Source organism: Capra hircus, chromosome 6, assembly GCF_001704415.2.
Source record: "Capra hircus breed San Clemente chromosome 6, ASM170441v1, whole genome shotgun sequence".
NCBI classification, from domain to species: Eukaryota; Metazoa; Chordata; class Mammalia; order Artiodactyla; family Bovidae; genus Capra; species Capra hircus.
Genome location: NC_030813.1, coordinates 48,387,753 through 48,459,841, shown reverse-complemented (window position 1 = coordinate 48,459,841; position 72,089 = coordinate 48,387,753).

The following is a 72,089-nucleotide window of genomic DNA, read 5'->3' as shown; positions in this document are numbered from 1 at the left end:
CTCCATGAATAGCAGCACGCCAGGCCTCCCTGTCCATCACCAACTCCCGGAGTTCACTCAGACTCATGTCCATAGAGTCAGTGATGCCATCCAGCCATCTCATCCTCTGTCATCCCCTTCTCCTCCTGCCCCCAATCCCTACCAGCATCAGAGTCTTTTCCAATGAGTCAACTCTTCGAATGAGGTGGCCAGAGTACTCGACCAAAATAATCATGATGGTATGATCACTCACCTAGAGCCAGACATCCTGAAATGTGAAGTCAAGTGGGCCTTAGAAACCATCACTACAAACAAAGCTAGTGGAGGTGATGGAATTCCAGTTGAGCTATTTCAAATCTTAAAAGATGATGCTGTGAAAGTGCTGCACTCCATATGCCAACAAATTTGGAAAACTCAGCAGTGGCCACAGGACAGGAAAAGGTCAGTTTTAGTTCCAATCCCAAAGAATGGTACAAAGTCACATCTAAATCATTTCCAATCCAAATGGTTGTTTTCTATCTTCAGTGTGTGTAACAATCTTGTAAAAACTTGTTAAAACAAAAATTGCTAAGCCTAGCCCTGGAGTTTCTGATTCTGTAAGTCTTGGGTACTCATATTCCTGTTTCTTTCCCAAGGGATGCTGAGGCTACTAGTCTAAGGATCAAACTTTGAGAACCAGTAACTTAAACATTTCCCTGTTCTAGCCACTAATTGCTGTGTGTGCTGTGCTAAGTTATTTCAGTCATGTTCAAGTCATTGCAACCCAATGGACCATAGGCCATTAGGTTCCTCTGTGCATGAGATTTTCCAGGCAAGAATATTGGAGTGGGTTACTGTGCCCTCCTCCAGAGGATCTTTTTGATCCAGGAAACAAACCTGGGTCTTTATGTCTTCTGCATTGGCAGGCAGGTTCTATACCACTAGCACCACCTGGAAAGCCCCAGCCATTAGTACCTTTGCCTAAATCCTATCTGTCTCCCCTTATCCTCTTAATTAGCATCCTGTTGTTTAGTTGCTAAGTTGTATCCTACTCTTTGCTACCCCATGGAGTGTAGCTCACCAGTTTCCTTTGTCCATGGAATTTTCCTATATTCTACTGAAGTTGTTTGCCATGCCCTCTTCCAGGGGATCTTCCTGACCCAGAGATCAAATGCAGGTAAAGAATCCTGCAATGGCAAGTGGATTCTTTACCACTGAGCCAAACAGGGAAGCCCTAGCTATTAATAGTGTCTACCGTTATCAAAATTCAACTGAGACGACACACCTCATATGGGAAAACTTTTCAAACACCTTCAGCTTAGATTTGGTGCCTGTATCTGCCTGGTCTACTCAGGAGACAGAAAAATGGTAATTTGAAAATAGAACAAAAAGAACACTAATTATGCCAGGGGATTTGAGAAATGAGGAATTGATGGTTAAGTGTTAAGGGGAACTCTAAGAAGTGGAGGAATAGCAAAGATAAGGAAAAACCACTGTTCCAAAGGCTGTGATCCAGACCTCACTGGAGAGGAAATAAATATGACTCACTGAATGAGTGGGCTTCCCTTGAGTCTCAGCTGGTAAAGAATCCACCTGCAATGTGGGAGACTCCAGTTCGATCCCTGGCTTGGTAACATCCCCTGGAGAAGCGGATGGCTACTCACTCCAGTATTCTGGCCTGGAGAATTCCATGAAGTATATAGTCCATAGGGTCACAAAGAGTTGGACATGACTGAGCGACTTTCCCTTTCACTTCTCTGAATGGCATAGAAGTCCCTCTGGTGCTGCACGAATGGAACTTGCTAGAAATCTGCCTTCCGAGGTATCAGAGGAAGCTGTCCACAGGATGGGTGTAGCACACAGATTCTGGGAGCTACAGAAGGTACACATGCTATTATGTCTGGTGCTGGAGAATTCACCCCTGATGCAGCAGTTGGGCACTGGCCATGTAAGAGGAGCACACTAGAATAAGGAAGGAAAGCCCCATCATACTGCATTCCACCTCCAGCACACACAAATAACAAAGCTTCATTGTGTCGTCTGAGAAAGAACAACTGTTTAAAGGACCCATTAATTTGTGCAGAAAAGCCAATGTAGAATAAGTCCGAGGCTGAGAGCCAATATACTTGTAACTGTAGCAATACCCCTGGTATTTGATCTGGGGGATACACAACACACACACACACAAGTTTATATTGATCTGACCTCCCACTGTAGCTGTGTATCCTTATTGACATCCATATGGTCCCTTTGGACTTCCCCGGTAGCTCAGCAGTGAAGAATCCACCTGCAATGCCGCAGACACAGGAGACGCAGGTTGCATTACTGGATGGGGAAGATCCCTGGAGGAGGGCATGACAATCCACTCCAGTATTCTTGCTGGGAAAATCCCGTGGACAGAGGAGCCTGATTTTTACAGTCCATTGGGTCACAAAGAGTCCAACAGGACTGAAGCAACTGAGCACTTTTCCTTCAGTACATATTATTGAATATAAAATACAACTTAACATGTTACATTATTATTTTAACCCAGTACTCACTAAATGCCTGGAACATTTTTAGTAACTCAGCAAATATTTATAGAATACTTGATTATCATATAACAGAAGTAAAATGTCAAGTCAAATATTTTGAAATAACTTTGGATGTTTATATCCTAACTCTTTCAGTGAGAGGTAACAAAAGTGTAAATATGTAAAAACATCAGTAGTCATGTCTGTTAAGACTTCAGTGCTATAAAGTTTAGCTTTTAAGATTATTTTAAGAATAATACTATAGAAGTACTAAAAATCAATAAGTTAACATATAAACAATTCAATTTGAATATAAAAAGTTTTCATAAAAAAATCCCAATAACATGGAATGAACTGAAAATTGTACTATTTTGCCTATTATTAAGCATGACTGCTATGTCTGTATGTTTCAATATATGACATGATTATGATATTCAGAAGAATGAGAAAGATATTGTAATTCAATATTCAGAAAATAATAAAACATTGTCTTAAAAGAAAAGAATTGCTCTAATTATTTCTTTAAATTACAGTCAGAGAAAGAGTAAAATTTTAGAATGGATGCATTAAAAACATTTTTTTCAAATTTATTTTTATATTGACCTTAAAAGTAACTTATGTTACATTGCTGCAAGATTCAAAATTAGGGAAAGTATCAGAAAAAAGTATTTTATATTATCAACAAAATGAAGCAGTGACTATTTTCATTTTGTTATATCAACTTGGTATTTTCCTATTGATAATGTTGCACAATTATTCAAAAATGCTTTATTTCAAGTCATCTAATGAATATGTTATGCCCATATAATTGAGTCTAGATTTTATTTTTTAAAAACTAATAATAATGATAGTAAAATAATTTTTTTTTTGCTGAACATTCACTTTATATATGGAACTGTAGGGAAAATAATACATGAGTAATCTTATTTAATTCTCACTATAATCCTATGAAGCTGGTACCATTCTTTTACATCATTTTTGTAGAAGAAATTAGTCTCAGAGAGATTAAATAGCTCATGCAAGATTATAGACCAGAAAGTGGGGTGTCAGGACTGGAAAATCTTTTATTGCAGAGAAAATGTTTCTTATTAACATGAAGACCACAGAGGCTTTTACTTCTTTTTCTCCAATAGACTCTGCAAAATGCTGATTATGTATTTTACGCATTAGTCCTGGGAATATTTTTGGCTTGAGGGCTTAGCCCTGCAGCTTTTCCTGACCTGCATGCCCTGACCTTTCATTTTTCTCTCTTTTGTCTAGAATCTTCTCTCACACAGCAGTGAAGAAAAACACAATATATTTAACTTTCTCCAGGGAAGAGAAATACTTGTAGATTAGGTTTCAAAGGGAAAAATACAAATAATCAAATAAATAAAAATAAAATGAAAGTAATCGCACATTGTGAAGTCAAATGACACTTCATCATTCCTTGGCTTAAGAAATACGAGGGGGTTATTGCTTAATCATGTAACAGCCAATTGCATCTAAACTGCATATTATACTGTAGCTTTTCATTTTTCCCTGTCCTCCTAGATTTTTACTTTTTTGAGTCATTATTGTATTTTTAGGACTGAGAAAATATCAAGGCTATAGAACATTCAGGAAATGCTTATGTAAATCAACATAAATGAACAACAAATGGATGGGTCATCTTCTGTAAGAAAACACATGCCAGAGCTACTGGGAGCCGTTAATCATCCATGGTCAAAGAGAGGCAGTAAACAGAGGTGGCCCATGCTTTTCAATGTCCCCAAAATTCAAAACTCAGAATGAATATATCTTTTCTCAATCAATATTATAAAAAAGGAAGCATCTCTGTATGGAAAGACTCCAGTAACTAGTTCTCAAGCTGTCCAGTCTTGTCCTTCAAAGGCTTTTCTTTCTTTTAAATTCAAGAGTTAAAGTATCTTCATATTAAAAAGCTAGGGCTTCCCCAGTGGCCCAGTGGTTTAGAATCCCCCTGCCAATGCACAGGGCATGGTATGATCCCTGGTTGGAGAAGATCCCACGTGCCACAGGGTGCTAAGCTGGTGAGCCACAACTACTGAGCCTAAGTGCTACAATTACTGCAACTCACATGCCTAGAGCCCATGCTCCCCAATGACAGAAGCCATCGAAATGAAAGGCCTGCACACCACAACTACAGAGTAGTCCCAGGTTGCCACACCTAGGGAAAGCCTGTGCACAGCAATGAAGATGAAGCACAGCCAGAAATCAATTGATATTAAAAAAAGAAAAAGGAGAGAAGCTATACGACAACCTAACATTGTCATACTGACGTGAAAAATATTTAGTAATACAAAATAACAAGTAGGATGACATGAATAAATTGGAGCTCTTTACCAATTTTCAGTTCATTTCATTGTTGTATTTCTAAATACACTGTGAGCATCTGGTTCAGCTCAGATCAGTTCAGTTGCTCAGTCATGTCCAACTTTTTGTGACCCCATGAATCACAGAACGCCAGGCCCCCCTGTCCATCACCAACTCCCAGAGTTCACTCAAACTCATGTCCATTGAGTCAGTGATGCCATTCAACCATCTCATCCTCTGTCGTCCCATCTCATCCTGCCCCAATCCCTCCCAGCATCAGAGTCTTTTCCAATGAGTCAGCTCCACATGAGGTGGCCAAAGTACTAGAGTTTCAGCTTTAGCATCATTCCTTCCAATGAACAGCCATGACTAATCTCCTTTAGAATGGACTGGTTGGATCTCCTTGTAGTCCAAGGGACTCTCAAGAATCTTCTCCAACACCACTTTTCAAAAGCATCAATTCTTCAGCTCCCAGCTTTCTTCACAGTCCAACGCTCACATCCATAAATGATCACTGGAAAAACCATAGCCTTGACTAGACAGACCTTTGTTGGGAAAGTAATGTCTCTGCTTTTTAACATGCTATCTAGGTTGGTCATAATTTTCCTTCCAAGGAGTAAGCGTTTAAATTTCATGGCTGCAATCACCATCTGCAGTGATTTTGGAGCCCCAAAAAATAAAGCCTGACACTGTTTCCCCTGTTTCCCCATCTATTTCCCATGAAGTGATGGGACCGGATGACATGATCTTTGTTTTCTGAATGTTGAGCTTTAAGCCAACTTTTTCACTCTCCTCTTGCACTTTCATCAAGAGGCTTTTTAGTTCCTCCTCACTTCCTGCCATGAGGGTGGTATCATCTGCGTATCTGAGGTTATTGACATTTCTCTCAGCAATCTTGATTCCAGCATGTGCTTCTTCCAGTCCAGCGTTTCTCATGGTGTACCCTGCATAGAACTTAAATAAGCAGGGTGACAATATAGAGCCTTGACGTACTCCTTTTCCTCTTTGGAACCAGTCTGTTGTTACATATCCAGTTCTAACTGTTGCTTCCTAACCTGCATATAGGTTTCTCAAGAAGCAGGTTAGGTGGTCTGGTATTCCCATCTCTTTCAGAATTTTCCACAGTTTAATGTGATCCACAAAGTCAAAGGGTTTGGCATAGTCAATAAAGCAGAAGTAGATGCTTTTCTGGAACTCTCTTGCTTTTTCCATGATCCAGTGGATGTTGGCAATTTGATCTCTGGTTCTTCTGCCTTTTCTAAAACCAGCTTGAACATCTGAAAGTTCACGGTTCACGTATTGCTGGAGCCTGGCTTGGAGAATTTTGAGGGTTACTTTACTAGTGTGTGAGATGAGTGCATTTGTGCGGTAGTTTGAGCATTCTTTGGCATTGCCTTTCTTTGGGATTGGAATGAAAACTGACCTTTTCCAGTCCTGTAGCCACTGCTGAGTTTTCCAAATTTGCTGGCATATTGAGTGCAGCACTTTCACAGCATCATCTTTCAGGATTTGCAATAGCTCCACTGGAATTCCATCACCTCCACTAGCTTTGTTCATAGTGATTCTTTCTAAGCATCACCTGACTTCACATTCCAAGATGTCTGGCCCTAGGTGAGTGATCACTCCATCGTGAATATCTTGGTCATATGATCATTTTTGTACAGTTCTTCTGTGTATTCTTGCCGCCTCTTCTTTATATCTTCTGCTTCTGTTAGGTCCAAACAATTTCTGTCCTTTATCGAGCCCATCTTTGCATGAAATGTTCCCTTTGCATCTCTAATTTTCTTGAAGTGATCTCTAGTCCTTCCCATTCTGTTGTTTTCCTCTATTTCTTTGCACTGATCTCTGAAGAAGGCTTTCTTATCTCTTCTTGCTATTCTTTGGAACTCTGCTTTCAGATGCTTATATCTTTCCTTTTCTCCTTTACTTTTCACTTCTCTTCTTTTCATAGCTATTTGTAAGGCCTCCCCAGACAGCCATTTTGCTTTTTTGCATTTCTTTTCCATGGAGCACCTGGTGGGAATATACAATTATCTCTCCCTTGCTCATACTTTGTTGAATCAATGTGTTAAGTCACTTCACTCATGTCGGACTTCTCAAGAACTATGGCTGCAGCCCACCAGGCTCCTCTGTCCATGGGATTCTCCAGGCAACATATTGGAACGGGTTTCCATGCCCTCCTGCAGGGGATCTTCCCCACCCGGAGACTGAGACTGACTCTTTTATGTCTCCTGCATCGGCAGGCAGGTTCTTTTCCACAGCACCAGCTGGGAACTGCATGACTAACCCAAAAGTAGGAAATCAGTGATGGAAGATATGAATGTGCTTTTGATTAACTAAATTTAAAAATTTCTCTATTCTTTCTGGAACCACAGAAAGCATCTATATATATATTATCTGTTCCCTTCATTCATTACTAATAGATCCACAATGTTATAGCAAGTAAAGACAGTCTTCTCACACACTTTCTCCCTGTGTATATGTTAATAAAGCAACTGATAATTACATGTGCAAGGCTAGGCATAGTTAAAAAATCAAAAATCACAGATCAGTGTGATTGGAGCCCAGAGATCAAAGGATAGTGTGAGGTGTGTGATGTTTAAGAAGCTGAAGAAGGGCTGAGCTGAGCAAGACTATCTGCAGGGATGTTGATCTTTAAACCTAAGAGCTTGGGCAATATATAGAGATATTTTTTTCACAGCAAATGTCATGAGGAGATTTGAATTTTGAAGACATCTCTTATTACAGTGCAAGGAAGGAATTAAATGTGCTAGAATGACCGTGGGAGACCAGTTGGAGGTCTGTCTTTTTGGAGCTGAGTGGTGGCTATGGAGATGGGGGAAAATGACACCATTGGGGAATAAAACTAGTAACACAATCTGTGGGATACAATATGGGCACCAAGGAAGAAGGATGCAAATAATGACATTTTAGCCTTTCAGCACCTATATTTTCTAGCTTGTAACCATATTTCAGAGAGGATAAATAATTTGTGTGTTCAAGTAAATCTATGTTATAATTTTCTGGTAACTAAAATTAATAATATTTTTAATGACAAACATATAGGACGGAATCAGTTCTGTAGTAGAAGCTCCTGGGCTTAAAAAATGTCATGTTAAGTGATGTTACACCAAAGATAAATCTACAGAGTATATTCGAAAATTTTTTTAGTCTGTTTCTCTTACTCTGGCTCCTATTGGCAGATGTACTCTGCCCGATAGGTGGAAAGGTATTTCCTGGACAATGAAAGTGAGTTTATAATAACCCGAGTTAAACTAATGGAAGGTATTGAATTAATCAGCAGGAAACTTGAGAAAGGTTAAAATAGCCTCCATTTTTATGTTACTATACAGTAGTGAGTAATGTTAATTGAATTCCCCTTGTGAGATTCTAAGAGAGTTTTGCACAGGATCCTGTGCTGCATAAAAAGGAAACAAAGGCTTGTGGTAAAGTTAATTCAAGCTGAGACACATTAACTGCACCACATTATCAGTTGCTAAGAGTGCTATTAACACACATCACCCACTGTGTATATTTGTGAATTAGGAGGTTTCCTTATTAATGGAAATGAGACACTTTCCTTGAAAATAGTAGGCACTATGGATGTTGAGATCTCTTTTTTTTTTCACTTACTCCATTCCTCCCCACCCCCACACTTTTGAAAACTACTAATTTGATTTCTCTGTATCTATGATTTTTCCTTGTTTGTTTATTTTTTAGATTTCACTTATAAAAGGCATCATAAGGTATCTGTCTTTCTCTGTCTGACTTATCACTAGGGATTATTTTTAAGACATAGAAAAAGTGATGAATGCCTTTATTCCTTATATGGTACGGCTCTTCTCTCTTTTGACATCACAGTTTTTATACTGCTTCTTTTCTCTTGGACCTATTTGCTGCTGTTGTTTTGTCATTTGTCTTTATCTTTTTTATTTTTTTTCATAGTGGTGGTGGAGGAACCTTTTAAATAGAGTCATACAATGAAATCTTCCCAGGTGGCACAGTGACAAAGAATCCACCTGCCAACGCAGGAGGCCCAAGAGATGCAGGTTTGACCCCTAGGTCAGAGAGACTTCCTACAGTAGGAAATGGCAACCCACTCCAGTATTCTTCCCTGGGATATCCCATGGACAGAGGACCCTGGTGGGTTACAATCCATGGGGTCTCAAAGAGTCAAACACAACTAACATACATGCACCTACACCAGGAAAACACCTGCATTCGAGTTTACTAACCTATTTTGAATATTCTGATAACAGCTGCTAGTTACAGAAACATCCCAGCTATGGAATCAGAAAATTCAGGATCAGATTCTGGCTGTGGCTCTGCCTATAAATATGTGCCTGTGATAATGGAAAAAGGAGGAACAATAATTGTGAAAAGTTTCTATAATATACCAGGCAGTGGGCTTGGCTTCACTTGTGTTCTTTCTTTAAATTTATTATGACATATGTGTTAGTTTTCTCCTCTCTCTAGGATTGAGGAATCTGTGATTCTGAAAAATATAGTTCCCTGACTGATCTACAAAATAAGGGTGCTGTAGGCTAGGTGAATTATGTGGCCCCTTCATCACAGAACAGTCATGCAGATATACGCTCACACCTTTCCTCACCCCTCTCTACACACATCAGTAGAGACACTTGTACTTAAAAAGTTAAAATAGTAACTATCGGATAATTTCTTTTTAAAAAATAATTTCCCATTGCAGCAACCTTATATGAAAGCAGTATCTCAGTATTTTGATTGTTTAATTAATTTCCTACTTATAAACTCAGACTATGCATCATGTTCTTGTATCTGATATTTCTTACACTTGATCAAACACTGACAAATAAAACACTATAGCATTTAAAAGCAGTAATTTTAAACTATGCTGCTGACATTTTCACACTACATTTGCTTTAGTCCAAAAGTGGACCCAGGGTATGAATAGAAATGTAATTCCTCAACAATTACATGGAAACAAACAACGGTACAATTACATGATTAAAAATGAATTTTATTTATGCTTTTCCATGCATGAAATCTACATACTTCCTGCCTGGTTTGTAAATAGGCTCTGAAGTACTCTTCCAAATGTATAATAACTTTCACTAGTGAATTTCTCATAAAATTGTAATTATGTGTGGAAAAAATTAGCCTCCAGAAGTCTAAACTAGTTATGTAAGGGAAACAACATGAAAGAAATTCAGAAAAGTGTTTTCAACTGGCCATTCTTTGTAAATGGCAATGTCAACAACATAGATTTATGAAGCCACTGTTACAATAAGAATACCTATTTAGTTCATTCATTGATTAAAAAAATATATGATAAAGTGGATCCTGGTTCACAAATACACCACTGAAAATGCTTTGCATAATTATTAAGCAAACATTTAAGACATTTAAATATAAAATATTTCTTTTCTTTTATGTACATAAAATTTTTACTTAAAGGAAACATTTTTTGTAGGTTTAAGAGAAACAAACACAAATATCTCTAGGAGATTTTGCCTGGAGAAAATACGAATGCAAAGAGTTAATAAAACAAGAAATGATAGTTTATGAGACATAGGTAAAATAAACTAAATCAGAACTAAAAGCTGACTATAGAAAGCTCTCAGCGTTCTATAGCATTCTCCCCCATTTCTTGTGCATGTCACTTGTGCCAGAGATAAATAGCACCTCACTATCACCTATTTCTTTTCTTCCTGGGCACAGAAGTAGTTCTCATTTTTCAGTTTCTCTTGGTTTTAGGTTTGGCTACATTATAGTTGATAAAATGTTATCAGTGTAATATGTATACTTCCAGGGATGGTTCTTAACCACCCTGGTGCCACCTCACCCCATGCCACCTCCTGTTCCACCCCCCTCTTCTGTGAATGGCCCTGTAAGCACTTTTCCTCTTTTTTCCTTTTTATTGGCTGGTCATCACACTGTGGGTTGGATTAGAAAGTATGTGTTGAAGAAGGCAGACACACATGGATCTTTGAATAATATAGTGGTTGAGTACTACCCTAGAATTATTCAAGCTAGAATTATCTTGGATAGCTTATATGAGGAAAATCTTTCTGTTATACTTAATCCATGATAACTTTGGAATTCTAAGAAGTGAACCCATGATAACCAGTAATTAGTATATTTCATTGTTTCTTGACCAGAATCTGGAGGATACACATAGAAAACATAGCCTAATATTAGAACATCTTCAGGAAACAATGAGTAAACTATACACATGTATATTTACATATATACAACACACATAAGTGAAATTTCTGTCAATAGAATTAAAAATAAAGGCATTATCTGGAGATTACATATTCCCTTAAGTTTCTACCAGATGGTCAAACCCTAATGCACTATCATGGGGCTGTCAGACTGTCCAAAAAGTGTGACTGTTCACTTATTGCCTAGTCTGATTGAGAAAGCAATGCTCCTTTTATCCAGTTAGTCCTTGTTTATATAGATGGAAGATATCAAAGCAATCCAAACTGAAAGGACTTTGTCCAAAACTGAAGTGTTTAGCCTACTTTGTGTGACTCAAGAGAAAAATTATAGAGCAAGCAGTGTTTCTGCTTTTTTGCTTTCAACCATGCTCTGTCTCTTTCACTGCTTATTAGCACTTACCACCAAAATTGGTTAAATAGAGACATCTGAAAATCTACACTCACCAGTATTGATCTGCAGCTGCTACTAAACTGGTATTCGTCACATCACCTTTGCTACCTTGCCTCTATGGCCACTCCACGTCAATCATGTTTCGACTACACCACTCCAGGGCATGGATTCTAATTTGAAAAATGGAACAAGCATTGGTAACAATAGATACTACACTGCACTTACTGAGTGCTGGCAACAGAAAGATGCCTAAAGATGGCATTTTCAAGGCAACCTTCAGTGTATTTGTTGCTGTAAAGAAAACATTTCCAATATTAAGAATTCTGTATTTCAAGACACTGAAAAACACTCATTAACTAAAATCAATACTTTCTTTTCCTTCTGAACACTGTTTGCTTTTCAGTTCAGTTCAGTTCATTTCAGTTCAGTCGCTCAGTCATGTCTGACTCTTTGCGACCCCATGAATCGCAGCATGCCAGGCCTCCCTGTCCATCACCAACTCCCGGAGTTCACTCAAACACATCCATTGAGTCGGTGATGCCATCCAAGTGCTAAAACTTTCCACTCTTCACTAAAATGTATCTTTCCTTTGTCAAGTATAAACATTCTGTAAAAGGTCTTGCTTAATTGTCATTTTGATTGTTGTTTCTAAGAATCTCCCAGATTTCAGACAAATACTTTTTCTATATTTCATTACAACTAAACCCTTTTACAGACTAATGTTAGAGTATGCTGCTTTTATGAATTAAAATCTGATAGTGTTACTACATTGTCTTTTTTGCTGTAATTATATTACCAGCATGATTGTTCCTATATATCATTTGTTAGTTTAACATTTTTGTTGAACACCTATTCTGTGCAAGATATGATGTTAGATGCTAAGGATATAAAGATAATATGACAAAGACTGATTCCTTATTTCAAAGTGAGCAACACTAGCTTAAAAGGACTGAGATGTGACAATGTTGTACATGGGAGGGTCTTATACAAGAAAATCTATAGGTTCCTAACAAATTAAAATTAAATGAGGATTTAATTAAATGTCACTGATTTCTCCTATATCTGCTTACCTGTTTGTTTGTTTATTTGTGATTGGTAATCTAAGGTCAAGGCATTCTTTCAATGTGTTGAATAATCAAAAATAAATTTGTTTGAGACAGATTAAAGGTAAGTCTTAAAATTTGTTCTCAGGGTTTGGAAGCATTCTTCAAAAACATTTGTAATATAGTTTGTATGATAGACATTTGCATTTAGAAAGAATGATTCTTTATAAGTTAATACTTCTTTTATTATTTATATATAAAACAAAATAGTAAATGAAAACAATCAAATATCTTTTAAATGGAATATTACTAGATTGCTGAAGTAATATGCTTGTTTGAGGGATAAAAAAGGAAATCTACACCATTTAGAGCAGATATAGATTTCTTTACTGAATTCTGATCCCAGCTCTGTCACTGTCACTTTTAGTCATTTTAGGCAAATTTGTAAGGCATTTAAAATGTCCACATTGTAAATGAGGGCATTTGATTGCATTCTTTGTCTCGTTTCAATGATAAAACTCTGAGATTCAGAATACCTTACCTAGGGGCATCTTAGGTATTTAGTGCAGTATAAATTTGAGACTCCTTTCTCAAATCTGGGATGATCGATTTAGCATTTCTATTGCAAACACAACTCCAAGGCATGAAATTAAGGTATGAGCAGAATTCTCCACCTATAGAAACCAAGCTAAAGGTTCTAGTTCTCTTTGTATATTGAAGCCTGTTTACCTATAAAACTTTATTTTCAGGATTTGTCCTTTGACAGTTCCAGGGAGCAGGAAAGATTGTCCCTATTCTCTGGATCATAAGTTGTCAGTTAACTGTGGAATCTCATCCTTTCTTTGGACACCACATAAAGTTTTATGTTCACAGTTTACTGCAGACAGCCCCATGGTTATAGTTTGGGTTTGGAAATGAAGCTAGAGTTATTTGACTTTCTTACTAAAGAAACATGAGTACTGAAAAGAGCATAGCTTCTGAGTAATACAGATTTAAGTTCAAATACTATTTTTGCTGCTTATTAACTATCTATTTAAGTCATTTGAAGTATGATGATTGGAAATGAGTTTCATGTGGTGATATTAAGAATGAATAGTGTTTGATATGTAAACATAAATATTAGTGCCCTCATCTTGTTTGTTAATCTTTCCTTTCTCTAGATTTCTCACTCTACCTATTTTCAGAAAAAAAGTTGTGTTCTATTAAGTATAATCTCTAAATGTTACAAAGTGTTAGAGAGTTCAGTTATAATAATCCATTCTGTCATGACTACTGCCTTCTCAACTGTATGTCTAAGGAAACGTGCATCCTAGGAATCACCAAATGATGTGATGAATAAGGGATTAATCTCCAAAATTTACAAAGAGCTCATGATAATTAGCAGCATCAAAACAAAAAATACCTACTGAAAAAAATGGGCAGAATACCTAAATAGATATTTCTCCAATGTCTATTTGGAGACAATAGGCACATGAAACGATGTTCAACACCACTAATTTTTAGAGATGCAAATCAAAACTGCAATGAAGTATCACGTCACACCAGCCAGAATGGCTTTATCAAAAAATCCATGAACAATAAATGCTGGAAAGGTTGTGGAGAAAAGGGAACCCTCTGGCACTGTTGGTGGGAATGTAAACTTTTGCAGCCACTATGGAAAACTCTATGGAGATTCCTTTAAAAACTAGGAATAAAACTACCCTATGACCCAGCAATCCTACTCTATGACTTTGACATACTGAACATGTTTTTCAGTTCCTTTTTTTCTTTTTTGTAATGAAATAAGATTATTTAGTAATTTTATGAGTGAGGCTTAAAAACAGAATATCAGGGGTTCCCAAATTTTACCATATACTGTCTTTGTGACAATGGACTGATTACTTCAACTTTATTGATTCATATTTGTCACCTTAAGGTGTGATAAAAGTAGGATAAATGTGATAGTCATGTGAGGATTAAATGAATTAATGTACATAAAGCATTAGAACTATAGTGTACACTGTATATTATATTGATTTCATTATTAAACGAATTGCTTTGACATTTACTCTTAATGAATGGCATTGAATCATGTTTTGATTTGTTTTTTTTCCTAGTAGAAAATAAGTGTTAAAAAGGGTAGGGTTTGTCCATAGTCTTATATCACAGAATGTAGAAGTGCCTGATACATGTTTAAATATATACTAAATAAGGTAAACGAGTAAGGGAATTCAATTTATCAAAGTTACCTTAAAGCATGAGGGAGTTATTGCTTATATAATAATAATTTAGTGACTATAACACAATTGTTTATTAGTCAATTACTATATGCTATCGTTATCTTCATTGTTTAATAGAAACCCTAGAAGAACCTTAGAGAATTCCCATTTTAGATCTGAGGAATCTGGCATTCAAAAAGTTGAAGCATAAATTCTTCAAGATTGCTTACTAAATTTTGAAACCAGGATTTACGCCCAAGTCAATTACGATTTATAAACAAAATGTGATTTTACTCTCATTGACAGTGAATATGCTTATTTTTTAGATTTCTACAGAGACTTTTAAGCTATAACATATAATAATTGAATTGAAATTAAAACTGTCATTTCAAAATATAAAGCTTAATATGTTTTCAGATATGAACTTGTATGTCTATCTTAACACACAGCAAAGGGGACTAAAGATATCATCAAAGGGACAAACAACTCCTTAAACTTTAAGAAAAAGAGTTTCATTGATTTTCCTCCTGGCTGAAGGGTATTTTGAAATAAGTTGGTATGTAGCTCATAAAACATACAAGAAAAAAAAAACAAACAAAAAAACAATCAGAGGGCAAAGTTGAAATTATCCAAAAGTTAGAACTTTTCAGAAGGAAAAATACAGTGCACCATCAACTATCGGGTAGGGATGAATTATTTTCTGCCTGATAAGGAAACAAATCAAATATCCATCTATTTTCAGATATAATTCATGTTTATGTTTATGTATTAAAGAGATACATTCTTCTGATCTTTTTTCCAGAATGTAAATTTAAATCAAAATAAAATTGTGAAATTCTGATGCCAAATTTATAATAACATATTTTTCAAAAATTTGGTTTTACTTTATCTCATAGAAAAGGGATTTTAAAATGATTTAAAAAAAAAAACAAACAGGTAGCCACCTTGAAGAGTAAAAAAATGGAATGAAAAAAAGCCATAGTCAGATATGACAGTCTAATTGAATTATTGCCTAATGAGTTATATAAAACTTTAGTGAAAATTTAAAGTGAAACATTCTTTTTAAAAGATACTTTAGAGATTATGTAGTTAAAGCATGCTAAAACATTTTAAATCAATTACATTATGACATAAAATTAAAAGAAAATATTTTATAAATTCAAAGAGATTTATGAAAAGACAAGAAAATAGAGAGTAAAATGTATTCATTCAACATCCAGCAAATACTTAGTAACTATCACGTGGCAAACAACATGCCAGGAAAAGAATGATGATTTCTCTATTTTTAGAATGTATAGTCTACTCAAGATTAGGTGGTATGCCAATGATTCAAGATAAGGAAGAAAAGTTACAGACAATAATAAATAGTAGGACAGGTTTCATAGTAGAGCAGGAATTTAGGATAGATAGTTTTTGGTTATCTTTTATTTTCCTTGTATATTACCTTTTCCTTTTATTTATTTATTTATTTTTGCAGGATTATAGGTACCCTTTCACGATATAAGCCAAATCTTGGAAAAAAGAAGGTTCAGTTCAGTCAGTTCATTCGTTCAGTTGTGTCTGACTCTGCGACCCCATGAATCCCAGTACGCCAGGCCTCCCTGTCCATCACCAACTCCCAGAGTTCACTCAAACTCACATCCATCAAGTCAGTGATGACATCCAGCCATCTCATCCTCGGTTGTCCCCTTCTCCATCTGCCCTCAATCCCTCCCAGCATCAGAGTGTTTTCCAATGAGTCAACTCTTTGCATGAGGTGGCCAAAGTACTGGAGTTTCAGCTTTAGCATCATTTCTTCCAAAGAAATCCCAGGGTTGATCTCCTTCAGAATGGACTGGTTGGATCTCCTTGCAGTCCAAGGGACTCTCAAGAGTTTTCTCCAACACCACAGTTCAAAAGCATCAATTCTTTGGCAATCAAGCTTTCCTCACAGTCCAAATCTCACATCCATACATGACTACTGGAAAAACCATAGCCTTGACTAGAGAGACCTTTGTTGGCAAAGTAATGTCTCTGCTTTTGAATATGCTATCTAGGTTGGTCATAACTTTCCTTCCAAGGAGCATCTTTTAATTTCATGGCTGCAATCACCATCTGCAGTGATTTTGGAGCCCCCCAAAATAAAATCTGACACTGTTTCCACTGTTTCCCTATCTATTTCCCATAAAGTGATAGGACCAGATGCCATGATCTTTGTTTTCTGAATGTTGAGCTTTAAGCCAACTTTTTCACTCTCCTCTTTCAATTTCATCAAGAGGCTTTTTAGGTCCTCTTCACTTTCTGCCATAAGGGTGGTGTCATCTGCATATCTGAGGTTATTAATATTTCTCTCAGCAATCTTGATTCCAGCATGTGCTTCTTCCAGCCCAGCCTTTCGCATGATGTACTCTGCATAGAAGTTAAATAAGCAGGGTGACAATATACCGCCTTGACGTGCTCCTTTTTCTATTTGGAACCAGTCTGTTGTCCATGTCCATTTCTAACTGTTGTTTCCTGACCCGCTTATTGATAAATTGTGTACGACTTTTATATACAGAATTTAAATGCCAATAAGCCAAAATTTAATGAAAAGCATTATAAACAAAGCACCAATCATGAAAAAGCTTCAGTGAGTTATATCAAATCTGAGCAGCACAGTTTCAAAGATTATTTTATGTACAAAACACTCCAAAATATGCAGCCCTCACATGGTTGAACTTGAAATCTAGAAAATGGAAAAATGAATCTGTGACATATCAATGTTTATTGAGAATACACCTTTTTTCATCTCTATATCTATTATCTATCATTATCCATTTGTTCATATATTTATCTATTACTTACTTTAAATAAATTTAGGTGTGATTTTCAGCAGATGTAGGAACACAGTATGAGTGTCACTGTGTTACCCCAGTGAGGGTTGCCTGTGTTATTCACATGGTCTTTCCAGCCAAGACATATAGAACCTTGAGTAATCACACACTCAAAACCCAGAAACCACAGATCTTCACAAATCCATTAGGTCAGTTTTTCTCAAGTTGTTTACATTGTGTTGCACAATAGAAATGACACGATGGGATTCTAAATTTGGTATTTCCACTTTTACAAGGTTTGCAGAAAAGACTCTTTTTTTCTCTTAAACTAAATCCAGTTTTGAGGAATATATTAATATTTAATTTGCTATAAGTTTTAAAGTAAAATACTCTTAAAATTTTAATGAGAAAAATGTGCTTACATCAGTGAGTATGAATATTCTTAATTGTTGAAGTAGTTATTTGTAACATCTGATTAACATTTTTAATAATGATATCTTAAAAACTTTACAAGACACTGTTAACAACAACAAAACAGATAAATGTAGAAAACTAAAAAATGTGTTATGAAAGCAAATTTAATTTTTCAAACAGATATTTGCGATCATCAAAGTTTATAGTTTTTTTTAATTTTTGGTTAAATAATCTGATAATAATTCCTTTCCTTTCATTGATAGATGTAATGTTGAAATTTCTGGTGATTAGAAGGATAGATTGAAAGCAAGTCTGCATTTCAAAGGATCATTGACTCTCTAAGACCAGAGTAAGCAGACATTGTTACGCTGTCACTAGGCCTCTAGCTTTGCTGTCACGAGAAGGGTTTTAGAGACAGAAAGACAGAAGTATCTAATAAGTGTGAATTCAGCCATTAAATAAACTAGCTAGAGTTTTGTTTGTCTGCTCCCTCACTCCAACTGGTGTCTCTTCATCCTATAGCACATCCCTCAACACCTGTGCTTCAAGAAAGAGGAGCAGCTTCCAGGGCTGGAGAATAGGCTCTGTGTAACACTCAGAATAAGTTGTCCATGGTGACACACATACTGACAAAACAAAAGATTTTATTGGGAAGGCACATCCAGGTGGAGAGCAGCAAGGGAAGGGAACGCAGAACTGGTCTGCTATGTGGCTCACAGTCTCGGGTTTTATGATAATGGGGTTAGCTCCCGGGCTGTCTCTGGCCGTGCATCTTTCTTGGCCCAAGTTTGGTCTAATTCAGGATCCCCCCTGGTGGTGTGCTCATTTTCCAGCCAAGATGGATTCCAGGGTGAGGGTTTCTGGGAGCTTGGTAGGACATATTATCACTTCCCATCCTCTGTTTGGCCAGTCTTACCAGTCTTAATTTTTTCCGGTTAGTTTACAGTGGCAGCACCTCATTCTTTGTCGAGAGCTTCTGTTGTGAGACCACTCAGGCATGTGGTTATCACTAAACCTGGTCAAGGAGAGTGGTTTCAGTCAACAGCTCCCTAACACCTGGACCAAGGAACTGTCCAAAAGCTCCATGGGGACCTTGTGAACTGATGGACAGTGGGGCAAGATGAGGCTGTCTGCTGGAGCCCACAGATCACTGCTGCAGAATATGCAGAGTATTATATGCTATCCCAGTGTATTAGATGTTGCTCATCCTTCTTCTTGCCCACTGGGACAGCTGAAAGTGCCCTCAGACTAGGCCAACACTGAGCAGCATTCATGGAAGTCAATAGCCAGGGTTACACCTGTAACTCACTTCGGATACATTTGAGGGAAAGTTTTATTGAAGAGGAAGCTCTATGAGAAAACATACTCTGGTTGAAAATGAACCAGAGTATCAGTGGCATTATAAGCTATTATTTTTAAGTGCTACACATGAGAAATCTCTGAAAGAGCATTCAATCTAGGAGAAAGCAGGTGCAAATCTTTTAGTTGGTTTGGGAGCCAGGGAATTGTCAGCCATATTTCAGCTGACTTCAGAAACTAGTTAATCAAAGAGGGCTCCTGGAAAAAAGGAGAAATATTTGCTGTAAACTAGCAACCAGTGTCTTGGTAATTTGGCTTTTATTAAGTGCTTTGAGGGGGAAGATTTGGAAGTTAAAACATGTAAGAAGAGATGGAGAGAAACAAGTGTTGGAGAAAAGGGCATATAAGAGTCACAGCGGAAAATTCTTAGTCTTTCCAGATTTCTTACAATTTCACTGTAAACATCTGAAAAACTATTTCCCAACCTTTCCTGTTTTTAAGCTCTTTTAAATGTACAATTCCAGATATCAGTTTTGAGCTACTATAACTTGGTAAAAGAGGAAAAGTGAGGACTAAAGAAAGGAAAAAAATTGGCAGACCACAGTCAATGTTTCTGTTTCTGGAAGTAAGTTACACTATTTTATTTTTATTTTATCAGTTATTTCTATGATATAATTTTTAATTTTTCTATGTATTCCTTTATTCATTCTCCTTCCCAAGCACAGCCTAAATGTTATCTAGGAATTGCCCAAATATATTAATGATATGAGTTACATGACATAGTATCAGAGTTAGTAAAAATGATTCATCCCTTTCAGTCAGTATTAACACATGTTAATTCTATCTCTATCACTTTTTAAAATTTAATACTGGACAGTTTAGGAGTCAGAGTTCTCATTTTGAACATTGTTCTTATTCTTGTGGGCCACCACTCAGTTACAGCAAGGGGACCAATAAAAGTATGGTAGACCAGAGTTGTTTAGCAAAGTTTGTTATGCAGATTTAAGTCAGTGCTTTGTCATTATTAAGAGTTTTTGAGTCTTGGTATGGGAGAGGGAGAACCTTTACAAATACCAGTTTTCTTTATAAGTGCAAACTAGCCTTAAACTAAGAAAATGTGTGCCCTATATTTAGAGAATTTCTGGTCTGCCTTTAGCTCAAAATAACCCATATCGCCAAAAAGGTATATTTGAGATGTCATATTCTGATACCCTTCATCATAATATTAAATTGTAAAATATCCCATCCAAGGGTTGTTTTTACTTTGGTGGATATATACTACCTGGAGAATTCAGTGTCTTCCTGGTGGCTCAGTGGGTAAAGAATCCACCTGAAATGCAGGAGACTGCCTGCAATGTAGAGACCCAGGTTCAATCCTTGGGTTGGGAAGATCCCCTGGAGAAGGAAGAGGCAACTCCACTTCCTTGCCTGGGAAATCCCATGGAGAGAGGAGCCTGGCAGACTGCAGTTCATGGGGTTGCCAAGAGTAGGACATGACTTAGTGACTAAACCACCACCAAACTGATATTTAAACATAAAATTCCATTATTTTCCAATGGATTTCTCTGCAATTATAAACCAACCTTATGAATCTTACTTTATTAAGCTTATTAAATATAGAAGGGTTTTCAATAAGCAAATAAAAATCTGAAGTAATTGCTGAAATACCAGCAATCTTGAGGATGGCTGGGGGATGGAAAAAGGCAAGAGATTAGTCAAGAAAGTGAAAAAATGCCTAGTTTGAGATAATATGATATGTTTGAAGATGGAGTAACTGACTGTTTTTCTTATTTCTCACTTTATCTATCCCATCATCTAGTACTAAAGTGCCCTGAATTTGTGAAAGCATCAATTCCTCCCAGGTCTCTTTCCATTGTGTGGCTCAGCAGGTATCTTTTCAAAGGTAAAATGTTCATGGCTGTCATTAACAATAGTGGAGATCTGTGACCAAGGTGAGTGTTTCTTTTGTTCCCTCTGGAACTTTCTCTGACAGCTTTTCAATTCTCACTAGTAAAATTGAATCTATCTTTTCCAACTGTTCATCATTGGGTAATTGCATTCCTATTTGGGTAATTATCTCCTTAATGAGAAAATTACAATTCTCAATTTCTGTCATATTTCTGAGAACCAATTTATTTGGTTCAGTAATAGTAAAGGTCAGATACCTAGAAATATTTCCCCTTTTAAAATCTTAGATCAGTTTCAAATGAATTCACCTGATTTTGAGCTAACCTAAATCTCCTCTTTTTAGGAACACTTGATGCAGTCATTCCTCATCAAATGCTTATAGTCTTTATTTTCAATTTCTGGGGAAATGTTATTCTTTGGATAGTCATCAAATTTATTTCCTTTGGCTCTAGGTTTTAAAGAATAGTTTCTGTTCTGACACAGAAATCAAGCTTTCCTACTTAGTAATTTGGTAACTTTGGAGCTCAAAGTTAGACAGAAATCTAATGTGTTCTTGTGTTGTTTTCCTTGTGAAGGGGGTGGTTGAGGACCTAATTCTTTTCAAACAGAGGAGTTGTGAGGAACACAGAACAGAATTTTATATGCTCTCAGAATTTCAAAATCTTATATATATATATATATATATATATATATATATATATATATATATATAGTTCTTCACCACATGGAATGTATTTATGTTAATATTAAAAATATTATATAGCACAGTAATACATTTCTCATTATGAATGTGTGTGCATCTTCATCAGAGTAATTCATTAAAAACAGTCAATTCCTTTTCAGGTAAGATTTAATGTTTTTTAGATATAGATGACTACTAAAAAATGTTGCTCACCATCTGCTTCTATAACAATGAAGTTGCTAGTCCCCGCAGTCATTGACCTTCAACACCCCTTGAAAGGAGTTTAGAGTGACAATCAGGTGTGAGACACTGTATTCTGAGAAAGCTTGCAGAACAAGCCTTTGGGTAGTTACGAGTTTTCAGGAGAAAAATTTATAAACTTAATTTCTTTTATCTTCTTATGCCTAGAAAAGCACCAAATCGTCAATGGAAACATCCATTGCTGGTAAACAGAAACAACCTTCAACTGAGATATGTGCATGATTACATGTACACCTTCTCTAAAGTTCCATAAATACTGATCTCCCCTCTTAGGTTTCGGAACAGCTCTTCAGAGATCCATGAGAGGATCTTTTTCAGGCTGTAAGCCTCAATTTCCAAATAAAACTAAACTCACAGCTCTCATGTTGTGCATATTTTTCAGTTGACATACACAAAATATTTTTAAACATTTTTAAAGATGGAGCACTCTAAAATATAAGTTTCAAATTTTAAATATCAGTCAGAACAAATATTAACATCTAGATGTGAAGTATATGTGATCTCAATTTTTTGCATCAAAGAGTCATAAAAATCAACTTGCCATGCTATTTAAAAAATCATATATTAGAGTCCAAAAAGACATCAGTCTGAGTACAGTCCTACCCATTTGTAGCTTTGTGATCCTGGGAAAATTATTAACCACTTCTCTGAGGTTTGGTTTTGCATTTGTAAAATAGAGATTATAAATGCTTAATAGATTGCTGTTAGGATAAAATATGATGTGTGTAAGCTGAACACAAATACATTAAATTATATTTTGCTAACTCACTTATTCAACAGGTGTTTATTGAGTATCTGCACCTATTACTAGGTTTAGGGGAAAATAGTAAACATATGCATGGCCTAGACAAGTTCATGTAGGAAATGAGAAAGATAAGTACTAGTGTAGGAGTGGAAATTCCACTTCAAATATGGTGATCATAGGAGCCTCACTAATAAGACGAAATTTGAGCAAAGATCAAAGTAAGATGAATAGAAGTTATGAGATTATATGGGGGCAAAGGAAAACAAATATGAGAGTTTTGAGGTAACAATGCACTCCACATATTTAAGGAGCAATAAGAAGTTCACTGGGTAGAGGAGACTGAGAGAAGAAACCAGTAGAATCTTAGCCTGACTGCACAGTGATTATGTCAGGAATATTCCAGGTACTTTACATTTAATTAATTCGAGCCTAGAAAAAACCCAGTGACGTAGATATTCTTGTCTCCACTGTACAGAAGAGAACATTGAGGAGTACAAGGATTAAATGTCTAGAAAGTGAGAAGTCAGTCTCCTGAACCTAGGAAGTAAGTCTCCTGAACCCATGCACTGAACCACTGCATGGTATGAGATGGGAATAGAAAGATGAGGTAGAGTAGGTGATAATAAACATGTAAGAATTTAATTTGAGATAAGAAGCCACTTAAATATTTTGAGGAGTGTCATAATTAGCCTTGACAGGATCACTCTTTCTATCTTATTAAGAATGACTATGAGGAAAAGGGCAGAATCAGGGAGAAATTTAGGGAGCACTTGTAGTAATAAAAGTGAGCAGTTGTGGTAGCTTAGATAAGAGGAATGATCATGGTGGAAAAAATACTTTAGAATCTGTATATATTGTGAAATTAAAGCCAATTGTATTTGCTGAAAGAATGAATGTATGATATGATGTAGTGTTTTCAAAGATAACTCTGTTTTCTATCCCAACTAAGAGAATAGATATGCCATTGAGATGGAGGACAAGATCTAGAGATGAAAGTAAGTTTACTTTTAAACATGTTATATTTCAGATGCCTATTAAACTTCTAAGTGAGAACTTTAAGTTGATTGTAAGATACATAAGTCTGGATTCTTTAGCATATAGATAACACTTAAAGCCATGAAACTGGATGCAGTTCCTACAGGAAGCAGCATGAATCAAAAAAACTAGGAAGTCCTAGGGTGCATCCAATGTTTAGCAGCAGAGAGAGAAGGAGGAAATATGAATGAAAGTGAGAAAGTAAAGCTAGTGAAATAGAAGGTAAACGAGAATTGTGATACCATGCATATCTAATATAACGTTCTTAGGTAGAGTGATTGTGTTAAACGATGGCAAAATGACACATAAAATGAGCACTGAAAATAAAATTGGCCATTAGATTTAGCAAGATATCTTCCATTTATAATCCTAGAATAGTAACTTTGGTGGAATGTTGAAGGCAAGTAAAAATATTATGAATATCAAGAGAGGAAAGAAATAAAGACATTTATTGACCACTTTTTCAAGAATGCTTTACAGTAATTAGGAATATAAATAGCACAACTAGTGTATATGAAATCAAGAGGTATTCTTTTATTTTAAAGGTGATGTATATAAATATACCATATCATATACCATAAATATATAGCATATATATATATACAGCATAAATATATGCTTATGGTAACGTGGATGATCCAATAAAAAGAGGGAATTGATAATGTAAAAAAAAAAGAAAGGGAAAATTCCTAACAAGATGGTCTTAGACAAGTGAAATTAGAGAGTACAGATCTAATGTACTCATTCATGAGTTTGGAATACAATCACAGAGAATTCATACATATTTCCTACTGAATTTAATGCAATGATTGTCAATATGATTATATGCTTTCCTCCAGCTATGCTCAAATAAAAGGACTGTTAACTTTTCACCAAAATTCCTTTCATAATAATCAAATTACTTATGCAAATGTCTATCCTTCCTAGAGACTTTTTCACAGATTCCTTTTTACCTAAGTGTGAAAATGTGGCTAAATTTTACCTGGAGTTACAAGCAATTATATGGGAAACTCCTGCCTCACTTGTTTAGAAGATCATTGTTAAACTACACATTCTGTCTTTCCAGATAATATGAATTGAGCTGTGGTCGTACCTATTACCTAACTCTAATCAGGAATGTGACGATAATGCTGTAACAAAGGGGAAGGAGAAGGGAAGTCTAAGTCCCAGCATGGAGTCCAGGCTCCCTGCTAAACTGGGCTGCTTGTTTTGATATCTTTAGTTGAGAAAAAAATAAATTTTTATTTTATTTAGGTCTTTATATTTTGGAGGTTTCTTTGAGCAAACAATTTGTCCTTGACCCTAGCTAACAATTAAATAAACAATAAGAGTTTAGTTTTAGACAAAATTTGGAGGCTTGCTAAGACTGCAGGAAAGCAAGTGTGATAATATTGCTAAGAGTGCATGATGGGAATACATAATGATTAACTGAAATTCAAGCTATGAAAAGAGGGAAGTAAGGACATCAGTGAGGGAGAATGAATGGTAATAGAATCAAGTGAGATAGAGTCAAAGCATTGGGGGAGTTAGATTTCAGAGACAGAACATCTGGTGAGACAGGAGATGGTGGTGGTTAAAATTTAAATTATGGAGAGGTGCAATTATTTGTAATGATAAGGTTTAGATCACAACTGTAGTGTTACTTAAATTGAGGTAGAGTGGTTGATAAGAAAATCAGAGAGACAAGACTTTAAGAATGAGGATAAATCTAGGCATTGAAGGGCTTCCCTGGTAGCTCAGACAGTAAAGAATCTGCCTGCAATGCAGGAAACCTGGGTTCCATCCCTGGGTTGGGAAGATACTCTGGAGAAGGGAACAGCTACCCAATCCAGTATTCATGCCCAGAGAATTCTCCTCTGTCCATGGCATAGTACATGTGGTCACAGAGTCAGACAAATGAACGACTTTCAATGGGCATTGAAAAAAGCCAGAATTTTGACTGAAGCAGTGTCAGGGACAGTGACATTAAGCCAAGGTATACATTTTCAAAGAATAAGTGATCCAGGGGTTGCTAAATGATTTCAAAAATGAAGAGTAATTTTATTGTATTATGTGTTTCACCTTAACCTCAGTTAATGTAATCATTTCAAACTTTGTAAACATGATATTCTTTTTTGGTGCCTTGCAGCATGCAGGATCTTAGTTCCCCAACCAGGGATGGGAAACTCACGCCCTCTGCTTTGGGGACATGGAATCAAAACTGGACTACCATAGAAGTCTAAGTGCTTTTCCTAATGCATCTTTGACTTCATTCCAGAAGCTGAAAATTAAGGATATTCCATAAGTGAGAGTAAGGCTGTACTTTTCATATTATTAGAACTGAGGGATAATGACAAATGTTGAATTTTGGAGATGTTGCAATTTGTTGAGACAGCAAACATTCATTTTTCTAGCCAGTGCTCTGAGGAATACTTTTTTATTTTTGCCCAAAGCAAATGCTACTGTCAGCAAGCTAGAGGGAATCATTTATATCGCAGTAGGAAACAGAGGAGAAGATAACAAAAGACCAGAGAAAGCCAACTACAACCTCCTTTCCTCTGATCATTCTCCTTTCATAACTAGACTTCAGTAATTAAAGAGTCTGGCTTATTTATTGGACACTTTGATATAGCAATTTTTAAAAAAACTGTAGCTTAAGAAAAAAATGCATTTTATTTAAGCTAAAGTATTAGGTACTTGAAACAGCATTGTAACTAAATAAGTTTGCAGAAATATGGAGGATCCATTCTTATGACAATCTTCTGGTAAGTGTTTTCCAGAAAAATGCTAGCATCTTTTTGACTGAAGAAAAAAAAATGCTCGCATTATGCTTTACTTTTGTTTTGGAACATCTAAAGGAACAATGTGTCTGATTTGCCTCCTAACACTTGGGGACACTTTCTTATATAATATATTCAAAGAAGAAATATTTGAAATGTGAGTGTGGAATTGGTTTGAGGGAAAGTCTGGAAATTAATGTCATAGATAAATTTAAATACACACTTTCAAAGTGCAGATAGTGTAGATGGTTCTTCCAATCCTTGTTTCTTTAAGGAATTGTTGCATTAGACAATACACTCTCAAGTTACCTTACTGTGGAACTCTTGGTCTTCTAAGCATCTCCTTTTCTGCAGTCTAAAATAGGATTCCCAGTTTAGTGTTATTTCATATTTAAGAATAACACTAGAAAGTTTAGGTGTTATACAAAGCAAACAAATAATTTGAAGATGAAAATGGATAATTCATGTATTTCTTGAACACAAAAGTAGAAATATAGTCAGAGAGGAAGAGGCAGACAGTTAATATGCATCCTTAGCGAAAGTTGACCTACATGAAGCTACATGTCCAAAGGAGTCCACAATACTTAGTTTAAAATTATAAGAATAGAAAGAAATTATTGAGACTGCTCACAGCAAGGAGAGAAGAAGATATGGATATGGTTGCATATTGGAATGATAAATAAGAGATTTGTTTATTGGAAAATATTATCAATTATCAAATAATACATATATGAGCAAAAGTTAAGGTGATTAATAATATAGAGCATATGAAAGCCCTTTATAATGTAACAAGCCCCAGCTTTAGAATTAACTTAATGGACTAGTGTATATTAATCTAAAATTAAACCTAAAAACTATAATGTAACTTAAAGCTCCATGTGTTTACAAAAAAAAGAATAAATGGGCTCAAAATGGAGTCATTTATTCTAAGTGCAGATCATCAAACCAAGAATTAATACCTAAATTAATTACAATTTCAACCATTCCTAGGAGTAGAACCTTAAACTAGTCAATCCAGAATTACCTACTTAGTACTAGTTAGCTAATCTGCCTGATAGTCCTATGTGTGTGTTAGTCGCTCAGTCGTGCCCGACTCTTTGCGACCCCATGGACTGCAGTCCACCAGGTTCCTCTGTCCATGAGATTTTCCAGGCAAGGATACTGGAGTGGGTTGGCATTTCCTTCTCCAGGGATCTTCCCAACCCAGGGATCGAACCCAGGTATCCTGTACTGCTGGCAAATTCTTTACCGACTGAGCTACAAGGGATGCCTTCCCCTAAAATAATCTACTCTTTGCTAGTAACTTCCTTGTCCTGTCTCCTTTTACATAAAAAAATCTCCCACTTTCTAAGTTTCTTGGAGCTCATTTCTATTTGCTAAATGAAATGTTGCCTAATTTATGAATCTTGAACTGTAACTGTTCTCTAAAGACAACATTGAATACTTATTTATACTTAGTTTCTAAATCATTCTCCTGCTTTTTTTTACATTTTTTACGACTTTAAAATGCATATATATATATTCAATATGTTTATATTAAATATGTATGTATAATTTCTATTTGTTTTCTTGTGACTTTCTTTTTTAACTCATTCATCTTCTAATCGTCATCTGTATGTGTGTAGCTGCAATTCCTTCATTCTAAACACTTAATTTTCAATTTTTTGAATGTACTACAATGTATTTTTTCATTCTTTTGTTCTGTAAGCAGATAGGTAGAGGGCTCTTGGAGAAAGTGAACCAGGCATGGCTTTCTTGACCTGAGAGAAGCCATTTTTGACCTAAGGCATTTTGTGATCTAAGCCTGGCCATTGTACTTATCCTTGAACAGGTCTCAGTAACTGATGATCTTAAGGGTACAAAAAAATGCAGGAACAAATGAATGTTGTTAGGCAAGAGAAATAACAATAGTAAGATGATATATCAGTTGTGAAGATGCTTTGTTCTATTTCAGTGGTAAAGATTTGCCTGAAGCACTCAACCACCAGATCAATTAGAACCTAAAGAATGATGACATTGACCTTTCCCGAACCCGGTAACTACAGTCTACCAAAGCTTGGATTCTGTCAACCTTTGCCCAAATTCAATGACACCACTGATGCCTCTTCATGAATATGAATGCACCTTTAACTTAAAACTTCCCCAGTATTGCTATTGGGAAACATTGTTTTGAGAAAGATCCCTGGTGTTCTTCTTACTTTCTGCAAGTAATAAATCCTTCCTTTTCCTGTTCTTTGGCCTGGTGGAGTCTTTTGGATCAATAGTCATCAAAAGGCTAAAATTTAACAGGACCCTAAAAAGTTTTAATCTAAAAGTAACTGGAGAAGGAAATGGCAACCCACTCCAGTATTCTTGCCTGGGAAATCTCTTGGACAGAGGAGCCTGGCAAGCTGTAGTCCGTAAGGTTGCAAAAGAGTTGGGCGCAACTTAGAGACTAAAACAGCAAACAAACCAGAGTTTTAAAAGAAAGAAAATACCATGATGAGGAGATAATATTCGAAGGGACAGTGACTGAGTGTTTTCCAAAATTAAAAGGCAAATCCTTAAAAATCTGGAATCTGTTGTTAGAAATGCCTACGTTTTTGCTGCTGCTGCGGCTAAGTCACTTCAGTCGAGTCTGACTCTGTGTGACCCCATAGATGGCAGCCCACCAGGCTCCCCTGTCCCTGGGATTCTTCAGGCAAGAACACTGGAGTGGGTTGCCATTTCCTTCTCCAATGCATGAAAGTGAAAAGTGAAAGGGAAGTCGCTCAGTCTTGTCTGACTTTTCACAACCCCATGGACTGCAGCCTACCAGGCTCCTCCATCTATGGGATTTTCCAGGCAAGAGTACTGGAGTGGGGTGCCATTGCCTTCTCCAACCTTTTTGCTGAGAGATCTTGATAACATGGTAAATTGCTGAGAAAGCATGAAGAACCGCATAATTTTAGAACCAGTCTGGGTTTTGGAAATTAAAGTGTTCCCAACCCTCACTTTATCAGTGACTCTCATAGATATTGAGGAATATGACCAGGCCCACTTGGTTAGGTATGTAGAGCCCGGACGACATAACCTCAGGAGTTTCCATTTACATTGACTCCAGGCTCAGAGGTTAAAGCGTATGCCTCCAGTGCGGGAGATCCAGGTTTGATCCCTGGATCGGGAAGATCCCCTGGAGAAAGAAATGGTAACCCACTCCAGTATTCTTGCCTGGAGGATCCCATGGACAGAGGAGCCTGGCAGGCTACAGTCCACAGGGTCACAAAGAATCGGACACAACTGAGTGACTTCACTTCACTTCAATGATGTGAATTGCATTGGCTAGTCAATGCAGTGACTCATCAGTCACTAGGAATGCTCAAGGTCATACTCTGGAGATTTAAAAACTTGTCTAGCAATATAACTCATGTTGCTATCTCATTCTCCTTAAACAATATTGTCTTCTCAAAGATTCTAAATATTAACCAGCCACAGCTGTTAAATACACACATACAGAGTTGAAATCTTACACTTAGTGTGTCAAGAAATAATTTTGAAAGAAGAGAATCACGATTTGTCTCTATCCCACTTACTCTTACAATTGTCAATTGAAGCCTTGTTCAAAACAGACCCTATACCATAGATTTATTAAGCCTCTAGGTCCTAGGTGGGAAAATTCAAGATTATAAGTGGAAAAACTATCAGTTCTATTGATTGGGTCATCTAGCCCCAGAGAATTACTAAATGTGTTATTTCTCAGGTCTGTCTGCAGGACTTGTCCCACGAAGGTATCTCCTTCCCTTCAGAAAAGAAAGAAGTTCTGCCTATTTCAGAGACATGATATTTTGTTGTTTTTTCAATAACTGAGAAATCAAAGAGACAAATTACTAACTCAAAAAAAAAAAAGTGAGAGAGAAAGAGAGAGCAATTTAATTCTGAAACTGGTAGCAGAGGTTAGAAAGGCATAGAAAAATGATCATTTTTCTTCTGACTTTGTCTGATATATCTCCATGATTGCTTTGTATAAGGTTTTGGATCTCTACTTTGCCATAGATCTTATTCACAAGATAAAAAGATAAATCATTTTATGTCTCCATTTCAGTTGCCTGTCATGCCTAAGTCTAGCAAAGTTTCTTAAGTCTGATTTTTCTTCTCCAGGTGTACAATAGACAATTATATAAAAGGAGATGTCAATTTTATAACTTAGGGGCTCAGTTTTAGCCACTAAATACCAATTTTTTTGTTCACTTTCAGATGTTATTGATGGGAGAGGTGGAGGAGTTCTTACCTTTGCTCTTAAGCTACTTACTTGCTTTTAATACCTTATGCAATTTCAATAACATTATGGATTTCGTAGTCATTAGCATACTTCTTTGTCACCCAACTTCCATATTGAAGTTCAAATTAGAACTAGCTAAATAAGAAAGGAGGGCAGAGTTCCCGCATCCTTTGTACTCTGTAACTCTGACTCTAAAAGCAAATGCAGCTCCTTCCTGTCTGCTTGCTGTGAGGTAACCTCAAAGGCAAAGTCGTTCAAATGACTGGTTTTCCAGGTTACTTCTTAATGGTACTGACTAACCTCTTACACCCATGCTGTATGGCCTTTGTACAATTGGCTTAATGAGTATATCCTCTAATTGCCCCCTGAAGTGACTTTTCATCTAGAACATTAAGGATTTTAAGAGGTAGTCAAACTTTTGAACTAAAATCTGTCCTTGAATTAAGAATATGTGAATGTTACTCTATTTATTATTTATTCATTTCTAATGGGACAATTCCTGATGGAAATTTTTGAAAATTTTTTTCATTATTGAAGAACAAAATACTATTTTTTCTAGTATTTTGAGTGTTTTCTTTCTTCATTTCTTTATGTTATTTTGCCTTTATGATTTTTACCTCCTGGTTCTATAGGAAAACAAGCAAATAGGCAGATAACTTAATGAAAAAATACTTATTCAGTACCCACTAAATCCTGGTATATCACTGGAATGACTCGGCAACAATCACATAAATTAATAAGAAGAATATTTAACACACTGGGAATAGCAAAAAAGAAAATAAATATAATGAAAATAATAGTGATGAGATTGAGGGGGCATAACTTTGGGTAGAGAATTCACTGAAGGCTTTCTGAGAAAACTGACATTTGAATAATGTTTTAACTGATGAAAAAGAGGTAACCATATGAAATTCTAAGACGAAAACAAAAAGGGAAAAAAGTAAAAGAAAAATCAAAGAGGTTCAAAGTATACAATAATCTTAAAGACTGGCAAAAATACGGGATTTCATTGGGAAATAATAAAAGGCATTAACAAAGAGGGGAGTCATATTTTAGAAAGTGTGACTACTTTCTAAAGGAAGGTGAATAATCTTTAAGAGAAACACAACTAGACACCAGTAAAAGCAATAAAGACCAGATTTGATTCAGTAAGCTTTGCAGTTGAAGAAGGAGACTTCTGCAGTAAGAAAACTAAGTTGACCTCCAACTTAGGAAAGACAGTTGAGGACTGAGAGCCAACAAGGCAAATGAGAAAGTCAGTGAATGGAAATCCAACTGGTCCATTCTGAAGGAGGTCAGCCCTGGGATTTCTTTGGAAGGAATGCTGCTGAAGCTGAAACTCCAGTACTCTGGCCACCTCATGTGAAAAGTTGACTCATTGGAAAAGATGCTGATGCTGGGAGAGATTGGGGGCAGGAGGAGAAGGGGACGACAGAGGATGAGATGGCTGGATGGCATCACTGACTGGATGGACGTGAGTCTGAGTGAACTCCGGGAGCTGGTGATGGACAGGGAGGCCTGGCGTGCTGCGATTCATGGGATCGCAAAGAGTTGAACACGACTGAGTGACTGAACTGAACTGAACTGAAGAGAAGACATGGGCTTCCCAGGTGGTGTTAATGGTAAAGGACCCACCTGCAGGGGACATAAGCAATGTGGGTTCAGTCCCTGGACTGGGAAGATGCCCTGGCGGAGGGCATGGCAACCCACTCCAGTATTTTTGCCTGGAAACTCCCCTAGACAGAGGAGCCTGGCGGGCTACAGTCCATAGGGTCGCGCAGAGACAGCCACGAGTAAAGCGACTTAGCAGGCATGAATGCAAGAGGAGACATGAAGAATAGGGAGATTCTTCCTGAACTGATTTAAGGAGATTCTTGCTAAAGTCAGGTTATGGTCTTTTCAGGTTACATCAAGGTGAGGGATAATGAACTTGATTAGATATCAGATATCAAGGGTACCAAGGTGACTCATCTCGATTCCTTGCTAAAACTTGCTTCAGTAGGCCAAGGACAGGGTCCAAGGATAAGACCTAGTCCAAAAGAAGAGTCAGAGGAGACTGTCTAATTTGGTCAAGAAGAGAGACTCTCTCAAAATCTCTGGATAAATAATGTACTTTAAGAGGGCTTAAGAGTCAAGGCAAGGAAACTTATTAGAAGATTATTATGTTAGTCTAAATGAGAGATGATATTAGCTTTAACATAGAAAATGAGAAGAAATAGTTGTTTGGGGATACACTTTTTAAGGTTGAACTTACCATCGGAAAGCAGTGAATCCAAAGAGATCATGCAGCCTGCTCAGCTTTAGGCTGAGCAACTGGGCAGAAATTGTTTCAGTTACGAAACGGATAGATTTGCAAAGGGATGTTAGGTGTGGGGTGTGCAGATCGATCAATAGTCCTTCTAGGCCAGGTAATGTCAGAAATACTATCTAACAGCTCAATTAGATGTTCAGGTTAAGTTTTTACCTGAAGGGTTAGAACAAGGCTGGGGACACAGAGAGAAGCTTTCAACAGAAATGGGCTGAAAATCCTGGGACTAGTGGAATCAACGAGTAAGAGCAGAAAGTAATGCAGCTTCCCCTGCACTTGGCTCATTAAGAATCAAGAAAGTACTTGGAAGTTCCCATAATAAATATTTTGACATAATCACTATGTAGGAAATGTACATATTGAAGAATGTTGTATAATAATTGGCTGGCATATTCTATATGATTATCTAGTGGTATGTGACCACTTTATATCCTTGCATGAAGGAAGAAAGATAAGGAAACTAATACATTAAATATCTACTCTGCCATGACCTGTGATAATGTTTCTCATAACTATCCCACTTAATTGTGGGATTGTCTTAATTGTCTTCATGAAGTAGTTATCGTTTTCAGTTTTGAGAGGAGTAAACCAGGAAATGTGACAACTTTCTGATAACACGGCAACATCAGGATTCCAACCCATATTTGTCTGGTTAAAAAACTTGTGCAGAGCTCATTAAAAAAAAAAAAAATCTTGAATGTTATGCAGATGGGAATAAGTTAACACAGCATATAAAGTTAAAATGCCCAGAGTGCTTTGTCTCCTCAATTATAAATAGCTAAAACAAAGGCTCCCAACACAGAATGGACTGGCTTTAAGCTGAGCCGTAATTCCAATGAATTCCTCCAAGGCACTCTGTCTTGCCCCAAATTTCCCTGATGTGTTCAAAGAAGCTGGGAACATTGCATGGAAGGTAATGTTGAAAAATGAAAAGTTCTACTGTAGTTTAATAGTCCATTCTGGATACACATACATGCTTCCAAATTAATGAGGATTTTGCTTCCCTGGTGGCTCAGATGGTAAGACATCTGCCTGCAATGCAGGAGACCTGCGTTCTACCCCTGAGTTGGGAAGATCCCCTGGAGAAGGAAATGGCAACCCACTCCAGTAATCTTGCCTGCAAAATTCCATGAACGGAGGAGACTGTTAAGCTACAGTCCATGGGGTCGCAAAGAGTCAGGCACAAGTGAGCAACTTCACTTTCTTTGGTTATTCAAAACAAATGCCCGATTTCACTGTTATATGGCTCATTTTGTTGCACACTAATATGGGCATTTGTTTTATCAGAGTTTATGCTTATGAACTGTGGTTTGGAGAAGACTCTTGAGAGTCCCTTGGACTACAAGGAGATCCAACCAGTCCATTCTGAAGGAGATCAGCCCTGGGATTTCTTTGGAAGGAATGATGCTAAAGCTGAAACTCCAGTACTCTGGCCACCTCATGCGAAGAGGTGACTCATTAGAAAAGACTCTGATGCTGGGAGGGATTGGAGGCAGGAGGAGAAGGGGATGACAGAGGATGAGATGGCTGGATGGCATCACTGACTGGATGGACGTGAGTCTGAGTGAACTCTGGGAGTTGGTGATGGACAGAGAGGCCTGGCGTGCTGCGATTCATGGGGTCGCAGAGAGTCGGACAAGACTCAGCAACTGAACTGAACTGAACTGATGAGAACTTGGCCAGCCACTGTGCTGTTATCTTGTATCTTAGCATCCATTTCTGAGGTATATAATAGAACCGACATTTACTTTGGATTCATATTCAACTGATAGTTTATATAATTGATTTCTATTCCCTAGAACTGCCTTTCCTATTGAGAGAGTCTGACCTTGAGGTGTCTTTGTCATTTTGTTCTAAGAGTCAATAAATATTTATTCAGATAATACAGCTTGAGGTGTGCATGTACATAAAATGATGAGATGCTAAGTAAATAACACATCTAAATTTGTGTTTTTAACCCAATTCATTAGTTGCTTTGATACTGTTAGCACTGGATGAGATCTGCATTTTGTACTTATATTCTTAAACACTACCACTACTTTGCTTTCTTTTTTTATGATAAGAATATCTACTCTCTTGGCAAGTTTCAAATATATGATATAGTGTTGTTGCTCAATCTCTAAGTCATGTCCAACTCTTTGCAACCCCGTGGACTGTAATTCTCCAGGCTCCTTTTGTCGTTGGGAGTTTTTTCAGGCAAGACTCCTGGAGCGGTTGCCACTTCCTCCTGCAGGGGATCTTCCCAAACCAGGGACTGAATCTGTCTCCTGTGTTTTCTGTGTTACAGGTGGATTCTTTACCCACTGGGTCATCAGAGAAGCCCTTTTTAGATTCCACATATAAGTGATACCGTACAGTGTTTGTCTTTCTCGTTATTCTTAACCCAGATCACCGAATAATAACTTGTTTCAAATAACTCACTTAAATCGTTTAGGAGATTACCTCGTACATACTTAATAAACGTGAAGACAAAATGAACTGTGGAAGTGAGCCACATGAAAAATTGGGTACAGGGCTTAAGGCAGAGAAAACTGCAAGTGCAAAAGCACTGAGGCAGAAGGACACTTGATATTTTAAAGTAACAGGATGAGGAAGGGTATGGCTGGGGCAGATTTAGAGATAGGGAAGTAGTGATTACATTTGGAATTATTCAGGGGCCAGATGATGCACAAATTTTAGTCCACAGTAAAGAGTTTCAGTTTTGTTCTAAATCTCATGCTGCTGCTGCTGCTAAGTCACTTCAGTCGTGTCCGACTCTGTGCGACCCCATAGACGGCAGCCCACCAGGCTCCCCCATCCCTGTGATTCTCCAGGCAAGAACACTGGAGTGGGTTGCCATTTCCTTCTCCAATGCATGAAAGCGAAAAGTGAAAGTAAAGTCGCTCAGTCGTGTCCAACTCTTAGAGACCCCATGGACTGCAGCCCACCAGGCTCCTCCATCCATGGGATTTTCCAGGCAAGAGTACTGGAATGGGGTGCCATGACTTCTCCGTCTAAGTCTGATAAGAAGTTCTAATTGAGATCGGAAAGTTTTGATCAGAGACATTGACTTGTGATTTTTTTAAATGACTATTACTTATTAACATGATTTATACCTACTAGATGTACACAAACACATCTATCTATCTATATTACTGATTTATATAAAATATATAAAGGTATATGTCTGCATATTATAATACATGTCAAGTATTATTATAAGTATACATGAGAATGTATATAATTATATAAAGCATATTTTATTCCATTTGGTGACAAATCCACTCCAATACTCTTACCTGGAAAACTCCATGGATGGAGGAGTCTCATAACGCTACAATCCATGGTGTTGCAGAGTCATATGCAACTGAGAAACTTCACTTTCTCTCTTTCTTTTCTTTCTTTCTATTGTGTTTCAACTCTGAAGACACAGACAATAGTCCTGAATTTCAATACATTTACAACCTAAGCAAGCAAGCAAGATCTATCTTTGAAACATACGAGGGGGTATTTACTTGGCTTATTTAACTTGGTTTTCTCTCTTAGTAATCTTGGACCTATCACTTATAAATTGTATAACTTTGGATATTGTCTTTAGCATTATCGAGATTTTTTTCTGTGAAATAACAAAAAATAACATCAGCTGTTTCAGATAATAATAATAAATTTGAAGGCAGTGTCTCCAAAGCACACTTGCCACATGAGATTTTTATGAGGGGAAAAAAATACACAAAATATAAAAAGTAACAATCCAGTATGTGGAATGGAGATGTAGTCATTATCAATAAAATATCTATATTTGAAAAAAATAGATCAGTGGAAAAGAAGGAAAAAAGGAAGTGAGGGAGGTAAATTAAGGCTATTTTATAAATACTTGCTAAAGCTGCATTGTCACTTATAACATGTAAGATAATAATAGCTGCTACTGAGTGCTTTCAAAGTATCATACATTAAGCTTTTTATACATATAAATTCAAGTTCATCTTCAGAAGTTTTCTATGAGATAGTGTTTTTATTTGCACTTTTATAGAAAAGAAAAATAAGGTCCAGATTTCAGGTAATTTATCTCAGGTCACATAGCAAATGATCTTCGTGCAGCTCTGGAGCAATGTGGTAATTTATTTTTAAATCAATTACTTATTTATTTTTGACTGTGTTGGGTCTTCATTGCTGCGTGTGGGCTTTTTCTAGTTGCCTGGAGTGGGGGCTATTCTTCATTGAGGAATGCAGACTCTAGAGCTGGGGCTTCAATAGTTGTGGCACATGGACTTAGTTGTTCCACAGCAAGAATGTGGGATATTCCCATATCAGGAATCGAACCCGTGTGTCCTAAATTGGCAGGTATATTCCTAACCACTGAACCAACAAGGAAATCTGCGATGTGGCAGTATTAACAAAATTTAGGGTCAGATTGTGCTGCATCCAAGTGCCAGCTCTCCTAGTAACTCTCTGAGCCTCTGCTTCTCTTCTTTAATGTGGAGTTTTGATACAAACCTCATGATTACAAAGATACTGTGACAAAACATTCTGGGGCTCAACAATTAGTAATTTTCTACATTGAGTTAATAATTCACCAGATATGATATTGGTGCCTAATGTTTAATACACATTCAATATTTTCCTGGCTATTACTCATTAAACTCATTTTTGAGTATCCTCCTGCTATATTTGGAATGAAAATTTTTAATAAGTGGTAATACAAAAACAATGTACTTTCCAAAATGACACATATAATCTGAAAGAAGAGGCAAGAAATTCAACCTCTCTCCCTCCTTGAGTCTGTAGTCATGACTCTGGTGTCCATGTTCCTGCAAAATAATCTTATTTTACTTAATTAACCTATAAAAGAGTACTTAATCATTTTATTTGATACATATAAAATTGCAATAGCTCATCCAACAAAATTTTCAAGAACATACCCAAAGTAATGTGATCTTAGATTCCAGTCTTTTCAGTTCACTTGATCTCACATAATTTATTAATTCTAAGGAACAATTTATAAAATGTGCAATTCAATATGGTTATATTTTATATCATTGCAACTCATTATATCTAAATGAGTTTCATTTAAATCAAAATAAACATAATGGATTTGAATCAAAACAGTAAAGCAACTGTGAGTGAGTAATGGAAAAGGCAGTGTGTTTTATGATTAGAGAATGTCCACCTCTAATTGTTCACCTCATCACCTCACCTCCAACATGAAGATGTTTTAGAGGATTTTGACATTGTGGTTTCCCCTTGACATAAACTGCTGCATTTTTTTCTTTCTTTAATTTTACTGAAACTTTGGGTTATCCACAAAATTCAGTACTTTCTGGGAATTTATAACTACATACATTCACCATGAGTCGTATTTACAAATATAATTAATGATTTTCTGGGAAAATTATGCATTGCTTTTGAGTTGCAAAGCAATTTGTTGGAAAACAATAGGCCAAGTTGATTAGGACCGTCTGCTAAATAATTTGAGGACAGTAGGGCGGGTTTGACTCGGATTGTCCTTATGCACAAAACCCATGACTGAGACCTGAGATGATAATGTAGGAAACTTTTAATTGGAAACAATTACTTTTCGCTATAGAACTTTTGGTATTATGAGAGTGCCTGCTCATGATTGTGTGTGTTCAGTTGTGTCTGACTGTTTGTGACCTCATGGACTATAGCCTGCAAGGTTGCTCTGTCCATGGAATTTTTCAGGCAAATGCATTGGACTGCATTGCCATTTCCTACTTCAGGGATATTCCCACCCAGGGATCAAACTTGCATCTCTTGCCTCTCCTTCACTGGCAGGGGGATTCTTTACCACTGTGCCACCTGGGAAGCCATAATGAGAGTACTATATGTTAAGTGTTAATCATCTTGGTGTCAAACATTCCTGTAAGAATGGGACAGATCTGTGTGGCAGTGGCGATGAATATAGACATTTGTATGCTCAGTATTGCTGATGGACAGTCAGAAAGCCAGTATCAACAGACTTTAGAAAGCAACTAATTTGGCTTGGTTGTCCTCAACAGGCAGTAGCAGAAGCAATGTCCCCATTGGCCAGTAGCATCAAAGCAACAGCTTTGATTTTAATACAAGGAAAAGCTATGGAAGGTACCAGAAATAGCTAAGGGTTTTCCATCAGCATTGTCCAAAGAAGACTGGCAGATTTCTAAAATTTTTTACACAAATGTGATGATGAATTGAATCCCTCCAGGAGTCAGAAATAGAGCCAATGAAGTACAATTTGTGACTATTATTGTTTATATTTAATCACAGAAATGAGTGGTCTGGAAAACACAAATCACTTAACTGTACCCAAGGCCATCAAACTGGTACCAAGTATATTTATTATGCAAATTGAAGTCCAACAACCAAGAAATTGAAAACAGAAAATCACCTTTCTTTCCAAATGAAGCAAAATCATCCATATAATAAAGTTTATTAAATGATCAGGAAGATATAGGGACTAAGGCAGTTTAACTACAATTTAAAAACAGAAATATTAGCTATTCTAGTTCTCAAAAAAGAGTTCTGTATAATTTCCAAAGTTAGGAAACTAGGTCCATCTTTGGTTCACAGTCTCCATCTTTTCTCTACTTTGCTCTCTCCTAAGGGCCTACTTAGGAAATTTCCTGAAGGAATTCAACTCTGAATATTCATTGGAAGAACTCATGATGAAGCTGAAGCTCCAATAATTTGGCCACCTGATGTGAAGAGGTAACTCATTGGAAAAAACCCTGATGCTGGGAAAGATAGAAGCCAAAGGAGAAGAAGGTGGAGGAGGATGAAATAGATAGCATCACTCAACGGACATGAATTTGAGATAACTTTGGAGATGGTGAAGGATAAGGAAGACTGGAATGCTGCAGTGCATGGGGTTGCAGAGTCGGACACAATGGAACAACAACAAGGGCCTGCTCATCCTTTTCCTCTGTTATCAAATTCACTTCTATCTTTCACCGGATCTTACCATTGGATCTCTCTTCGCAAGTTAAGGAAAAACTCAGCAGAGTTTTTATAAAGCTATGTCTAATTAAGATCTTAATCTTGCATTTTTAACCTCCTAACTTCTGTCGTAAAAGGGAGGCGGTTTGTTCCTGCTACTTTTTGTATGGGATTCCAAGCAATCTTATTTTTTATAATGAGATAAAATGGAAGAAAAATATAAATTTTGGAGACATGAATACTCAAGGTAGTATCAAATTAACATTCTAATTTTGTTGTTTAATTTGTCTTTATCTTATATAGAAAAATTTATTGACTCTTTCTCATAATCCATTTCAATAAAATGAGAATAAAATAACATTTCAAACAGATATTAAGAGGAACAAAAAAAAGGTGATGGGGAAACCAGTAAACAAATGTTAATTTTAATCTATTACCCTTTATTTCTTGATTTATTGTCGTTATTCAGTTGCCAAGTTATATTAGACTCTTTGCCATCCTATGGACTGCAGCACTCCAGGCTTACCTGTCCTTCACTATCTCCTGGAGTTTGCTCAAACTCATGTCCATTTACATAAATCATCTCAATTTCCAAGTCTGTAAACTAAATTCCAAAGGAATTATGTAACTTCCCTTGGTCATTATTTTTCTTTTTATTTTATATACTGTAATTTTTCTTCCCAATCTTTAGATTTCCTGGCTCGACCAAAAGGAATAAAAAAGTCTGGTGTTTTTCTGGCTAGGTAAGGTCATCCAGATCATAGATATGTAGTCCATGGAATTAAGAAGCCTTTGCAGGGCAAGTCATCCTAAGAAAACTCCAGTTCAAAATTAGTTTACAGAATATAGTCCCAAACTATAGCATTTTCAAGATAAAGAAGAAAAATCAACTAACCAAACATGGGAAGAAGACAGGGAGAGAAAAAATAAATTTATAGAATAAATATGGAGTAATTACTTGGAAGAACTAAGGAGAGTTTCACTTGCCTTTACTCAGGTTTTCTCTTTACTATTTCGGTCAGAGCTTGGGTCTTTGAAGGAAAGAATAAGTATAAGCAACTAGTTATGGTATAGTTTTCTGGAAAGGAAGGGAAGAAAGAAAGAAGGAAGGAAATTAATTTAATAAAGCTTATTTTTTAAATAATTAGGATATTTTGAATTTGCAAAGACAGGAAAATGTCTCAAACATCATGATTTATCTCTGAATTACCTATAAGTTAAATTTCTGTTTTCAACCAATTCAGGAATCTCTAAAAGATTTAATAGGCATGTGTTCATTGACATACTAATTTGCACTCCTTACCAAAATAAAAGAAAAAAGAAAAAAAGGTGGACTGTCAGGCATTTTCTTACTTCCAGGAAATAATCAGATGTAATTTACCATAAAAAAAATTTCTTACAATGTTTCAAAGAGTTCCCTGGTGGCTCAGACGGTAAAGCGTCTGTCTACAATGGGGGAGACCCGGGTTCAATCCCTGGGTTGGGAAGATCCCCTGAAGAAGGAAATGGCAATCCATTCCAGTACTATTGCCTGGAAAATCCCATGGACAGAGGAGCCTGGTAGGCTACGGTCCATGGGGTTGCAAAGAGTTGGACACGACTGAGCGACTTCACTTTCATACTGAAACCAAGCAGGACCATATGGCCCTCCTGGATGCTGAAGTCTTTCCTTGTTCCACTTTTCTTGTTTGCAGGAAATAGTCTCCAGTTTCCATTACCTTCCTTGAGCTCCAAAGGGCAGATATGAGCAGTTGCTAATCAGAAATGGAGGAGATGCAGAGACAAGGGGGAACAGCCCAAAAAACGACAGTGCAGCCTTGGGGTGAGGTCTGGTTTCTACCTCAAGGGATGCACATAACACTATCTTTGAACATTTCTACATAACTAAAGCAAAAATTAATACCCATTTGTGGATGTGACTAGTGATAGAAGCAAAGTCTGATGCTGTAAAGAGCAATGTTGCATAGGAACCTGGAATGTCAGGTCCATGATTGAGGCAAATTGGAAGTGGTCAAACAGGAGATAGTAACAGTGAATGTCGACATTCTAGGAATCAGTGAACTAAAATGGACTGGAATGGGTGAATTTAACTCAGATGACCATTATATCTACTACTGTGGGCAGAAATCCCTTAGAAGAAATGGAGTAGCCATCATGGTCAACAAAAGAGTCCGAAATGCAGTACTTGGATGCAATCTCAAAAACGACAGAATGATCTCTGTTCGTTTCCAAGGCAAACCAATCAATATCACAGTAATCCAAGTCTATGCCCCAACCAGCAATGCTGAAGAAGCTGAAGATGAGTGACTCTGTGAAGACCTACAAGACCTTTTAGAACTAACACCCAAAAAAGATGTCCTTTTCATTATAGAGGACTGGAATGCAAAAGTAGGAAGTCAAGAAACACCTGGAGTAACAGCAGTTTTGGCCTTGGAGTACAGAATGAAGCAGGGAAAGGCTAATAGAGTTTTGCCAAGAGAACGCACTGGTTATAGCAAACACCCTCTTCCAACAGCACAAAGGAAGATTACACATGGACATCACCAGATAGTCAACACCAAAATCAGATTGATTATATTCTTTGCAGCCAAAGATGGAGAAGCTCTATGCAGTCAGCAAAAACAAGACCAGGAGCTGACTGTGGCTCAGATCATGAGCTCCTTATTGACAAATTCAGATTTAAATTGAAGAAATTAGGGAAACCCACTAGACCATTCAGGTATGACCTGAATCAAATTCCTTATGATTATATAGTGAAAGTGAGAAATAGATTTAAGGGTCTAGATCTGATAGACAGAGTGCCTGATGAACTATGGATGGAGGTTCATGACATTGTGCAGAAGACAGAGATCAAGACCATCCCCATGGAAAAGAAATGCAAAAAAGCAAAATGGCTGTCTGGGGAGGCCTTACAAATAGCTGTGAAAAGAAGAGAAGAGAAAAGCAAAGGAGAGAAGGAAAGACATAAGCATCTGAATGCAGAGTTCCAAAGAATAGCAAGCAGAGATAAGAAAGCCTTCCTCAGTGATCAATGCAAAGAAATAGAGGAAAACAACAGAACGGGAAAGACTAGAGATCTCTTCAAGAAAATTAGAGATACCAACAGAACATTTCATGCAAAGATGGGCTCGATAATGGACAGAAATGGTATGGACTGAACAGAAGCAGAAGATATTAAGAGGAGGTGGCAAGAATAAACAGAAGAACTGTACAAAAAAGATGTTCATGACCCGGATAATCATGATGGTGTGATCACTCACCTAGCCAGACATCCTGGAATGCGAAGTCAAGTGGGCTTTAGAAAGCATCACTACGGACAAAGCTAGTGGAGGTGATGGAATTCCAGTTGAGCTATTTCAAATCCTGAAAGATGATGCTGTGAAAGTGCTGCACTCAATACACCAGCAAATTTTGAAAACTCAGCAGTGGCCACAGGACTGGAAAAGGTCAGTTTTCATTCCAATCCCAAAGAAAGGTATTGCCAAAGAATGCTCAAACTACTGCACAATTGCACTCATCTCAGAGAAGGCAATGGCAACCCACTCCAGTACTCTTTCCTGAAACATCCCATGGATGGAGGAGCCTGGTAGGCTGCAGTCCATGGGGCCGCTAAGAGTTGGATAGGACTGAGCGTCTTCACTTTCACTTTTCACTTTCATGCATTGGAGAAGGAAATGGCAACCCACTCCAGTATTCTTGCCTGTAGAATCCAGGGATGGGGGAGCCTAGCTGGCTGCCATCTATGGGGTCACACAGAGTCGGACACAACTGAAGCAACTTAGCAGCAGCAGCAGCAGCACACACTAGTAAAGCAATGCTCAAAATTCTCAAAGTCAGGCTTCAGCAATACATGAGCTGTGAACTTCCAGATGTTCAAGCTGGTTTTAGAAAAGGCAGAGGAACCAGAGATCAAATTGCCAACATCTTCTGAATCACGGAAAAAGCAAGAGAGTTCCAGGAAAACATCTATTTCTGCTTTATTGACAATGCCAAAGCCTTTGACTGTGTGGATCACAATAAACTGTGGAAAATTCTGAGAGAGATGAGAATGCCAGACCACCTGACCTGCCTCTTGAGAAATCTGTATGCAGGTCAGGAAGCAACAGTTAGAACTGGACATGGAACAACAGACTGGTTCCAAATAGGAAAAGGAGCACATCAAGGCTGTATACTGTCACCCTGCTTATTTAACTTATATGCAGAGTACATCATGAGAAACCCTGGACTGGAAGAAACACAAGCTGGAATCAAGATTGCCAGGAGAAATATCAATAACCTCAGATATGCAGATGACACCACCCTTATGGCAGAAAGTGAAGAGGAACTAAAAATCCTCTTGATGAAAGTGAAAGAGGAGAGTGGAAAAGTTGGCTTAAAGCTCAACATTCAGAAAACGAAGATCACAGGATCTGGTCTCGCCACTTCATGGGAAATAGATGGGTAAACAGTGGAAACAGTGTTGGACTTTATTTTGGGGGGCTCCAAAATCACTGCAGATGGTGACTGCAGCCGTGAAATTAAAAGATGCTTACTCCTTGGAAGGAAAGTTATGACCAGCCTAGACAGCATATTCAAAAGCGGAGACATTACTTCCAACAAAAGTCCGTCTAGTCAAGGCTATGGTTTTTCCAGTGGTCATGTATGGATGTGAGAGTTGGACTGTGAAGAAAGCTTAGAGTAGAAGAATTGATGCTTTTGAACTGTGGTGTTGGAGAAGACTCTTGAGAGTCCCTTGGACTGCAAGGAGATCCAACCAGTCCATTCTAAAGGAGATCAGTCCTGGGTGTTCTTTGGAAGGAATGATGCTAAAACTGAAACTCCAATACTTTGACCATGCAAAGAGTTGATTCATTGGAAAAGACTCTGATGCTGGGAGGGATTGGGGGAAGGAGGAAAAAGGACGACAGAGGATGAAATGGCTGGATGGCATCACTGACTCAATGGACATGAGTTTTGGTGGACTCTGGGAGTTGGTGATGGACAGAGAGGCCTGGTGTGCTGCGATTCATGGGGTCACAAATAGTTGGACACAACTGAGTGACTGGACTGAACTGAACTGAAAAATTCCAACAAATGGAAGATGAAGTACTTGATGAAGCAATCCTCATTTTAGAGAAGGTGAATCTTTGATTTTTCTCAAGAACCAGAGAAGATCATTCAGAGAACACTTGAATCCTCATTAATAGAGCACAGGCCCTGAATACAAACTAATTCTTATGAGCAACCCTTTCCTTGAACCGTTGCTATATAACCAATCACCAAATCCTTCCAGCTTGGTACACACAGTTTTGAGGGAACAAGTCCTGTATACCCATTTGCTTGGCAAAAAAATAAAACTATGGTTTTCTACTTCACCCAAATTCTGTCTCCAATGTTCAGTTCAACACTGTGCACTGAGGCTGAATTTTTGGTATCAGTACCCCAAGCAAAACTATTTTTCTCATATAAAATTCTTTGAAATTTGAACATAATTTTACTTCTTACTAAAACTGGCAAATACTGCCTGATCTTTTGGGTGAGGTGGGGTAGGGGTGGGTGGTTCCATAATAATCGAACACGTGCCCCTAGAAACTATATGTAAACTCAGTTCAATTCAGTTCAGTTCAGTCGCTCAGTTGTCTCCGACTGTGACCCCATGTACTGAAGCATGCCAGGCCTCTCTGTCCATAACCAACTCCCAGAGTTTACTCAAACTCATGTCCATTGAGCCGGTGATACAATCCAACCATCTCATCCTCTGTCATCCCCTTCTCCTCCCACCTTTAATCTTTCCCAGCATCAGGATCTTTTCAAATGAGTCAGTTCTTTGCATCAGGTGGTCTAAGTATTAGAGTTTCAGCTTCAGCATCAGTGCATCCAGTGAATATTCAGGACTGATTTCCTTTAGGATGGACTGGTTGGATCTCCTTGCAGAGAGGCAAAGAACTATATTCAAAGAACCACTTGTATTTTCAGTTATTGTGAAACTGAAACCGTTTACCACAGTTTGGGACTTGAACCCATGTGCTGGGACTTGAACCCGGCCAAAACCCAGTTTGGGCCTCAAACCCATGTGGATGGGATTCAAACCTAGCCAAAACCCTGCTTGGGACTTGAATCCACATGGCTGGGACTCAAACCCAGCCTAAACCCATGGTACCCTGTTTCAGGACTTAATGAAGCTCAGGTTCTTGATGTTTCATTGCAGAAAGAACTCAGTGAGAGACAAAGTGATAGGTAAGAAATGGATTTATTCACTTACAGAGAGAAGCACACTCCACAAACAGAGTGCGGACCATTCCAGAGGGCGAGTGTGGCCGCAAAATATGGTGTGGCTAGTTTTTATAGACCGGGTAATTTCATATGCTATTGAGTGGGAGGCTTATTCCAACTGTTTTTGGAAAGGTGCAGGGATTTCTAGAGTTTGGGCCACCACCCACTCCTTGGTCTTTTAACAGAGCCTTGGAACTCTCATGCTTCTCTGGCTGTGTCACTTCACTTGCTGATTGAGGATCAAGGTCCTGTCTTGTCTGCCATCTTGGTCGAATTTGATTCTAACCAGTTTATCTTGTGTCCTTGGGCTATGTTATTCATTCAAAAGTTGTGCCCTGTCCCTTTTCCTCCTGTTACAAAACCTTGTGGCAAGCAAACAACTAGGCACATAATAAAATCTTAAGGCTCATACAGATACATTTTTTCATTAGGAAAGACATGAAAGAGTTGATGTGGGTTCAAGACTATTATGAAATTAAATTCATGAAATTGGAAAATAAAACATTTTTCTTTACATGCACAACAATAGTTTGTTTTTGTTGTTGTTGTTGTTGTTGTTGTTTTTCTTTAAATTCAATCTGAATTAGTTTGGAGATGCATTACAAAATGTTCAATTTACCTTAGGCTGTCAAAAATAAAGTAGTAAAGCTCCATGTCTGAATCCTCAGTGGGGAGTATGGTCAGAGGTAAATCACACCAGATAAAACTGAAGCAATTTTATGTTCCACTTTAATTCTCTATCAAATATGTGGACACAGGAAGTGCATCGCCCAAGGGCATCTCTTTGGGTTTAGGCTAGTGGCAAATCATGACAGGAATTCAACCTTTCCCTTACAGGATGCTTATAAACTGACAAAATCAGGTTAATGTGAACACCAAGGTCAACCACAAAAGGAAAAGACTTTCACAAAAAGGCAGCCTAAGGTAGATTAGTATTTAATGATAGCAAACAATTGTCATTGATCAATGGCACATGTGTGCAACCTTGGCTTCCTTAGTACATCTGGCGGACAACCCTTTCCTACCCACATCTTACCCTCTATTCCCAAAGCATTATCCATTGTTCTTAATTCACTAAAAATGACTTTACAAATAACTATTTCAAAATGTTGATATGTTAACTATCCTTTATTACCCTTCAAAAGGAAAAATGAATTGTAAAGATGATATTTTGTCAAACTTTGATTATTAAATGATAGTAAACCATACACTGTGTGTTTACTTTGGTATGAATCTGGCACGTATCTGAAGTAAAAAATATTTATCCAAATGTTTACAAAATTTATTTTTCCTCATGGGATAAAATATATAGAAAGCATGCTCATTTTTTAAAATAATAATATAGGATTCTATAAAGAAGACTTCTGCTCTTATATGAAGATTCAAGTTGCCTTATATCTTAGTCTATTAAATTTTTTTAGGAGAATAATAATAGGATTTATTAAGTGCAAAGAAACTGTTTAAAACATGTGTAAAACTGTCATAGCAGATTTCTTTGAATAAATTTTAGGATGGTTTATTGTCTTGACCAGTGGCACTAATCAATGTTGTTACAAATGTTAGCTCTGATGCTGGTAAGATTGTACTAAATGTCATGTCACCTTGCCTGCACCTCTCTCTTCCCACTCCTCCAGCTCTCCAGGAGGGAATCAGATAACTGTAAATTTCACAAAATATTCTACTGAGAGCATTGTAGCAAGCTGGTCTATGAGATTATATCTCTGAAGTTGTCAGTTCTGAGATTCTTCTATGGAATGACCTCAAGGAGCAAATATATTGTAATCACTCACTTTATACAAGAGGGTACATGAGGTTAAAGGTGGTGCTGAGCCTGCTGTTCTGTAGTTACACTAAAGCCAAAGTAAGAAGGAACCTGCTTGTACTGCACCATGGGCAAAGGAGGTTGGAAAAAATCAAAACATTTCTTGAAAGTGGGTAAAGTTTTACCAATGAAAGCTATTTTAGAAAACCTTTTGCTAGAATTCTCTACACATAAGAACAAATCTTATAGTTAGTATCCTCACTGAAGATGTTTCTACTTGCAAAGAACTCAAGCATGGCAAACAAAGTGTTGAAGTGCATCATCTTTCTCAGTTTTCACAAATATAGAAAAGTAAAGAAAAGGAAGATAATGCAACACAGGGAAACCCAGGAGGGTTCTCACAGCTGGCCAGCAGTGGCTCCCATCTCTTCACTCGCTATGCAAACTATGTAATTTTCAAAAGACATCCCAGCATACCCGTGCAAATGCCCCTTCATGAGTGAGCATATACATCTACATGACTATATATATATATATATTTACATTTACAGTAATTGTTAGATAAATCTTTAAGGAAATATCAGCATTAAAAATAAAAAACTAAGAGGCTGACTTGAGTTGGCCACAATTTATGTAAAGAGTTTACAGACTCTGAAGATTTACTTCATTCATGACCTCAAACTTCCTTGTTGTTCCATATTATGCCTTTTCCTTAATGAGTGAACCAAGGCAGGAATTTCTGCTGAATTGGGCAAATTCTGTAGTAACTGTGTGATTTGAACAAATTTCCATTAGCTTTTAGGAAGAAATCGCAAAATTGATTTTCATCTGTGAACGGAAACAGGATGTGAAAAATTCCCCACAGAAAGGAAAGAAAGGAAGATTGTCAATTGTGCACACAATGCTGAAAAGTATTTAGGATATTTAGCATGGAATATAATTTAATCAAACCCTCCTGAAAGTCATGCCGGCTCTAAAACACATCAGAGGTTTCTTACACATATGTATTGTATTCAATATCTACCTTTAAATAGCATTGAAAAGGATGAATAGCATCAAGGATATATATTATTTAGGTTGAAACTGGGGTGTCCAAGCCACGTAAATGTTTTGTCATACAGAATGTTTTGTCATACAAGGTTTAAACCCTTCCAAACCAATCTTCTAACACAAGTTTCATGAGTGTAAAGACACTTAATAAGTATCACTGAATGATGACTAACTTTCTAAATTACTAGCTAATTAATCTGCTGTGAATTTAGTTGATGAATTCAGTCCTCTAAGTCAGAAGCTCATAGGGTGGGCAGTCTCAAATTAATTCTTTTAAAAAAACTAGAAAACTAGAACTATCCTATTAATTCATGCTAATGTAACTGATTAGAGAAAATATTTTGCAATTGTACAGGTAATTTTGCCTTTTCACTTTCCTTTAATACTAAACAGCGAACATGTCAGTTCATTCTACTTTTCACGGAATCCTACAATCAAAGCATATCTTTAAGAAAGTATTGGTATTACTAGAGATTATAGTTGAGGTTTTGCAATTTAGCCATACAAAATATTTTTGAAATAAATATGAGTTTAGTGTGAAGAGGCTGCGATGTGATCTATTGGCAAATCAATATAAACAAAGTAGTTGCCCAAGACTGCACACACTCGGAAGGGCCAAATAAGTCCTTAATAATGGGTTCAATAAAGGACAGAAATGGTACGAACCTAAGAGAAGCAGAAGATATTAAGAAGAGGTGGCAAGAATACACAACAGAAGAACAGTACAAAAAAGATTTTCACGACTCAGATAATTATGATGGTGTGATCACTCTCACTCACCTAGAGCCAGACATCCTGGAATGTGAAGTCAAGTGGGCCTTAGAAAGCATCACTACAAACAAAGCTAGGGGAGGTGATGGAATTCCAGTTGGCACATTTCAAATCCTGAAAGATGATGTTGCGAAAGAGCTGCACTCAATATCCCAGCAAATTTGGAAAACTCAGCAGTGGCCACAGGACTGGAAAAGATCAGTCTTTATTCCAAGCCCAAAGAAAGCCCATGCCAAAGAATGCTCAAACTACCGTACAATTGCACTCATCTCACAGTCTATTAAAGTAATGCTCAAAATTCTCCAAGAGAGGCTTCAGCAATACATGAACTGTGAACTTCCGGATGCTCAAGCTGGATTTAGAAAAGGCAGAGGAACCAGAGATCAAATTGCCAACATCCACTGGATCATGGAAAAGGCAAGAGAGCTCCAGAAAAATATCTATTTCTGCTTTATTGACTATGCCAAAGCTTTTGACTGTGTGGATCACAATAAACTCTGTAAAATTCTGAGAGAGATGGGAATACCAGAACACCTGATCTGCCTCTTGAGAAACCTATATGCAGGTCAGGAAGCAAGAGTTAGAACTGGACATGGAACAACAGACTGGTTCCAAATAGGAAAAGGAGTACGTCAAGGCTGTATATTGTCACCCTGCTTATTTAACTTCTATGCAGAGTACACCATGAGAAATGCTGGACTGGATGAAGCACAAGCTGGAATCAAGATTGCCAGAAATATCAATAACCTCAGATATGCAGATGACACCACCCTTATGGAAGAAAGTGAAAAGGAACTAAAAAGCCTCTTGATGAAAGTGAAAGAGGAGAGTGAAAAAGTTTACCTAAAGCTCAACATTCAGAAAACTGTGATTATGGTATCTGATCCCATCACTTTATGGCAAATAGATGGGGAAACAGTAGAAACAGTGGCTGACTTTATTTTGGGGGACCCCAAAATTGCTGCAGATGGTGATTGCAGCCATGAAATTAAAAGACACTTACTCCTTGGAAGGAAAGTTATGACCAATCTAGATGATAGTATATTCAAAAGCAGAGACATTGAATTCAGTTCAGTCACTCAGTCATGTCGGACTCTTTGCGACCCCATGAATCGCAGCACGCCAGGCCTCCCTGTCCATCACTATCTCCTGGAGTTCACTCAGACTCATGTCCATCGAGTCCGTGATGCCATCCAGCCATCTCATCCTCGGTCGTCCCCTTCTCCTCCTGCCCCCAATCCCTCCCAGCATCAAAGTCTTCCAATGAGTCATCTCTTCGCATGATGTGGCCAAAGTACTGGAGCTTCAGCTTTAGCATCATTCCTTCCAAAGAAATCCCAGGATTGATCTCCTTCAGAATGGACTGGTTGGATCTCCTTGTAGTCCAGGGGACTCTCAAGAGTCTTCTCTAACAGTTTGCCAATAAAGGCCCATCTAGTCAAGGCTATGGCTTTTCCAGTAGTCATGTATGGATGTGCGAGTTAGACTATAAAGAAAACTGAGCACCAAAGAATTGATGCTTTTGAACTGTGGTGTTGGAGAAGACTCTTGAGAGTCCCTTGGACTGCCAGGATATCCAACCAGTCCATCCTAAAGGAGATCAGTCCTTGATGTTTATTGGAAGGACTGATGTTGAAGCTGAAACTCCAATACTTTGGCCACCTGATGTTAAGAACTGACTCATTTGAAAAGACCCTGATTCTGGGAAAGATTGAGGGCAAGAGGAGAAAGGGATGACAGAAGAGAAGATGGTTGGATGGCATCACCGACTCAATGGACATGGGTTTTGGTAGACTCTGGCAGTTGGTTATGGACAGGGAGGACTGGCATGCTGAGATTCATGGGGTTATCAGGAAAGTTATAATTAATAAAACACAAATAACTATCATTTATGAAACATACTTTATGCTCCAGGCAATGCAATGTATATTATTTGTAATTTGCAAAAATCTTTGGATATTAGTGAAAACATTTTGTAAATGAAGAAATTGGGCATCAAAGAAGTTGATTCCCCATGATTATAAAGCTACTATTTAAATCCAGATATATGTAAAAGATCTGAATTTTTGTGCTGTTTCTAACTCCCCTAAAAGCAACACAGAACAACACAAAACAAAATAAAGTGAAACAAATAAAAATTAAAACATGCATATGCACTTCTCTCCAAAACTGAGAAAGCTTATGTCTATAAGATGTTAGCCTCTGCCATTCAATATGTTGATCTAAAATCATCAAAATGTAACTGCTTTTAAGTTCTTCGGAGGTTCTTTTTTTTTTTTTTTTTTTGGTCAATGATGTTGCTTCAGATTGTTTAACTAGGTGATAGAAAAGCAAAGTCGAGAGTCATAAGAAGAAATTATTGATGAAAATAGATTTTCTTTTAAATTTGGCTTCCTGAAGAACACATGAATTGGAATGAAAAGTTACACGTTTATTCTGTTGATTATTGAAATCAATAATATATAGAATAAATTGTCTTCTGTATCCTAGATTGGTAAATTACTAAATTTTCTTTTTATTTGGCTTGGAAATTGTTATGGCATCTTATTGCTAAACTATGAGCAAATTCAGTTAGAGTTTGGGAAAGAAAGAGACATTTTATTCCTAAGCATTCTTCAAAGAGCTTAACACATTGGTACATACCATAAAATTTTGATAAACCTTCACCTCATTGTATCCAAGAATTCTTTTAGTATATCCAGTTGAGCTTCTCTTAAACAGGCTGAACTGAGGAAGGTATTTCTATATTGGGCAAATAGTGTGGCAGATTTATGAAACAACTTCCTTATTTTTAAGTCACCTTCAGTATTTTATTGAACACTCTTTAATAAATATTGTTCTTTACAGCATCAGATTTTATTTCTATTCAATTGCATCCAAAACTGGGTGCCATTTTCACATTGGCTCCCTTTCTTAATTCTTTATGGAATTATTTCTCTAATCTTCTCCAGTAGTGTATTGGGCACCTACCAACCTGGGGAGTTCAGCTTTCAGTGTCTTAATTTTGTGCCTTTTCATACTGTTCATGGGGTTCTCAACACAAGAATACTGAAAGGGTTTTCCATTCCCTTTCTCCAGTGGACCACATTTTCTCAGAACTCTCCACCATGACCCATCCATCTTAGGTGGCCCTACATGGCATGGCTCATAGTTTCATTGAGTTAAACAAGGCTGTGGTCCATGTGATCAGTTTAATTAAATTTCTGTGATTGTAGCTTTCTCTCTGTTTGCCCTCTGAGGGACAAGGATAAGAGGTTTATGGAAGCTTCCTGATGAGAGACTACCTGTGGGGGAAACTGGATCTTGTTTGTGGTCTTAGAAGTGGTTAAATAGGAGCTGGCAAGAATGAACATCAACATTTAAGGAATCAGTGAACTAAAATGGACTGGAATGGGCAAATTTAATTCAAATGACCACTATACATATGACTGTGGGCAAGAACCACTTAGAAGGAATGAAGTAGCACTCATAGTCAACAAAAGAATCCAAAATGCAGTACTTGGGTGCAGTCTCAAAAATCACAGAATGATCTCTGTTCATTTCCAAGGCAAACCATTCAATATCAGAGTAATCCAAGTTTATGCTCCAACCAGTAATGTTGAAGAAGCTGAAGTTGAAAGGTTCTACGAAGACCTACAAGACCTTCTAGAACTAACACCTCAAAAAAGATGTCCTTTTAACCATAGGGGACTGGAATGCAAAAGTAGGAAGTCAAGAGATATCTGGAGTAATAGGCAAATTTAGCCTTGTAGTACAAAATGAAGCAGGGCAAAGGCTAATAGAATTTTGTCAAGAGAACGCACTGGTCATAGCAAATACCCTCTTTCAACAACACAAGAAAACACTCTACACATGGACATCACCAGAGAGTCAATACAGAAATTAAATTGATCATATTTCTACAGCCAAAGATGGAGGAGCTTTATACAATCAGCAAAAACACGACCAAGAGCTGACTGTGGCTCTAATCATCAACTCTTTATTGCCAAATTCAGACTTAAATTGAAGAAAGTAGGAGAAATCACTAGAGCATTCAGATATGACCAAAATCAAATCTCTTATGATTATACAGTGGAAGTGAGAAATAGATTAAAGGGATTAGATCTGATAGAGTGCCTAGAGAACTATGGAGAGAGGTTCGTGACATTGTACAGGAGGCGGTGATCAAGATCATACGCAAGGAAAATAAATGCAAATAGGCAAAATAGTTGTCTGAAGAGGCCTTAAAAATAGTTGAATAAAGAAGAGAAGCTAAAGGTAAAGGAGAAAAGGAGAGATATACCTATCTGAATGGAGAGTTCCAAAGAATAGCAAGAAGATAGGAAAGACTTCCTCAGTGATCAGTGCAAAAAAAAAAATAGAGGAAAACAATAGAATAGGAAAGACTAGAGATCTCTTCAAGAAAATTAGAGATACCAAAGGCACATTTCATGCAAAGATGGGCATAATAAAGGACAAAAATAGTACAAGTGTAGCAGAAGCAGAAGATATTAAGAAGAGGGAGCAAGAATACACAGAAGAACTAAACAAAGAAGGTCTTCATGACCCACATAACCACAATGGTGTGGTCACTCACCTAGAGCCAGACATCCTGGAATGCAAAGTCAAGTGGACCTTAGGAAGCATCACTATGAACAAAGCTAATGGAGGTGATGGAATTACAGTTGAGCTATTTCAAATCCTAAAAGATGATGTTGTTAAAGTGCTGCACTCAATATGCCAGCAAATTTGGAAAACTCAGCACACACCACAGGACAGGAAAAGTTTTCATTCCAATCTCAAAGAAAGGCAGTGTCAAAGAATGTTCAAACTACTGCACAATTGCACTCATCTCACATGCTGGAAAAGTAATGCTCAAAATTCTCCAAGCCAGGTTTCAAACAGTACGTGAACCATGAAATTCCAGAAGTTCAAGCTGGATATAGAAAATGCAGAGGAACCAGAGATCAAATTGCCAACATCCATTGGATCATGGAAAAAGCAAGAGAGTTCCAGAAAAACATCTACTTCTGTTTTATTGACTATGCCAAAGCCTTTGAATGTGCGGGTGTGGTTCGCAACAATCTGTGGAAAATTCTTCAGGAAACCTGCCTCCTGAGGAATCTGTGTATAGGTTAAGAAGCAACAGTTAGAACAGGACATGGAACAACAAATTAGTTCTAAATTGGAAAGGAGTACATCAAGGCTGTATATTGTCTGCTTATTTAACTTATACACAGAGTACATCATGAGAAATTCTGGGCTGGATGAAACAGAAGCTGGAATGAAGATTGCCGGGAGAGATATCAATAACCTCAGATATGCAGATGACACCACCCTATGGCAGAAAGTGAAGAAGAAGAACTAACGAGCCTCTTAATGAAACTGAAAGAGGAGAGTGAAATGGTTGGCTTAAAACTCAATTTTTGAAAAACTAAGATCTTGGCCAATGGTCCCATCACTTCATGGCAAATAGATGGAGAAACAATGGAAACAGTGAGAGACTTTGTTTTGGGGGGCTCTAAAATCACTGCAGATTGTGATTGTAGCCAGGAAGTTAAAAGAAACTTGCTCCTTGGAAGAAAAGATATGACCAATCTAGACAGCATATTAAAAACCAAAGACATCACTTTGCTGACAAATGTCAGCCTAGTCAAAGCTATGATTTTTTCAGTAGTCATGTATGGATGTGAGAGTTGGACCATAAGGAAAGCTGAGTGATGAAGAACTGAAGATTTTGAACTGTGGTGTTGGAGAAGACTCTTGAGAGTCCCTTGGACTGCAAGAAGAGCCAACTAGTCCATCCTAAAGGAAATCAGTCCTGAATATTCATTGGAGGACTGATGCTGAAGCTGAAACTCCAATACTTTGGCCACCTGATGTGAAGAACTGACTCATTGAAAAATACCCTGATTCTGGGAAAGAGAAGGCAGGAAGAGAATGGGATGACAAAGGATGAGATGGCTGGATGGCATCACTGATTAGATTTAAAAGAATTTGAGCAACTCTGGGTGTTGGTGATGGACAGGAAAGCCTGGCATCCATGGGGTCACAAAGTTTCGGACATGACTGAACAACAGAACTGAACTGAACTGACTTAATAAATATTAACTTTATAAATGATTGTGAATTCTATTCAATGCATGAAAACAGAGTAGCAGAGAAGCTTCAACATAATTTTTGTGAATCAAGAAGAGTAGGTTTACTAATATTTAATAAAAGTTATGGGCTTCCGAAAATATGCTTTGTATGCTTTCAGATATTGTTGATATAAATATGCAAAAAATGTACAGCCTACACTGTTGGTTGTTATCATCATCTACCTACCTGCCTTCCTTGCAGAAGTTCTCATTTGTATGAGTAGCTTGCCTATATATAACTCAGCAAAGATAATCCCTGTCCATGGTCCATGGTAAAACATTCTTAACCCAAGTTTAAGCCAATCAGCCTTGTTCCATTTTTATGTGCTGGAAATGAGTATTTGGCTCAGTTTTGGCTAATGTATCCTGAGAGGGATTCAGAAAGGAAACTTCTAGATAATCTTCACTAAAACAAAAAGGCAAAATGAAAGAATGAAGGAAAGAAAGAAAAAAAGGAAGGAAGGAAGGAAGAAAGGAAAGGATGAGAGGTGTCATAGCTTCTTTTCAGTCATTAAATGATACACAGTCACATCTCTATTCTGGGAATACTGAGGAAGGTTTTTATTTCTATAAAATCCATCTCAAGTCTATAGTGATCCACTACCTTTAATAGTAAGTGTTCAGAAATTAGATGATAGCTTGCATAATCGTGATGACAGCTAAATTTAGTATGTCTGTAGTTGATTATGGGCTTCCCAAGTGGCGCTAGTCATAGAATACCTGCCTACCAATGCAAAAAAACAAAAGATACATGTTCAGTCCCTGGATTGGAAAGTTCCCCTGGAGGAGGAAACAGAAACCCACTCCAGTATTCTTGCCTGGAGAATCCCATGGGCAGAGGAGCCTAAGGTCTGCAGTCCATAGGGTTGCAAAGACACAGACATATTTCGATCATGAGTCTGATATTGATCTCTGCATATTCTGCATATTCATAATTAATGCCAGTAGCAGAGCATGTTATGGAACCTGGTAGTCTGATTTATTTAAATTTCTAAATAAGATTTTTATAGCCAATTGTGGAGATATCAATCTATGAAGGAGATCCAGATGCCAAAAATTAATATAAAATAATCTTTCATTGGCAAAAAATATCATCATCAAAAAAAAAATTGCAATACAATTTTCATTCTTTTGAGGTACAGTTTATACAGCTGGGTGTTTAAAGTGCATGGGATTTAATTGTTTTAAATTTCTTCAAATCAATGAAAATCTGGAGGAAATAAAAATAGATTATCTCAAGTATTCAAAATGAAGTTAAATCTCAAAGTCACTATTAAAAACTTTTTTTTTCACTTTGATTTGTATATATTACTTTGGAGATAAATACAGTCAACTTAAGAAAGTAAGCTGGACACTTTGCCAAAATGATCACAAATTCAGTGGACACCTAGCAGGCTGTGGGGCACCTCATATACTAAAGCTACTTCCTCTCATAACCACTTTTAAAGAGAAAGTATTTTGTCAATAAATATTGAAATTGAACTTTAGAAAGATAGCAGACACAGCACATAAAAGTAGTTCTTGTTTCTCTTAAAGTGCCTAAAAATGAAAGGTGGAATGAAAGAATAATAATAGTTTAAAAAGCAAGAACATGTATTTTTGGGGAAAGTTAAATAAGTACAAAAAATAAAGAAAGAGTCCTTAAAGATACAAAGTTGGCAGATGTACTCAACTGAAAAATAAATCTCAAGTGCCTGTTAAAGAATCTGGTACTTATTATTAGATATTATTTAGATGCTCCAGTTTCAAAAACAATGAATACCAAGAACAGCATAAGCACCTATGACAAGTTTCAGAGTGATTATTAAAGGACAGTGCATGGCAGAACTGCTGAAAAGTTCTTTCCTACCCAGCTTCTGCTCAGCTTTCAACTATCTAGGTCTTTTCCCACAGATTAAAGCAAGGTTTTTGGGTTAAAAAGAAAATGAGGTACCCATATTGCAATCTTAACATCCACAACAAAAGCTACTATTGAAAACTCCTGGCAGCAATCTATTTTTGATAATCACTAGAAATAAATTCCTTAAATCAAAAGCTACTTTTTTGCTTCCATCCATCCCTTAATCTTGCATCAATTCTTCTAGCCAGCTGTAACCGAAGAAAATACATTGAAAAGGATTCATAAATGTAGAATCCAGCTTATCTCTGTAACACTAGCACATTTTAACACATTTCCCACAAGGCTTGAAAAATGAAAGCAAAGATTATACAATTTTGCTAAATTCGAATTTGTTATAAAAAAATAGCCATGTAAAATATGTTTCTTTTAAAATAAAAATGAGTTATTTTGCCTTTTGAGGATAATACTCTCATGACTTAGATTACCCAATTTATCAAATAGAAGCACTCCAATGGAAACAGATATCACATTTTGCCATACATTAATATTGAGATGTAAGTAAGAAATAGCAATATGCAATTTCTAAATGAGTATTCCTTATACAATCACATCATGGACACATAAAAGTCAGATAGAAACTAAGTGACTCATGGATTGTATACTCCTTGTCACTAATCTAGTCTTCAAGCCTAATAAAAAGAAATGTATGGCATATGTTCAGGCTTTCCTGAGGTTGTCCAGATGTGTTTACTACAATAGGAAATGAAGCAGACTAAATATATACACCAAAGTCTAGGCATTTTACTCAAGAACAAAAAGACAGAAAACACACACACATATATTCCACTCCATATTAGGCAGAATAATGGCCCCCTAAAAATGCAGATGTTCAAATTGCTGGAAACTGTTACTATGTTATGAGAATTAAGATTGCTCATGGAATGAAGATTGCTAATTTGATGATTTTACCAGGGAAAGATTATCCTGGATCATCCACACAAGCCCAACGTAATCATAAGGTCTTCACCACTGGGTGATACAGATACCAGTGGGTGGATACAGACATGGAGGTTGAAGTGATGCAATGAGAAAAGGCCTTAACCTGCTGTTGCTGGCTTTGAAGATCAAGAGAAAGGAGCATGAGGCAAGTAATGACCAGGCTTTGGAGTTACACACATCCGGCCGAAAAGTGTGAAAAGTGTTAAGATGGAGGATGGTGGTCATACTTTTGCCGGGGACAATTCAGAACAGAGTCACAAAGTTTCCAAGGATGAAACATACGTAGGAGTAGTGAAAATATAATGTAAACTTTGAAATAAATCAGAAATATGTTATCCAGACAAGTAAAAATGTATCAGCAAAAAAGGCAATACTTTTGTAATACATGAAACACTATATAAGGCTGGAAAGTACAAAGAGTCCAAAAGATCTAGGTTCAAATTTCAAAACTGTGGCTTCCTTGGTGGCTAAGTCGGTAAAGAATCTGCCTGCAATGCAGGAGTTGTGGGATTGATCCCTGGGTTGTGACGATCCCCTGGAGGAGAAAATGGCAACCTACCTCAGTAATCTTGCCTGAAAAATCCCAGGAACAGAAGACGTAGAGTCCAAAGGGTTGCAAAGAGTCTGAAATGACTGAGCCCGCCCCGCCCCCCCCCCCCCACACACACACAAACATACAAAGCAACGATATTATAAAAAGACTAGTGCATTGTTCAAAACTTGGTAAAATTTCTGTAAATGTTAGCTACTGATAGCAACAGAATAGCTATTAGAATTTGAGAAAAAAAGTTAAGTTTCATGAGGCAGCAACCTGTGAGGAAATTTAGGAAGAAAGATAGAAACATTAATTGGGAGAAGAACATCTTCTCCAAATACAACTTCTAATGTATTCTTTTATTATTGGTTCTTTAAATTGAAATAAGTCATTTTAATAAATATTCCATTAGGAATATAGTCTATGGAAGAATCTATAAAAATGTTGAATTACTGTGTTGTGTATCTGAAACTAATATAATCTCTAAGTGAGCCATACTTCACTTAAAAAAGAAATATAGTGTATTTATTTAATGAATTAGTAGTACCTTGTGATGTTAGTATATATTTGATGCCACTCATTTTCTAATCTCATAATAGGTATCTACCAAACTTATAGTGGAGAGAAAAATCTCTATTAACACAGTAAAGAATTTTATAAAATAGAATCATAGGCACCTATAATGAGCATAATATAAATGTCTTGATTCAAATATTTTCCAAAATATAAAAAACTCTCTCCATGATATTTCACAGGCTCCATTCTAAAAAGACTCTTAAAAAGAAAAAAAAAATCTGTGACATTCTTATAGCCAAATACTTTTAGAGAACATTATACAATATATCCCATCTTGAATAGTCACAGTGTTCAAACACATTAGACTTATTGGGTCTTATGGAGTCCTGGCCTAATCAAATTTTTTAACTTTGTCTAGCATAGTCTTTTTTTTTTTTTTTTTTAAATCCATCATTCTATCACCAAAAGATTTATCTGTGTAACATGCCATGGAACAATTCTTCCATGGTAAAACAATCTGTAATATACAGATTTAGAATTTAAGATAATAAAACAAATCTATCATTTTTAAAAATTATTTATTTTTAATTAATGATGTCCAATGGAAGTTTCTGCTATAATAGAAATATTTTCTATCTGTGATATCCAATGCAGTAAGCACAAAACAGTTGCTTAATTACTGTTGGTTGAAATAATTAAATACACAGCGATATTTAAAAATTATGGAATTAAATAAACTACAGGAAATGGTAGAATTTTCACATTTTAAAAGACTTAAAGTGCAGGTGCAAGAATTTGAGTTGTAATATAATATCATATTGTTATAAAATATAGCCATTTGTTACAAAGACTCATTATTTCAAAAGTTGAGGAAGCTCCTATCATTTTGTAAAGCTATAATTCTTAAAATGTTTTTCATTATATTGGACTGAAATGTCATTTTCCATATCCTACACACCTTGATAGGAGTCCAGAATAACAAAAAAATACACTCAGTGCAGTTTTTCCATCAAATATACCAAAGACAAACTGAGAGAAAATGAAAATGTTTATCTAACTTAACCAAATCTTTTCAAGTTAAATATGAGACTTTAGAACAAACTATTGTTAGCTGCAAAAAATTATATAACAGCCCTAAGAAATGTAATATTTGTATATATATATAATATATACAAATATCCCCAATCTTTAAATTAAATGTTAAACTCAACATCACCTGACCAAAAACAGTATAATTTATATGCAAAACATTTGGCTCACTGTGAAACCAGTATAATTTACTCACACCAATAAAAGTAATTGCTGAAAAGAAAGATTTATTACTCAGTCAATCCAATATATTATAAACACAAACCAATATACAGCAGCAATCAATTTATTGTACTATATAAAGCATTTCATGTGGAAACCAATTTATAATAAACCAAAGACAGTGCTGACCACATTTTAAAAAAGCTTGATATAACAGTCACATAAATTCCACGCAAAAAATTGAAACTTGACTTTATAGATATCTCAGAAATACTGCTCTTTTCTTTTCCAGTGTCAACTTTCAAGATAATCAAATATTTGTGAAAACTAGGTTTCTTTTATTCCCATTGTGACTATGAAAGAAAGGAATTATTAACAAGACAGAGGTAGATTCTCCTTTAAAAGCTTAGAATTCTTCAAATCTGGTTAAGTAGTGAAATGCACTATGAAATAACAGCTGCAGAAACACATTTTTGCTGACTTTGGTTTTATTTAAAGAAACAATTTAGCAGGACGGATTTTGCAAACAGTAACACATTTCTCCAATTTATATTTTAGATTTTCTGTAGCCAAAGGATCACTTGCCAGAGTAATAAAGCCTCTGTAACTTGAAATGGGTAGGTGTTTCCAAAACATTTCAATTATTCTCTAGATGACTCTGAGAGATATGCGTTAAATGAATTTTAGGTATGCAAAATGAAACACTTAAAGGCAGTTGCAATGTCCTTTCTCATGAAATCCCATCTCTTCTGTCCTTACACATGAATAATTATGTGCAGAGCTTTCTACAGGCTAACAAGTAAGGAAGGAAAAAAAAAAAAAAGACAGGGACATTTTAAGGGACAGCTTTCCAAATACATTTCAGTGGGATTCAACTGACTCAGATTCATTAAGGTGGGTTCATTTTACTGCCAATGAGACAAATAAAAATAACAATCCTAGTCATCATGGTGGCAAGTTATTGATCCCAAGTATCTTTCAGGATTTCTTCCAAAATTAATGACAAGAGCAGATACTTAGGCAGAAAGATGGCGGAGGAATAGGACGGGAAGACCACTTTCTCCCTCACAAATTCCTCAAAAGAACATTTCAACGTCAAGCAAACTCCACAAAACAACTTCTGTAGGCTGGCAGAGGACATCAGACAACCAGAAAAGCAGACCATTGTCTTCAAAAACAGGTAGGAAAAAATATAAAAGACGAGAAAGGAGACAAAGGAGGTGGGGAGGGAGCTCCATCCTGGGAAGGGAAGCCCGTCCCGGGAAGGGAATTTTAAGAAGAGAGGTTTCCAAACACCAGGAAACACTCTCCCTGCCAAGTCTGTGGCGAGCCTTGGAAACACAGAGAGCAACATGACAGGAAGGAAAAATAGATAAATAATTAAAACCAACAGATTACAAGCCCAACAGTAACTCCCCCAGCGGAAAAGCAGCACAGACGCCTGCAGCCACCATTGGGAAGTCGGGGGCAGGGCAGGGACGCGCGGGAGGCGCGGGCTGCAGAGCTTTGTAAGAATCGGGCAGGAACGCCCCACGCGCAACCAGAACGATCTAACTTGGGCTAGCAAACCAGACTGTGGGATAGCTACCACGCGAAAAGCTTGAACATAAGACACCGAGCACAGAACAAAGGACGGAACGGGAAAAGCCGGCTGCAGACCATCCCCCGCCGGGGACAGGCAGCCAGAGCCGTACGGACTGGAAAGGGGCAATTGCAGACCCGGAGAGACTGTACTTACCTAACTGCAAGCAGGCTCCTTTGCTAAGACTTCTGGGGGTGCTGGACATCTGCCTCATGGGGTGCGCCAGCGGTCCACCCAGAAAGCTGAGCTACAGCGGCAGAAAAAGTGACAAGCCGCGGCGATTGTGCTCGCCAAACTCCTGAGCTACTCGGACCTGGGAAGGGCACAAAGCGCAGTCCCAGCCGAATCTGTGCCTCTGAGGGCTGCCTGAGCGCCGAACCTGAGCGGCTTGGACCGGGGAAGTGCACGCAGCCTAGGGCTGGCCCCAGACGGTTCCCGGCTGAGCATCGTAGAGCCGGAGCGGTTTGTGTGCCGCGAGAAAGGACAGGTCAAGTGGGGGGCTGAGATGCGGTGTGCACACGACAGTGCTATTTGTTTCCAGCAGCCCCCCTCCCCACAGTGCGACTGAACTAGTGAGCCTAAAAAACCAGCAAACAGAAGAAGTTAAACAGAGGGAACCACCTTGGAAGTGATCCCACATGGCCCACAACATCAGAGAAGGGCTAGATCTATTTTTCCTATTTTTAAACTCATTCCTTTTTTGTTTGTTTGTTTTGTTTTGTTTTTTCTTTTTTCTTTTTTTTCTAACTTTTTAAAATTGTTGTCTTCTATTTTTCCTCTAATTTTTATTTCTATAACCTACTATTACTATTTAAAAAAAAAACATACTTTTTAAGGCAAACACCATATATAGTCTTTGGATGGTTGTTGGTGGTTTTTTGGGTTTTGTTTGTTTGTTTGTTTGTTTTTCTGTTTGTTTGTTTTTAATAATTCTTTTTTTCTTTCTTCCTTTTTCCTTCTGCTTTTCTTTAATATTGTATCTTTGAAAATCCAACCTCTACTCTAGATTTTTAATCTTTGCTCTTAGGTTTTTGTTGTCAATTTTGTACATTTAAAAACCCAAACTTCACTACCCAAGTTTACCTGAGAGCGAGATTACTGGCTTGACCACTCTCTCCTCCTTTGGACTCTCCTTTTTCTCCACCAGGTGGCCTCTGTCTCTTTGCTCCCCTATCTCTTCTCTATCCAACTCTGTGAATCTCTGTTCCAGACGGTGGAGAACACCTAAGGAACTGGTTACTGGCAGGATTTGTCTCTCTCCTTCTCATTCCTCTCTCTTATCATCCTGGTCACCTCTGTCTACTTCCTCCCTCTCCTCTTCCCCGTATAACTCTGTAAATACCTCTGAGCAGTCCAGACTATAGAGCACACATAAGGAAGTGACTACTGGCTAGCTTGCTCTCTCCTCTTTTGATCTCACCGCATCTCATTCCAGTTACCTCTAACTACCCCCTCCATCTTCTCTTCTCCTTGTAACTCACTGAACCTCTCTGAGTGTCCCTCAATGTGGAGAAACTTTTCATCTTTAACCTAGATGTTTTATCATCAGTGCTGTATACATGGAGAAGTCTAGAGGCTACTGTAAAAATAAAACTGAAAACCAGAAGCAGGAGGCTTAAATCCAAAGCCTGAAAACATTAGAGAACTCTTGAATTCAGGGAACATTAAGCAATAGGAGCTCATCAAATGCCTTCATACCTACACCGAAACCAAGCTCCACGCAAGGGCCAACAAGTTCCAAAACAAGACATACCATGCAAATTCTCCAGCAACACAGGAACACTCCCCTGAGCTTCAATATACAGGCAGCTCAAAATTATCCCAAAACCTTTGATGTCTCATAACCCATTACTGGTCACTCCACTGTACTCCAGAGAGAAGAAACCCAGCTTCACCCACCAGAACTCCAACACAAGCCTCCCTAACCAGGAAACCTTGACAAGCCACTGATACAACCCCACCCAAAGTGAGGAAGCTCCATAATAAAGAGAACTCCACAAATTCCCAGAATATAAAAAGGCCACCCCAAACGCAGCAATATAACCAAGATGAAGAGACAGAGGAATACACAGCAGGTAAAGGAACAGGAGAGTTGCCCACCAAACCAAACAAAAGAGGAAGAATTAGGGAATCTACCGGAGAAGGAATTCCGAATATTGATAGTGAAAATGATCCAAAATCTTGAAATCAAAATGGAATCACAGATAAATAGGCTAGAGACAAGGATTGAGAAGATGCAAGAAAGGTTTAACAAGGACCTAGAAGAAATAAAAAAGAGTCAAAATATAATGAATAACGCAATAAATGAAATCAGAAACACTCTGGAGGCAACAAATAGTAGAATAACAGAGGCAGAAGATTGGATTAGTGAAATAGAAGATAGAATGGTAGAAATAAATGAACCAGAGAGGAAACAAGAAAAACGAATTAAAAGAAATGAGGACAATCTCAGAGACCTCCAGGACAATATGAAATGCTCCAACATTCGAATTATAGGAGTCCCAGAAGAAGAAGACAGAAAGAAAGATCATGAGAAAATCCTTGAGGAGATAATAGTTGAAAACTTCCCTAAAATGGGGAAGGAAATAATCACCCAAGTCCAAGAAACACAGAGAGTTCCAAATAGGATAAACCCAAGGCGAAACACCCCAAGACACATATTAATCAAATTAACAAAGATCAAACACAAAGAACAAATATTAAAAGCAGCAAGGGAAAAACAACAAATAACACACAGGGGATTCCCATAGGGATAACAGCTGATCTTTCAATAGAAACTCTTCAGGCCAGGAGGGAATGGCAAGACATACTTAAAGTGATGAAAGACAATAACCTACAGCCCAGATTACTGTACCCAGCAAGGATCTCATTCAAATACGAAGGAGAAATCAAAAGCTTTACAGACAAGCAAAAGCTGAGAGAATTCAGCACCACCAAACCAGCTCTCCAACAAATTCTAAAGGATATTCTCTACACAGGAAACACAAAAAGGGTGTATAAACCCGAACCCAAAACAATAAAGTAAATGGTAACGGGATCATACTTATCAATAATTACCTTTAACGTAAATGGGTTGAATGCCCCAACCAAAAGACAAAGACTGGCCGAATGGATACAAAAACAAGACCCCTATATGCTACTTACAAGAGACCCACCTCAAAACAAGGGACACATACAGACTGAAAGTGAAGGGCTGGAAAAAGATATACCACGCAAATAGAGACCAAAAGAAAGCAGGAGTGGCAATACTCATATCCGATAAAATAGACTTTAAAACAAAGGCTGTGAAAAGAGACAAAGAAGGCCACTACATAATGATCAAAGGAACAATCCAAGAAGAAGATATAAACAATTATAAATATATATGCACCCAATATAGGAGCACCACAATATGTAAGACAAATGCTAACAAGTATGAAAGGGGAAATCAACAATAACACAATAATAGTGGGAGACTTTAATACCCCACTCACACCTATGGACAGATCAACTAAACAGAAAATTAACAAAGAAATGCAAACTTTAAATGATACATTAGATCAGTTAGACCTAATTGATATCTATAGGACATTTCACCCCAAAACAATGAATTTCACCTTTTTTTCAAGTGCTCATGGAACCTTCTCCAGGATAGATCACATCCTGGCCATAAATCTAAACTTGATAAATTCAAAAAAATCGAAATCATTCCCAAGCATCTTTTCTGACCATAATGCATTAAGATTAGATCTCAATTACAGGAGAAAAACTATTAAAAATTCCAACATATGGAGGTTGAACAACACACTTCTGAATAACCAACAAATCACAGAAGAAATCAAAAAAGAAATCAAAATATGCATAGAAACTAATGAAAATGAAAACACAACAACCCAAAACCTGTGGGACACTATAAAAGCAGTGCTAAGAGGAAAGTTCATAGCAATACAGGCATACCTCAAGAAACAAGAAAAAAGTCAAATAAATAACCTAACTCTACAACTAAAGCAACTAGAAAAGGAAGAATTGGAGAACCCCAGAGTTAGTAGAAGGAAAGAAATCTTAAAAATTAGGGCAGAAATAAATACAAAAGAAACAAAAGAGACCATAGCAAAAATCAACAAAGCCAAAAGCTGGTTCTTTGAAAGGATAAATAAAATTGACAAACCATTAGCCAGACTCATCAAGAAGCAAAGAGAGAAAAATCAAATCAATAAAATTAGAAATGAAAATGGAGAGATCACAACAGACAACACAGAAATACAAAGGATCATAAGAGACTACTATCAGCAGTTGTATGCCAATAAAATGGACAACGTGGAAGAAATGGACAAATTCTTAGAAAAGTACAACTTTCCAAAACTGGACCAGGAAGAAATAGAAAATCTTAACAGACCCATCACAAGCACGGAAATTGAAACTGTAATCAGAAATCTTCCAGCAAACAAAAGCCCAGGTCCAGACGGCTTCACAGCTGAATTCTACCAAAAATTTCGAGAAGAGCTAACACCTATCCTCCTCAAACTCTTCCAGAAAATTGCAGAGGAAGGTAAACTTCCAAACTCATTCTATGAGGCCACCATCACTCTAATACCAAAAACTGACAAAGATGTCACAAAAAAAGAAAACTACAGGCCAATATCACTGATGAACATAGATGCAAAAATCCTCAACAAAATTCTAGCAATCAGAATCCAACAACACATTAAAAAGATCATACACCATGACCAAGTGGGCTTTATCCCAGGGATGCAAGGATTCTTCAACATCTGCAAATCAATCAATGTAATTCACCACATTAACAAATTGAAAAATAAAAACCATATGATTATCTCAATAGATGCAGAGAAGGCCTTTGACAAAATTCAACATCCATTTATGATAAAAACTCTCCAGAAAGCAGGAATAGAAGGAACATACCTCAACATAATAAAAGCTATATATGACAAACCCACTGCAAACATCCTCAATGGTGAAAAACTGAAAGCATTTCCCCTAAAGTCAGGAACAAGACAAGGGTGTCCACTTTCACTGCTACTATTCAACATAGTTCTGGAAGTTTTGGCCACAGCAATCAGAGCAGAAAAAGAAATAAAAGGAATCCAAATTGGAAAAGAAGAAGTAAAACTCTCACTGTTTGCAGATGACATGATCCTCTACATGGAAAACCCTAAAGACTCCACCAGAAAATTACTAGAGCTAATCAATGAATATAGTAAAGTTGCAGGATATAAAATCAACACACAGAAATCCCTTGCATTCCTATACACAAATAATGAGAAAGTAGAAAAAGAAATTAAGGAAACAATTCCATTCACCATTGCAACGAAAAGAATAAAATGCTTAGGAATATATCTACCTAAAGAAACTAAAGACCTATATATAGAAAACTATAAAACACTGATGAAAGAAATCAAAGAGGACACTAATAGATGGAGAAATATACCATGTTCATGGATTGGAAGAATCAATATAGTAAAAATGAGTATACTACCCAAAGCAATTTACAAATTCAATGCAATCCCTATCAAGCTACCAGCCATATTTTTCACGGAGCTAGAACAAATAATTTCAAGATTTGTATGGAAATACAAAAAACCTCGAATAGCCAAAGCAATCTTGAGAAAGAAGAATGGAACTGGAGGAATCAACTTGCCTGACTTCAGGCTCTACTACAAAGCCACAGTCTTCAAGACAGTATGGTACTGGCACAAATACAGACATATAGATCAATGGAACAAAATGGAAAGCCCAGAGATAAATCCACACACATATGGACACCTTATCTTTGACAAAGGAGGCAAGAATATACAATGGAGTAAAGACAATCTCTTTAACAAGTGGTGCTGGGAAAACTGGTCAACCACTTGTAAAAGAATGAAACTAGATCACTTTCTAACACCCCTACACAAAAATAAACTCAAAATGGATTAAAGATCTAAATGTAAGATCAGAAACTATAAAACTCCTAGAGGAGAACATAGGCAAAACACTCTCAGATATAAATCACAGCAGGATCCTCTATGGTCCACCTCCCAGAATTCTGGAAATAAAAGCAAAAATAAACAAATGGGGTCTAATTAAAATTAAAAGCTTCTGCACAACAAAGGAAAATATAAGCAAGGTGAAAAGACAGCCTTCTGAATGGGAGAAAATAATAGCAAATGAAGCAACTGACAAACAACTAATCTCAAAAATATACAAGCAACCTATGCAGCTCAATTCCAGAAAAATAAACGACCCAATCAAAAAATGGGCCAAAGAACTAAATAGACATTTCTCCGAAGAAGACATACGGATGGCTAACAAACACATGAAAAGATGCTCAACATCACTCATTATTCGAGAAATGCAAATCAAAACCACAATGAGGTACCACTTCACACCAGTCAGAATGGCTGCGATCCAAAAATCTGCAAGCAATAAATGCTGGAGAGGGTGTGGAGAAAAGGGAACCCTCTTACACTGTTGGTGGGAATGCAAACTAGTACAGCCACTATGGAGAACAGTGTGGAGATTCCTGAAAAAATTGCAAATAGAACTACCTTATGACCCAGCAATCCCACTGCTGGGCATACACACTGAGGAAACCAGAATTGAAAGAGACACATGTACCCCAATGTTCATCGCAGCACTGTTTATAATAGCCAGGACATGGACACAACCTAGATGTCCATCAGCAGATGAATGGATAAGAAAGCTGTGGTACATATACACAATGGATTATTACTCAGCCATTAAAAAGAAATCATTTGAATCAGTTCTGATGAGATGGATGAAACTGGAGCCGATTATATAGAGTGAAGTAAGCCAGAAAGAAAAACACCAATACAGTATACTAACACATATATATGGAATTTAGAAAGATGGCAATGACGACCCTGTATGCAAGACAGGAAAAAAGACAGAGATGTGTATAACGGACTTTTGGACTCAGAGGGAGAGGGAGAGGGTGGGATGATTTGGGAGAATGGCATTCTAACATGTATACTATCATGTAAAAAAAAAAATTGATGACAAGAGCAGATACTCTCAAACCTGTGAGCACAGATTATGCAAAACTAACTTTAATTTTAAGGTGCTCAATTTCTATCCAATATGGGTTATATTTTAAAATTAAAATAATCTATGATTATGTTATCTGCAATTTACCTGGTGACACAGGCAGATACTTCCTTTTAAAATGATAATTTATTTTATAAAAGGAAGTTTCTCATGGTTCCTTAATAAAAGCTTATTAAACCAATTAAATAAGGAGGATGTTAGATTAAAGTGGTTCTAATGCCATGGTGTGATCTGTAGAAGAAAATCAGAATCTGAGCTGAGAGTTGTCTCAAGGTTACAAATTTGAAACTTAAGTGCAACCAATAACAAACAGCCAACTAGAATTTAAGCTATAGCCAATTAATAGTCTTCTTACTCTATTTCTGCCTTCTTTCTATAAAAATCTCTTTGCACTTCCCACCCACCCACAGGCAGCTCCTGTCTTCAGCCTTCCTAACCACTTTCAGTGTGGAGAGGTCCAGTTGGAATAAAGTTGCTCAAATAAAATTAAAAAATGTTAACATGCTTCAGTTTTAACAGGCTTTACTTTTATACACTCAGTTTAAAATAGTTTTACACAGCTTCTCAACAGGTAAAAGTATCTGTCTTCAATGCAGGAGATGCAGGTTCCATCCCTAGGTGGGGAAGATCCCCTGAAGGAGTTAATGGCAACCCACTCCAGTATTCTTGCTGAAATACCCCATGGCCAAAGGACCCTGGTAAGCTATAGTCCTAAGGGTCACAGTCAGACAGTACTGAGCACACATTGGATACAACTTCTCAACCTGTCAAAACCCTGGTTATTTTTTTCTAGTCCTGAATTTTATTTTATTTCTCATGTCTACCATTTCTTGCTAGAAAGTGACATTTGGAAATGATACTGAGCCTGACCCAGTGGGACTCCTGGGAGCAAAAGCTTTTCTGTTTCCCCTATTTCTTGACCACTGGAAATACATTTTATTCACCCTCCAAGACCTTCCCTGAGTTCCAAAGAGGTAGGGTCAAACAGTTGCTGATTAGGGAAGGGAGGAGACTCAGAGACAAGGGAGGAAGAGTCAAGAGAAACAATAATGCAACCTTAGGGCAAGGTCCTGGTTTCCCTCAAGGGATATACATAATAATATCTTTCAGCTGTTTTGCTGATACTGAAGTCCCCACCTGGTGGGAGAAATTAGGGGTATATTGCCCACCAGCCGGAGAAGGCAATGGCACCCCACTCCAGTACTCTTGCCTGGAAAATTCCATGGACGGAGGAGCCTGGTAGGCTGCAGTCCATGGGGTCGCTGAGAGTTGGACACAACTCAGTGACTTCACTTTCACTTTTCGCTTTCATGGATTGGAGAAGGAAATGGCAACCCATTCCAGTGTACTTGCCTGGAGAATCCCAGGGACGGTGGAGCCTGGTGGGCTGTTGTCAATGGGGTCGCACAGAGTCGGACACTATTGAAGCGACTTAGCAGCAGCAGCAGCAGCCCACCAGCACCTAGACCCCAGACTAGTTGACAATGCTGACTCCCACTTATCTCACCAGTAGCCAATCAGAAGTATGTTTATGAGCTGATTATGCCCTCTTTGAACATTACTATAAAATTTATCACTATATCTTTCAGGTCGGGATCTTTGGAAATTAATTTGGTGTCTAGATACAGAGGCAGAATACATCTTCAAAAAGAGTACCCAAGAGCTCAAGGGCATCCTTTAATGTTAGGATATGTAAACTGAGGTCTGGGAGTAGTAAATTGCTTAGCCTATCTCTGTCTAGCTATGGGGCATCTTTTCCCACTGTGACAAAATGTGTATATTGTACTTCAAAAGTAGAGAGAATCTTTGAACTCTGCCAGACACCTTGCTAAGAATTTCATATTCAGTGTCTCATTTAATAAAAAAACAACAGATCTTTGAATTGTTACATTATTTTTGCAATCATTTTAAATACAGAAGTCTTCTTAGCCCATAATTTTATTAGTTGATTAAAAGTCCATCATAACTATAATAGTAATTTGGTTATTCAGGATCTGTAAATTTTCCCTTCATTTATGTTGATCTGGGTGTGAACAGAGGAAACAGAAAATTATGATTTGGCATAGATTCCAGTCTATGCCAATATTTCTTTATCCTTCCAACTACACTACATCATTTCCCAATTTTAGGCCCACTACTTCATTAGGGAAAATAAATACATACACATGAATAAGCAAATAAGAGCAAAGTCAAGAACACACACGAACACACACATATGAGAATTAACTTAAACATTGACTTCCAGGAGCGTTTACAACATTAAAGTGGCAATAAAGATAGCCTGCTAGGTTCCTGTGTGTATGGAATTTCCTAGGCAAGAATTCTGTAGTGGCTTGCAGTTTTCCTCTCCAGGAGATCTTCCTGACCCAAGGATCAAATCTATATCTCCTACTT